The sequence below is a fragment of the Oryza brachyantha genome, chromosome 3, assembly GCF_000231095.2.
Source record: "Oryza brachyantha chromosome 3, ObraRS2, whole genome shotgun sequence".
In the NCBI taxonomy this organism is placed as follows: domain Eukaryota; kingdom Viridiplantae; phylum Streptophyta; class Magnoliopsida; order Poales; family Poaceae; genus Oryza; species Oryza brachyantha.
This window is the reverse complement of record NC_023165.2, coordinates 6,567,516-6,638,488: the sequence shown is the minus strand read 5'-3', so window position 1 is coordinate 6,638,488 and position 70,973 is coordinate 6,567,516. Positions and strand designations below refer to the sequence as shown.

Genomic DNA, 70,973 nt, shown 5'->3' with positions numbered 1-70,973 from the left:
GTCTCTATCAGACCGTTGCACTATGCCCCGTTTGGCGTATCTTGTGATTTCATTGCCATAATGTTAGTTGCATTGATTAATTTTATGACTTGTTATAATATGAAGTGTTGGTGAGTAGTTTACTTGTTTTCCTTTTTAATCGCTTTGGATTCTTGGTCATTCCTCATGTGGTGTCTGATACTCTGATATTGTTGATTTGCAATAACCCTAGAACTACATGGTGCAACCTCATACACACCTTCCTTCAGCATGTAGTAAATATAGAACACTTTGTAATGCATAACTTCTTATCCTAGCATTTCAGAGTCAATAAACTCTTGTACACTACCTGTACTATCTTTATCGGTTGCATGAAGGATGTAATTTTGTTGCCACATATGTTCTTGTTTGATTGATTTGTTCAGCAGAGTTTAGCTTCTTTCCTTGGCTGATTCTTTCTTGTATTTGATATATTTGTCTAGCATCTTAGATTCCATTTAGCATTTTGGTGGATTGTGATAATCTTGTTCTGGTGCTATTGCTCTTAGACATTTCGGCATTTGGCAAACTGCTTTTACTTTTAATTTATGTTGTAAAGAATAATATTATTATGTTATGAAAACATGGAACAATTGGTGGGAGAGACATGACAATTTTGTAACATATTTTTGTCTTGCCTTAATTTGATCTATAAAACAAACTATAATGGTTATAAGTTTTGTCAGATTTTTTTCATAAGCTAAAACCAGAAAGAAATCAAGTGATCATGTGTTCGCTTTCACTCCTCACTAGACAGTTTATTTTTTGGGCTCCAATGCAAACTAAGAATAATGGTACTTCATTTAGTTAGATGATGTGGTCCAAACTGGACATGATCGTCTATACTGTCCTGAAGTACATAATTATCAACTTTGGTTATGGTAAATCAAGGATACCCTTATTCTTTTATTAACAGTGGTTTATACTTATTGGAGTAGCATTGCATGATTCAATATGATAGGCCTATCAATAGGATTGTACTAAAATTCTAGGGCATATGATCTTAGTTTTATGGCTCTTTTGATATTGGTTCCTTGGCTTGTTGAACTAATCAGCGAATCTCCTGTTTGAAAATCCCTCTCCTTCAATGATTCTACTTTAAATGATCCATATATTTATACAGAAAGCTCAAGTGGCCTAAAAATACTTCAGAACTGGACTTGTCATGGTTGAACCATTAGTCCATATAGAAAATGTCAGATAGTGATATTCCTTATCTCCTTTAGCACTTGTAATCATATAGCCTTATGGTTACTTTATGGTGTAACAAATGGAGTAAGCATAAGCCAACAACTGCCAAAGTTGGTTGGTTCTTAATATTTGGCTGATCATCTGAATCTGTATACTTTTGGTAGTTGCCAAAATTATGTTAGGATTATGTTCACACTAGCATCTCAGTTTTTCTTGACAATTGTTGCCAAATTCCAAGGTAACATATCTGTTTGTTCACATTTTGGTGCAAATTGCTGGTGCAAAAAGTATCAAGCTTACCCAAATGTGCTGCTTAGTGGCTTCGAAAGCATAGCTGTCCTAAAAGGCTAAAACCTACTTAATTATTTCTTTGTTAAAAACATTTTTGTTGCTTGATGGTGCATTGCTGAGTTCCTTCCTGCGATGGCTTGAGAAAGCTAATTCAGACTTTCAGAGAGTCATGCATGCCTGATAATGTTGCAACTAGAACAGTATTTTGCATGCAACCTAGAATCCTAGATCTCCCTCAGCTTGCACTGACCTCTCGGCCCAGAATAACGCAATTGATATCATTTTGCAAAATAAATACTGTCTATTCTTTGAACATTACTGTGTCAGCTCATAATTTCCCTTTTTGGTAAAGAAGATTTAAAGGTGGCGTCTTAGCAATTGCCTGCTATGAACCTGAACAAAATGCTCTGATATTTTACTGGATTATTCATGCACTGATTATGCAGGTTGACGCCCCTTTCATTATGGCTCATTGGCTGAGCTAATCTATCTTTTTTTGTGAGCACACCTCCCAAGCTACTAAATGGTGTGATTTTTGCAAAAACTTTCTAATTAGAAGTTTCTAAAAAAATCAAATAAATCCATTTTTTCAAGCTTATGATAGTTCACACCTAATTAATCATGCACTAATGATCCACCACGTTTCCATGCCATCGATCAGCTGCCCAAATAGCTTGAGGGAACAGGGCCTGAGCAGATCATAGCCCATTGCAGATAGTATCATAACTAGCTTGGGTTGACAATTCTAGCTCCAAACTCATGAGATGTTATATGCAGACATATGTAACTTATGACAGACCAGCTCTACAGGGTTCTGCTAGTTGCAGTTTGTTTGAAAGTCCAAGTGATGGCTAATTCAATTGGAGATGATATTGTATCACACTCTTTGTGGAGGCCATTATGCCTTAGAGTTAGTTCTCTGCATTCAGACATGCCGTTGTGTTTTTTTATGTATATGGAACTGAAGTCATACTCTTGTCTCTTGGTATTTGAATGTTTGGATAGATATCAGCTACACTAATAATTTTAAATTGAATCAGAACCTTTACACGAAATGACTCTTCCGAGGTCCAACTGTAGTTACGGTGAGCTAGAAGATGCTCCCACCTTAGTAGGTTTATTGCTACGTGTTGGGTCTAAGACTACTCCGAAACACTAAGGCTAGAGGCCTGGTTAGTGAATTTTGGCTGGAGTTTTCTGTGGAAGGACCAATGTACTTAAACAAAGTTGTTTTTTTTATGTCAGCTCCCTTCTTAATTACACTGTCTTGTTGATGCTAATGCACTTGACTTGAGCATGAATAACCTTCTGCTTTTCTTTACCTTTTTTTGCCAATATACAATATAGGAAAAGGTCTACGTGACCCCTTGAAGTATTGGGCCCTAGAGTATTCAAACCGGTTTAAATAACCCCTTATGGCAGTTTTAATAAGTGGTTTTCTCCATGTGGACGATGATGTGGACAAGTGACATGACAATAGAGTTTTTAAGTACTATTTTAATGAGCGTAACAGCCTCGAAAATACATGGTGATGCTAAATATGTAATTCTCAGCTTACCGATTAGTGAGAAAAATGCATTGATTGGGTTGACTTAGGCAAACTGAACCAATGTGTGTGCCACATAAGCAATACCACATGTCATATAAGCAATACTGCTGCAACGTCATCTTCCACATGACACAACCACTTATAAAATCATCCTAGGGGATTATTTGAACCACTTTGAATACCTTAGGTGTAGAATACCCGGTTTCATACTTCAGGGGATTAAATGGACCAACCCCAATATTTTAGGTGGTTAAGTAGACTTTTTTCCTACAATATATGCATCGTTGCCACTTTAGCATTGTCTGATGATTTGAATTCTGATTAAAGGTGAGGATGGAGAAGTAACCGCCAATCATCTGCTCCTGGGGATATGGTCAGATAAAGAATCAGCTGGTCACAAAGTACTGGCTTCCCTTGGTTTTGATGATGAGAAAGCCAATTCACTGGCCAAGACGGTAATGCTCTATTTTCTTTCAAAAGGTAGATGCTTCAGAGATCATCTGTACCGTTTCATGGTATCTCACATCTTTAAATCTTATGCAGGCTGGTGAAGAGGCTGCTACGAGTCCTAGATAGCAAAAAGAGCCATATAGCTTACTACTCTGAACTTCCATGTGATGTGCTTGCATTTGGAACCTCAAGTCACTTCTTGGCGACTCCGTTATCACGGCCCACGCATTAAGTTAACTTGAAGAGAATGTTTCTACAAGTATTAGGGCTTTATTAAGATTGTTAGACTAAATCGAATGTCAGACTCCCGCTGCTGCACATACCTGTAAAAGCAATGCAATTTCTGTTGCGTGCTCAGCTGGATTGGTGGAATGTTATTAAAAGATCCTTTTTGAAAGATACAAATTTTGAACGGATGTGATGCTCTCTTCAGAGCTAATGTTTACTACTAAGCATTTCATGGAAAGTGTCCGCCTGTCTGTATGTTTTTCATCAGTGCTGAAAGTACGCATCGGACTTAGGACGTGTTTAATGGAGCCATATGACACGTCATATTAGATTTTCTATAAAGAAATTATAATAATTTGATGTTTGTCTGGCATGTACCGCAAAATATGTATAGTAAGGTTCATGGTTTTCTTTAGTTGGAGACTTGGAAGAGCTTTGCCCTATTACGCCAAATATGCAACACGAGGTTGGTACTTGGCACTATGCTTTGATTCTAAGGACTTCTAGCTTGATCTTTTACATTCTTTATTATTGTTCACCTTGCCTTGTGAGTTAAATTTCTGCTTATTGCCACATAACTACGCTGACAGTCATACTCGTCGATACTGAAGTGTCATGACTTGACGAGAAGTATGTACATACTGAAAGCTGACGCCATGTTGGTGTGGTCAGGTGACCTGCCGCCTTCGTGAGCTTAGGTTTCAGCTGTGAAGTCTTCATCAGGTATCAATTCTGCTGCTATCTTCCACGGAAAGGGCACTTCCTATTGGATCAGAACTCAAGGATGAATGCAACGGTACGTGATCCATGACCGTCCTCTTGCTGTGATGCTGTCTGCTACTGTATCTGTATGTAGGCTAGGAAGGAAAGCAATGGAATTAATTAGAATTCTTGCGTGTCAGCAACTGCATAAACTCCGAATCAAGTTTATGGTTCACTGTTAATACTGTTCCCCCACACTTTAACATGGTCTTTCCGAATATATGAATCTACCAGGCATTCGCTTTAATTTGCTGGCATTACATGTTTAAAGCATTTTCAGTTACTCATCTAAATTTAATCATTTATATTGCTATTTGTATAATCATCTAAAAATGATTCTCTTTTCGTATTAGTTATCACTTCAACAGAACATCCATATTACATTCCTTATATATATATTATATATATTTTATGATCATCTTCTCTCATGTTATTATTACTTTTTCTTAAGATTAGTTGTTGAGACATGAAGTGAGAAGAGAGAACATCAAATGTGGAGTGTCTTTTAATATGGATGATGTTTTATTTTTGGAGGATGAGATAGGGTATCTACTGAAGTAATATTTTTCCTCCATATACTTTATTTTTAAAATAGAGAATGAGGAGGAGTATTTGATAGGAATGCTATAGGAGAGGCAAGTGAACATTATAAAAACTTGCTTGTACTTCTCTGGGAGAGTGTAAAACGTCAACCCTCATGCCTACTAGCTGTGATTATACTAAGCCTTCAGGCTAATCAATGAACAAGCAAAAATCTGTGTGCAACTCCGTGTTGACCCTTTCCTTGTCAAATTCAAGCGTGTACCATCATAATGACAGACTGTAAATATTAGGTAAAATTTCACTTCTCCAACGCACTTCATCGATCAGTTTACTCTTTTATATATCTTTCCTTCAGTTCCTTAGAATGTTTGCATCAAAAAGCATGTGCCCTGCTTGTTTATTTCTAGATTGGAGTTCCCTTAGGTCCTAATCCAGATCTCTTTGGGATGTGTGACCAGTGAGCTCTGAGCAGGGCACCCCTCACTGCAAGTCTCCTCCACTCTTAAAACAAATCACTGTCATATCTCTAGTTCTCTGCGAGTCTACGAGTCAGAACATGCATCCATGAGTCTGTAGTCCTATAGATATCATAGCTCATGCCTAAATACTTTTTCCAAGATGTTTTGACTATTAACAATGCACGCAGTGTGGCATTAGCATATGCAAAACTAGCGTATGGTTTCTCACATGCCATCGAGTGCTGGACAACAGGACAAGTAGCCAAGTAGGAGCACTGTAGTGTTGAAACTTTAGGAAGCAGGTTCTCCTCCCCCACACACTGAAGTCTCATTTCCGGTGGAATAGAATGGACACCTCTGTATGCCCAGGTGCCTGTCACTCTTTCGGTCCAATCATTCAGTTATCTCAGTCTCAGGATAGATTGTACTAGCATGGGTAGTAGTAGTCCGTAGTCGTTGTCGTAGTGCTCTCAACTTCGTACTAGCTTGATGAAAATTTGCTTTGTTCATTTCCATTGGCCATAACATGATTATCAGAACTCGCGACCATCCCATGAAAACATGGAAAAGATTAGAAAATATATATGCATAATGTTAACGATCAGACAGTTTCATAATCAAACAATAGTATAGCAAAATTGCCCTGATATGGCTCCCCTTTCTTTTTGCATAAGCTGTCGGCAAAACAGATGTCTCCCTGCTGTATTCTGAGCTGACATCTTGTCACTGAAACCCATTGCCTCCCGCAGGATTTCTGGGAGGAGGTACTCCCCAGCTCACTGAAAGCAATAGAGAAATGGAAGAGGTGGGCCGACGCCTCAGACCTCAGCTAAGCTTTTGTGATTTCTATGCGCTGACCACACGAGTGGAAAGAAAGAGCTCAAAGTAGCATGCATGTGTACATACTCCTATGTTGCATAGGCCACCTGCATAGGTATTATAATTAATTTGCAACTTAGTTGTTCTATTATTCCTCAAAAAAAAAATAGTTGTTCTATTGTAAGGCTCTCTTAGCAGCATATGGTTTTTTAAAGAAATTTCATAGGATTTGAATCGTAGGGAAAATTTTCCTATTTTGATCTCTCTTTTTTTTTACAAAGGAATAGGGTTTCAGAATCCTATGAATTTGCTTCGAAATGGTCCAATACATGGTGATTTGGTTTGGGGGGGGGGGGGGCTTTTTATCTGAGGGCCGACCTCATTACTTGTCCATCAAACCAATAACTATTGCTATATGTTTTATAATGTTCTATTTTGCACATAGTTGCCAAAAAAATCCTACATTTATTGTTTCTTCCTACATATTACACTTGTTTTCAAGTCCGTACAAAATGGCTAAGTTCTTCGGCGTCAATGTATTACTCGTTTCATATCAACATATAACAGCTTCCAATGTTCTAAAATATAAACATTTATTCACGTCCTTTGTCATCTCAACCAAATAGAGATATCCCTCATTTATTTTTTAATCTATTTAGTCATTTCAACCGATTACAAAAATCTTTCATTTAATTTCGCATATTCCCTTTGTTCATAAGTACAAACATTTTAGATTCTTTAGCAAATATTAAGATTAGGAAGAAAAAATTTCGCATCACTCACTAAATGAGGGATGGAGTGGGAGGGTAGTTTAGGGTAAAATGGAAAGAAATTTGAATGAGAATTAATTAGTGCGACAAATAGATAGTGTATGTGGATATGCTCATATTTGGACAAGATTTTCAAACTTTGCTATGCTTATTTGTGGACAGAAGAAGTACTTTTTAATATGCGTGAAAAACTCTAGAAATTACTAAAGGGATTATGTATATAACGAGTTTGTAAGGGCATGTTCAATGGTAGAGCCCACTGTGGCTTTATCTCAAACCACATCAACAACAAGAGTCTATTTTATAATGATACATACAAAGGTATCTTAATTAATGTAATAAAATATGTTTTTAATAAGCTAACTTTCTTTTTATACATTCTCATCCAAGAAAGTTTTCTTTAATAAATGCTAAGAGTCGACTCAAAATCGTTGCCATGCATGACAATAACTTTTCTTTCTCCTTCCATCTCTTTCCTCCACGTCACCAAATTGCTTACGTGACGATTGAGAGAGTCAGCTAATAGACACCTTTGTATGTGCCCTAATATATTAATGAAATGAAAGTGTTTTGCTGAAAAAAGGGAGAGCAATAATGGATCGGATAAGCAATGATTAATTGCTCGTGCTTGCGAAGTTGCAATATTGATTACTACAAAACTAGCTAGCTAACTCTCGGAATGATCCATGGAGAAATTGTTGGACAAATCTATACTCTTCTATATATTACTCGCTTTGTTCTGTATCACTGGAGATTTATTAGTCGTAACTAGATTTATTCACTAATGATTTGTGTATGTATCTCTGTTCATTATAATCCATATAAATACATATAAGTAAGTCTATAGAATCTTATATCGTATAATAGAGAATACTTAGCTAGCTAGCATCGATGAATAAGTCTATAAAATCTTACATTATGTATGTAATGGAGAGAGTACTAGCTTGCTAGTTGCACCCATCTAACTGCAAAATAACTAACTAGGATGAATATCATTTTCAGAAGACATGAACAAAATATCAGTAGTTTGCATGCACCCGTTATAAAACTTTGCAAGTACCTTCAGCAGACAACTAGACATTCATACCAAGGTATATATTTTCTACAAGTATATACCTACCTATAGCTGGCTAACCGGTCGATCATCACGGGCCGTTTTGATGCCGGCTGCAAACGAACGAAAGCAAGGTTACAAAGGCATGCACAGCTTTAGAATCCCATCGCCAGTTTTCGTGGAGGTTGCATAAAACGGTTTCCCCGAAATCTACGACTTAAAGATCTAGCAACCGCAATATTATTCAATGAAAAAAGTTACCATGCATCTACAAATAACTAGCACGAAATGCATGCTAAGAGCATCACAGATATCCAATATAATTTCGGCTTTCAAAATTTTAGATTTTATGATGAAAAATTTACTCTAGTTCCCCTAATTAGTTTTCCAAACATTGCATAGCTCTTTAGAGCATCTCCAAGAGAATGCTAATATTTTAGTTCCTAAAAGTTTGTATTTGGTTTATCTAAAAAATTATTGAGCATAAAAATTACACACTTCTTCGACATACCTTAAAAAAATAAATAACTTGCATAAGGAACACATATTCTTATCTTAATTTTATGATACAATTAAGAGATAAGTAAGCTAATTTTAGATATGTGTAAATATTAGAAATGTATTTGGTAACCTGTTAAAAATATATTTTCTAGCTCAATTTTTAAAATTTAATTTTAGTGATCAACTTTAGACATCTTTTAGAAATGCTATTACCATTCTTCTCGCTCTCCACCAGTGGAGAAAGCACACCGGCTCCCAATACCGGCACACGCGAGACGGAGAGCACTCCGTGTGGGGGATCTATTACATGATTAAGCCACGTGGAGGGGAAAACGATTTTATGTTTTTTTTTGTTAGGGTTGGGCCACTTTTACTGTTGTAAGTTAGCTTTTAGATATTTCTGGGAGGAAATAATCTATTCACGTCTTAAAATATAATTAGAAATTAATCATACGAGCTTAACTTTGATAATATTTTTATGCATATGTTGGCCATGCTCCAAGAGTAACTAGCTAGCTTTTCAGTGCACTAGTACAACAGCGTATGAGCTGCTCCATTCGTTTCGTATTATAAATCATTTTAAGTTTATTTAAATAAAATATATTTAAGATTAACTATGTTTATAAATATATAAAAATACATCTAACATGAAAAATATTCTATAAAATAATCATTATATTTTAATAGATGATAACTTTGACTTTTTGACATACATTTAATCATTCGTTTAGTTTAAAGAATTAAATGCAAATATAAAAAATTATAAGTTAGATAATTACAATATTTAGTAATATATTCAATAGCAATAAAACATGTAGTAATTATGCAATAGTTTTAATAGTACGGATGGTCCATGTACGGTAAAAATCACGATATTATCTATTAATGTACCAAGAGAGTATTTAATATTGAATTTAATAAAAATAATTTAATTTTGCAGATAATATTTATTCTAACTTTAACTAAACGTAAAAAAGTTCAAAAGTATAAATCTAAAATAATTTTATAATAAGAAATGAAGAAAGCAGGTCGCTTACGCGTAAATATTGTCGATAACTGCCCAGACCTCGTTAGGCTCTTAATTAGTCAACAAGTCGTTGTTTGAATGTGCCGTCTTAGTTGTTCTTCTGCTGCCTTACACGCGTCACTGAAAAACTAATATCTTTACACTAGTATAGAGGTAGACACCGTGTAATTTCTTCCTTTACACTCACACGCAAAGATCCTAGCCATCACAAAACATACATTAATTCGTACGCAGCAAACATTTATGTTCTCATTTGCACATGCATCCAGCAAAAAGTCTAGATGTATATGAGGCGTTTTAGGGTGCAAGAGGTAAGATACCTCAATGTAATCATAACCATGGATTATTGGTTTTTTATTTTACTCAATAAAAAATATGCAATTCTTTTTATTAATATGTCATCACTAAATAAGTAAACTATTAAAGCACATTATTAGTCTACCTTAATCATGCATGTCATTTATCAAAGCACGTCTAGTATACATGCATAGTTTCAAATCATGCGTGCATGCATGTATGTCATTTGATTTTTCAAAAACTATGAATAATGAAACCTCTTAAGTATTAAAAATATTATGAAATCTGTTAACCATATTTTTCAATTTTTGAGAAAAAATCACGATTATATATATTTGAAGCCTATATTATTGCTATTGTGTTAAAAAATTAAAAAATGTTTGCCCTTTTCATATCAAATAATATTTATATTTTCAATAATTATTTTTTAAATAATACATAATTTTATTTTATAGCCATGGTATATAAATTTTAAATACTGCAAGTTTGAAAATTACAAGTACATACTTTTGACCGTACTAAATCTCTGTATTTTATATAATGGCTGGATAGCATTATTTGACTTCGAATGATATAATAAATGACAGTTACCCCGACAGGTAAGACTAATATTAGCTATTCGGACGAATTCAGAAAAAAATATTAGAAGGGGCTGGACGAAAGAGAACTGCTTCTGGCTCTTACTTCTCTACGGTAATAACAGAAATTTTGTTACGAGGGAGGGCTTCAATGGTGTATGATCGGGTAGGAGGGGCTGAAGCTCCCTAGCCCTGCCGAACCCGGTGGTAGATCCGCCCCTGGTCCGGTTTGTTCGACTCAGAATAATCGATCTGGTTGCGTCTTAAAAATTTCTGATGCATATATACATATGCAAAAATTTTCAGATAGCACGCAGTCTACTGTGTTGTTCAAAATGACCAAATATATTTACATGAATACGGATCGGTGTAAGTTTTGAATACGTACACATACTGAACTGACGAGTATTCTTGGCTTTTAGACGAAAAACAGAAAGAGACGCAGCTGACTGACGATGGATTCCATCTTCCAAGTGCGTGGCTACAAGTCGACAATAATGATTTTCTTTCAGACGAAGCAGAATACTACTCCATACGTAGTTTACAAGAGGCAGGTGTTTCTGTTCGTATATACTTATTACGTCCCAAAACAGATAGATTTAATTAATACGGTGACCGATGCTTATTAACATGGTGCATTACGTCCTACTACTTCATTCTGGAGTAGTACTGCTGGCACATCGCATAAAAATCCTGCAAATGTTCTGCTAATTGCTGGACTTGTACGTTAATCCAACCTTCCCATCAGCATCATGAGTGCAGAAACTCCTGCGAATTAGTAATAAACTTTGCTATTCACAAGCTTGCAAATCCTGGTGTATGCATGCATGCACTAGCCCTTTCTGACTTTCCGTGCGTGTAGTAGCTAGTACATCTCCGTGTTGCTCTCCCAAGAATGTTTCCGTACGCTTCTCTCTTCCTCTCTCTGTGAGTGCATGTAGAGCGATCAGATCATCGTGCGTAGGCGTATGGATGCACGTACAGTGCTGCACACTGCCGCCTCCTGATGGATCAGGAGGCTAGCTAGTCTTTTGACCAAAACGTCAAAGCCTGTACGTCCGGCCGGCCGGCCGACCAGCGGCATGCAGCAAGCTAGCTAGGATATGATCGATCGATCCATCGATGTATGGCAAGTGAAATCCATAGACATCACGTGGGGGTATCGAGGCTGGCCGGGAGACTACACACGGCCCGGCCAGCTAGCTGCCGGCCGCCGGCCGGCCTCGCCGCCTCGCCGGAACGATCAGACCAACCACTACTGTTCGCAGCAGCGGAATATATGTGTGCGACGACAGGGACCCGGCCGGGGGCGCCCGAGCCAAGCTATGCCATGCCACATGGTGTGTGCGCGCGTGTAGTGTGATGGATGGATGTGTCGACGCGAAATGGGATTGCTAGCTCGACCTCGCATGCGTGCTTGCTTCACGCAATCCTCTAACCCTTTTTTAGAGAGCAGAAAGAATTAAAGACAAGGGTGTGTGTAGAGAAAGAGAGAGCAAGGAACGAAGGCCAGCCGGCCGGGTGATACTATCTACCAGCAGAAGCTTGCCAGCTAGGCTCTTCCATGCCGTGGCTTTAAAGTCTCATCAATACCACGAGAACAAAACAACACACACAGTAGTGTAGAGCAATAGAGCTGCTAGCCAAAGTACAGATGGAAGAGAACAGGAGAAGGAAACAACAACCAAAAATTTTTTTAAAAAAATCCAGAGATGGAAGTGAAACTTAACCCTGGCCTATGACCTTCCACCAATAGGACGAGAACCAAAAGGAGAGAGATCGGGGAGGCGACTTCAGTTTCCATATTACGGATATACCCTTCCTCCATCCGCTTCCACCACTACCATAATAATATATCACCATGCCTCCTCCTCCTCCACTTCCTCGCCTCGCCGGCCTCTCTCATGCTGCACCCTGCCGATCTCCACAACCACAAGCACACGCACGACCACTTGTTGCTGTAGAGTTGCCTATAACTAGCAGCGACCGAGCACCTAGCTAGAGCGAGATCGGCCGAGCAATGAGCTCGGGAGGCGGAGCCAGCAGCGCACTCTGCGGCGGGGGCGGGGGCGGTGGCGCCGGAGGAGGAGTGGGAGGGGGGCCAAGCGGAAGCGGTGGCGGCGGGCCGTGCGGCGCGTGCAAGTTCCTGCGGCGCAAGTGCGTGAGCGGGTGCATCTTCGCGCCCTACTTCGACTCGGAGCAGGGCGCGGCGCACTTCGCGGCGGTGCACAAGGTGTTCGGCGCCAGCAACGTGTCCAAGCTTCTCCTCCAGATCCCGGCGCACAAGCGCCCCGACGCCGTCGTCACCATCTGCTACGAGGCGCAGGCCCGCCTCCGCGACCCCGTCTACGGCTGCGTCGCCCACATCTTCGCCCTCCAGCAGCAGGTGTGTACCACTTAACTTGCCAACTCCATAAATCGATCGCGAAGTCCTCTTGGTCTGCTGCCCGCTGCGTGTGCATGCATGCATATCAATCGATGCGTATGGATCTGGATCGTCTTGTCCTCAGCTCGTCCAGCTGAGAGAGGACGATTTTTCTGGAGCAGGCGTGTTTCTTTCTCGAGAAAGGCAAATGTCTCTTTCCTGGAGGAAACCAACACGGCCAAGCCAAGCAACGAGCAGTGCGAAAAGAGGCTAACACGCCAACCGTGTAACCAGGAGACTGTTTCCCTGCATCTGGTACCTGCCATGAATGATTTGCAAGTCTCATCCGTCGCGTACGTCGTCCGTCCGATCTCCTCTCCATCGTTGGGATCGATCGTACGTTCACCGTCAGGCCTCGTGTGATACATCTTGGGCTCTGAACAATCCAAGAAGAAGTGGTAGTACACTAGTACTTGTGCTTGGTTTCCGATCTGGCCTCTCGAAAGAACAGCCCTAGCACCAATCTCTAGTCCTAGAAGATCCAAACCTGCCTTCTTTTTCTACCAATCATTTGATCAGTTTGCACCATAATATTCAACCCGTTGATTTCATCGTTATTATTACATGCATGTGATCTACTGATGCGTGATTTCGAGTTTGCACGTAACATTTTTTTCTGTACTGATGCATGTACGTTCTGCCACGTACATCCCCGTGATCATATACTCCCAGGTGGTGAATCTCCAGGCCGAGCTGACCTACTTGCAAGCCCACCTGGCGACGCTGGAGCTGCCGTCCCCGCCACCGCTAATGCCGGCACCGCCGCAGATGCCGATGCCGGCGCCGTTCTCCATCTCGGACCTCCCGTCGTCGACGAGCGTCCCGACCACCGTAGACCTCTCCGCCCTCTTCGATCCACCACCGCAACCACAATGGGCACCGCTCCAGCACCAGCCGCAGCAGCACCATCACCACCAACAACAACATCAGCTGCGACAGCAGTCATACGGCACGCTGGCCAGGGCGGCATCCGGGATGCCGGCGGAGAGCTCGGGAGGCGGCGGCGGAGACCTACAGGCTCTGGCAAGGGAGCTCCTGGATCGCCACCGGTCCGCTGTGAAGCAGGAGCCGCAGCCACCGCCGCCGCCGCATTCAAGATCATGAAAAGCGCTGGTGACTGATCGAAGCGCTAAGATTTGGTGCAGCATGGACAGATAAGTTCGCGGCAACGTCGTCGAAGAAGCTAGCTAGCAAGGGATCGATTGATGGAACCGGCCGGCCGGCCGGTGATGGCGAGTAGGTCAGCAGGAGTAGGTAAGCAGCAATGGCCGGTTTTCGCGCGCGTATCCGCCTTGTTGTTAGCCGATCGAGGGTGCAAGAAGCTGCCCACTTGCTTGTGGCTTTGCTTCAATTCTGCAGGCTGCAGGAGAGGAAGGTGGCAACGGGGGAGCGTCAGTAGTAATAGTAGCTTGACATTTAGGAGTATAGCATTTGTCACCGTTCCATTAATTGCAAGATTTTAAGAAGCATCTGTTCCTGGTAACTGCTGATAAAGAGGGAAAAAAACTGATTTTTTTTGGTCGCGCTGGAGATTAAATGTGAGTTGTGATGGTTATGGAGGAATTTGGGCTTACGGTCTCCATGTTGTAGCTAGGAATGGATGCATTTTATGTGAAGATCTTAATTAGGTATTGATTCCTTTACTGTGCCAAAATGATTTTTGAAAAACATAGATCAGGTATAGGGACAATGGTTATCACAACACCCATGCACAAAAAAAGTAACTACTCACTCTGCAAATAATGGTCCGCTTAGTTTGTGAAAAGAAAATTTTTAGATGTCATGTCGGCTCGCCTAGAATTCCGGACACCACAAGACGAATCTTTTGAGCCTAATTAATTCGTTATTAGTACATGTGGATTACTGCAGCACTTATGACTAATCGATCATCACTGATTAGGCTCAAAAGATTCGTTTTACCATTTCTAATTAGTTTTTTTATTCATCTGTGTTTAATGTTTTATTTATGTATCTAAATATTTGAAGTAATGTTTTTAGGAAAACTTTTAAGAACTATACGGGCCCAAAGTTTTGTCAGTCAGCGGCGAGGATCTTTGACCGTGACAATAGTTGTGGCCGCTGTTGCTTGTTGTAGGTTAGGTATGTGCGTATACCCCTGCATTCCGGGGGCAGTTTTCTACTGCCAGTTTGACTATGGTTCTCGTGGTCTTAAGTTTTTGTAATAAGAAATATACTTAATCATAAAAGTTCTTATTCCCAGTGTTTCTTTAAACGCCAGCTAATTCATTTAAAGTTTATCGACTGTTAGTTGCGGTTTATTATAAAATTTTATGAAAATTTCGTAAAACTATAGATATTTGAACCAAACTAGCAAAACTACAGTTTTAATGAGTTGTATTATAAAATTACAATTTTACCGATATATCTATCACAAAACACATGTTAGGCCAACTATCCCAAAACTACATATTTAATATTGAAGTTATTACAAGACTATATATTTTAGATTTTAAATCCCTAGCGCTACTATTATATGGGAGCTATGAACATTGTAGCACTGTGATCAAATTGTTTATAAACTTGCAGTTTTGCGATAATTTTGTTATCAAATCAATAGTTTTTTTTTGAAACCAGATCTAAATTTGTAGTTCTAGGATAAATTTAGTGCTAAATCAGTTTTCGACACATTGGTTTTATTTCAAGTTTACAATATTTTGGTTAGACTATATGTAATTTTGTGATTTATTATACTAAATTTATCAACGAGAGCTGGTGTGCATGGTTCAGTTAAAAAAGGAAGTTTGATAGGATGCATATGCATTCATGTGTTTCAGCTTATTTTGTTTATTCAGAGCGGCTTTATATTGAGGTTAATAATAATTGGTTGAATACTAATAATACTTCCTCCGTCCTACAATAATTGTATTTTTACACAGTTCATATTGATCGTCCGTCTTATTTAAAAAATATGTTTGATATTTTTATTGTTATTAGATGATAAAACATGAGTAATAATTTATGTGTGACTATTGTCTTATTTTCTATTTCATAATTTTTTAAATAAAATGAACGGTCAAATGTTGGACATGAAAAATCCACGGACACAATTATGTTAGGACGACGGTAGCAGAAGAGAAAAGTGTAGTGACCTGAGCTCAAGAGTTGATAGATCTAACCCACACCGCTGCCTCCACTATACAGGGAAGAGATGGAAGATTGAAAGGGGCAACCAAAATAGCATGGTTGGACTATAGTAGTGGCGAGTGTCCGAAGAGAGACAAGGAGAAGCACGTGAGAGGTGGTTGTACATGGAGAAGAGGATGATGGATCGACTGTCGACATGAGGGAGAGGATAGAGAGGGCTGGCAAGATACAATGGATCGACTGTCGACATGAGGGAGAGGATAGAGAGGGCTGGCAAGATACAGAAGACCGGTTTGGACTTAAGTTGTATTCTTTCTTGCTGAAATATGGAAGATGCAAGATTTTTTATTTTTATATTAGTTATTTAATGATATACACAATAAAATTAGTTATTATAAAATTGAAAATCTATTCTAGAAAGATAATATACCGGACTTCTATATTGAAATATTTTAGAGAACATCATGTTTAACAATTTGAGAAACGTGTGCATAAAAATAAAGAAAAAACTAAGAAAAGAATACATGATTCACCTCAGCTCGATTTGAGTTATAGCCGGGTCGTCCCAACCCAAAATATTCTATTTATAGTGTCGATTATAAATTAACGAGCCAATTGTGATTGCCCGAGCTAGCCAATTCGTGCAAGTAGTTCTCAAAACATAAATTAGTTCTGTGACTACTCACAGAAACAAAATGCTTTGGATTTTATTAATTTAATTTCCCAAACCAAAATAAATCTAAAACAATGCCTAATTGAATTATTATATACTCCAACCATTCTAAAATATAAGTATTTATAAAATTTAAATTTTGTACCATAATATAAACATTTATGTATTGATTCCCATGATTTCAATCATTCTAATGATTTTAGAGCCGATCAGATGTTTAGAAAGAGAACTTAATTGATTTAAAATTTAAAAATGACAATTCAAGTGATCATAAAGAAATCTTTTGAATATTTTAGAATGAAGATAGTATGTGATGTTTAAATACTCGTAATGCTGGCGTACATCAAGTTTCTTCAGTTATTTCCACTATTATGGTAATATAATACTACCGTGTATAAGTGCGTTCGATAGTTAATTTCTGTACATATTCTGGCCAACTTCCTACATCAACGTACTAACGTGGTGTTTAGTTTGCAAATTTTTTTGCAAAAACATCACATCAAGTTTTCGGATACATATTTGAAGTATTAAATGTAGTCTAATTACAAAACAAATTTTAGATTCCGGCTAGAAACCGCGGGACGAATTTCTTGAGCCTAATTAATCCGTCATTAGCACATGTTGTTTACTGTAATACTTATGGCTAATCACTTTCTAATTAGGCTTAAAAGATTCGTCTCAAGATTTCTTTCTTAACTGTACAATTAGTTTTTTGATTCATCTATGTTTAATGCTTTATTTAGGTATCCAAAAATTTGATGTGATATTTTTAAAAAAAATTTTTGGGAACTAAATAAGGCCTAAGAGCAGAAACAATAGCAGGCTATAAGCCAGCTGTAAGCATATTTTAAAAAGATAAAATAGAAGAGAAAAGAGAGATGGACTACTAATTTGTAGCCAGCTGCATACGAGCTCCAAGACAAAATATGTGTATGACATGTGGGACCATTTATTTAATGTTATGTAGACAACTATTATATAAGTTGAATATTAAATTGATTATAAATAAATTAGTTGGCTGTACTAATGAACTTGCTCTAACTTGTTTACAACCGACTGGCCTGTCAGCTGACGCAAAATCTTCTGCACGTACGCATCATCTCTTGCGCGCAATCGAAAAAGGCTAGGTTAGTGAAGAAACATTGCGTGTTTTCGCGCGCCTGGTGATATTTATTCACGCCACTGTAGATCATTCCATGCGTCTTAGGATGTCATGACGTGAATATGTGATGCTGCCCATGGTTTTCATATGATCGCCATGCGTTAATTTCTTGTTACCACGAAGTCACGAACTGCTCAGCATTCGTCCGCCAATTATTATTACGAAAAATGAAACTGAACTGGACCACATTTTGGGCCTAATTTACGGAGCCCATTACAGAAGCCCAAACTATGTGCAGCCCAAAGGCCATAGCTCAAAGAGGCCTCCACCTAGGCACCTCGGCCCCGCCACCGCCAACTCATCGTGAGCCCCGATTTCAGTCACCTCGCCTCGCATCTCTCGATAACCCGCGTATTAATCGTCCCCTTTTAATAGCGGAAACCAACAGTAATATCCCACTGACAGAGGGGCCCACAGGCACGCGTCCCCACCAGCCAGAGGCTGCTCGTAGACCCGTCGCAAAGAGAATCCCCTGCCAAATCTACGCACGCGACGCGACGGTCTCTCTCCGCTCTCTCTCCGCTCTCTCCTTTCTCCCCAACCTCCACTCGCCGATCCAAACCACCTCAAAGCCCCCGGACCGAACCACTCTCCTGCGCCCCCGCCCAGATCCAGATCCACCCGGCGCGGCGGTGCCGCAGCCACCGGATCCGTCGAGGAATAATGGCTTCCCCGGCGGCGGTGCCGCCGCCTACGCCGCCGGAGTCCGACCCGCGGCTCGTGGAGGCCTTCGTGCCCTTCCTGGAGAAGCTCGTCAAAAACGCCTCGTGGCGCAACAAGGCGCACTCCAAGCTCTCCCACACTGCCAAGTCCATCCTCGACCGCCTGCAGAACCCGCCGCCGGCCGCGGCGGCGCAGGCGCCGTCCACGCCCACCTGCCCCACGACGCCCACTTCCTCCTCCTCGCAACCGGGCCCGCTCCGCAGCCTGTCGCTCGCGGACTCGGAGCTGCTCCTCGGCCCCATCACCTCCGCGCTCGGCTCCGGCAGCGCCAAGCTCGCCGAGGCAGGGCTCGAGCTGCTCCACAGGCTGATCGCGCACTCCTACATCCATGGTGAGGCTGACCCTTCCGCCGACCCCTCGGCGCAGCTCGTCGCGTCCCTCCTCGATGCCGCCTGCAATGCGCTCCACCTTGATGACGAGCACATCGAGCTCCTCCTCCTCAAGACGCTCCTCTCGGCGGTCACCTCCACGTCCGTGCGCCTCCATGGAGATTGCCTGCTCCGCGCCGTGCGTGCTTGCTATGATATGTACCTGGGGAGCCGCAGCGTGGTGAACCAGGCCACTGCTAAGGCGTCGCTCGTGCAAATGCTGGTGATCGTGTTCCGCCGCATGGAGGCGGACTCCTCAACGGTGCCTGTGCAACCCATCGTTGTGGCTGACGTGATCGAGCTGCCTGACGCTGCTTCTGGTTCATCGCCTGCTGCTGATGCCAACTTTGTACAGGGATTCATCTCGAAGATCATTGGAGACATTGATGGTGCACTAACACCGCTGGCACGGACGACTTCGTCCACAGTTGCAGGTGCAGGTGGAGCAGCGGCCCATGATGGCGCATTTGAGACAACAGCAGCAGAGGAAGGGGCACATCCGGCAGATTTGCTTGATTCAACAGACAAAGATATGCTAGACGCCAAATACTGGGAGATCAACATGTACAAGTCTGCTCTTGAGGGTCGGAAGGATGAGCTTGGTGTTGAGGGGGCAGTGGTGGGAACTTTGGATGATGATGCTGATGTGAGGATTGGAAATAAACTGCGAAGAGACGCTTTCTTGGTTTTCCGTGCATTGTGCAAGCTCTCCATGAAGACACCTCCCAAGGATGCACCAGCTGATCCCATTGTTATGCGTGGGAAGATCCTTGCTCTTGAACTTCTCAAGATATTGCTTGAAAATGCTGGCGCTGTTTTCCGGACCAGTGAGAGGTACAAATACTCTTTACCCAAATTCAATCTGCATTTTTTTGTGCTGAGGTAATCTGAGTTTATCTTTATATTCATCAGCAACGTCAAGCAAAAACTGGCACACCACTTTATTATTTATTCCATGAAGAATGGTGTACTAACGTCCAACTGTCTAAGTAAACGAAAAAGATCTTAACCAATCATCCTGAAAATACCAGGCGTTGATTTGCTAATTGTAGCGCAGCTGGATTAATTTGTTGATACTGGATAATGTTTCTATGTAAAAATATGCACCAGAAGTCAATTTTGATATTCTTGTTTTGTCATTTTATGGAAGTTAGAGTAGTGTGGTTTCTTTTTTATTTCAGAAATAATGATGAAAATTGAGATTGGAATGCATTGAACATAAAACAATGCCACGCCTTTTCTACGCTGATGTTGATTTCATCAGTCACAGCTGTTGGCAAGAAAATAGCACCAGTCCTGATATAAGTGTTAGGCTGCCCTATTAAGGTATATGACTGTTTGACTGATAATTTTAGTGGACTGTGCAATCGGTCAATTGTCCTAACAGTCGGGTGCTCTTCTATGCTGCTGGCATTCTGAACTGTTTGAGTGGTCAAAATGGCAACTAGTTAAGCTGACAAAATGAAGCCCAAGTTGATGAACTGAAAGTCCTGCCCTATAGATGCCAATGTACTATAACCTTTTTATGGAAAAGATTCGTGGCCATATATTCCTTGTACTCTTTTCTTTGATAATAGTTGAGTTTCTGCAAGACGATGACCTCAATTCTGTATGTTTCATATGTTATGAGGTGTAGGCGAGCTTGCACTGTCATTTTGCTTTGTGCAACCTGTTGTGTTGTATTTAAGTTGGTGCATTAGATCTTCCCTACTTTATACTTGGAAAATAGCTGAAAACAATTAGAGATGTGATTGCCGTGAAGCCATAAAAATTGACTTATAATACACTGAAATCTTGGGCCGAAAGTTCACTAAACCCAACCCTATACTGCTTAAGTACATGTGACAGCTACCTTGCCACCACTTAAGCACACAAAGGATTACCCTGGGAATATATATTTGTGTCCTCAAGAACTATATGCTAGCATGATATGGCTAAGAGCATCTTCAACAGAGTTGATACTTGATACTTGCCTCACCAAGCCAAATTTTAGCAATTTTGATCATAATCCGAGCTCCAACAAATTTGCTAACCGGATGGCTTGGCCATCCAGCTGGCCAAAGCTGTCCACAAAAATTCTCTTGCCAATCGTGGGCCCCACACATGGGTCCCACACATCTTCCCTTTCTCCCCTCACATCATTTACTCTCTCTCACTCCCAGCTATTATAGAGTATAGATTGTGTATTAGCAAAAGCTTGTCATACTTTTCTTAAGAAAAGGAACAGCTTGACATGCAAGTATAGGTTGGTATTGAGTCCCCGTTTGGTAGGGCTTCGGACTCCAGCTCCTAACTCTAAACTCTCACTCCAGTGGGAGCTAACTTCTATAGGAGCCGGAGAGCAGCTCAAAACTGTTTGGCTAGATGTGTCAGCTCTAGAACTCCTAAAAAGAGAGGTTCGAGAATAGGTTGACAATAATACCCTTGTAACTGATTGTATTAGCAAAAACCTAGCTCCACCACTGTAGTTCATTTTTTAGGAGCAGCTCCGCTAACTCCGCTCTAAAAAAATTAGAATCTTTACCGTTTAGCACAACTCCGGTTCTAGGTAACTTGGAGTTGGGAGCTAGAGTTGCGCCAAATGGAGCCTGATTTTGTATGAACTGCATTTTTTGGAGAGGGAACTAGCCGTTAGGATTTAGAGAGTTGGAAATGGAGAGGCTGTTGGAGTGTTTAGCAGATATGGAGAAGAATCGTTTTGGCTAGTTGTCTAAATGGACAAATGGAGATGATCTAAGCACTTCATATGAGATCAGTCCCACGTACTGTGCAGTCACTTCGTATGGACTAATGTGTAACGCTGTTCAGCTAGGTTGTCTTGTTCACTCTTCTGAAGCTTACATAATTGGAAGGACACAACATATTCATGGCAGATGACCATAATCATCACTATGATTAGATGTCAAGTCAGGATACTTGATGCTAAGAAATGATTGAAATAAAAATGTTGAACATAGTTTGCGAATGATGATTACTATTCACCTGTCCATTTTGAGCAGCTTCTTTTCAAATATGTGATGAGCACAATATATTTGGTTTATGTAAGTAATGCAATTGTATTTTGATATTAGATGTGCTATTGTCATATCATTCTATATCAGCTAAAGAGAGTTACCTATTTTCTTGATGCTTGTTTTCTCAGAATATTTCTATACGTTCTTACTATTTTGTCTCAATCTATTCAGATTCCTAGGTGCTATCAAACAGTATCTGTGCCTTTCGCTTTTGAAGAACTGTGCCTCAGCACATATGATAGTTTTTCAGCTATCTTGTTCCATTTTCATTAGCTTGGTTGCAAGATTCAGACCAGGATTGAAGGCAGAGATTGGAGTATTCTTTCCCATGATCATTCTGAGAGTTTTGGAAAATATTGCTCAACCAAATTATCAAGCAAAGTTGATTGTTCTTCGTTTTCTGGAAAAGCTCTGTGCTGATTCTCAAATCTTGGTAGACATTTTTATTAATTATGATTGTGATGTACACTCATCAAACATATTTGAAAGGTACTATACATAACCCTAATTGGGCAATAGGGAGGTTCTTATTTTTTAAAAAAACTAACCATATGTATCTTTTTTTAAAAAAAAATGGGCTACAGGATGGTTAATGGTCTGCTAAAAACAGCTCAAGGGCCTCCAGCAGGCCTGTCCACCACATTAGTTCCTCCCCAGGACACCACAATGAAAAGTGAAGCTATGAAATGCTTAGTTGCTATTCTGAGATCCATGGGAGATTGGATGAATAAGCAGCTACGAATTCCAGATCCTGACTCTCCTAATGTAGAGTCAGAGCAAAACGATAATGATGGAGGACATGAGCTTCCCCACACAGAGGATAATGGAGATGAATGTAGTGAAGCATCTGATTCTCATTCAGAAATGTCAAATGGGGTTTCAGAGGCTGCATCTTTGGAGCAGCGCCGAGCTTACAAGATGGAACTTCAGGTGGATGTTATTACACATTTAGTTATTTACTTATTTATATATGTATCTGTTGGTGGGAGTGTGCTGGATGTTATCCTTTGCTGTATGATTTGCTGCTGTTCTATTGTATATTTGTCTTCTTTTTTTTCTCATTTGTATTTGGTCGATTGATTTATATGAATGGCAGGAAGGTATCTCTCTATTTAATCGGAAGCCCAGAAAGGGAATTGAGTTCTTAATAAATGCCAACAAGGTGGGGGAGTCACCTGAGGAAATAGCTGCTTTCTTAAAAAGTGCTTCTGGTTTAAACAAGACTATGATTGGAGATTATTTAGGGGAGAGGGAAGATTTATCCCTCAAAGTCATGCATTCATATGTGGATTCATTTGATTTTCAAGGCATGGAGTTTGATGAAGCGATTCGAGCTTTTCTTCAAGGTTTCAGGTTGCCTGGAGAAGCTCAAAAGATTGATCGGATTATGGAAAAATTTGCAGAGCGTTACTGCAAATGTAACCCAAAGGCCTTTTCCAGTGCAGATACAGCTTATGTCCTTGCTTATTCAGTCATAATGCTGAACACTGATGCACATAATCCGATGGTTAAAAATAAGGTATATTTCTTATTGACTAAGTATTTGAGTGATATACACTTTACACAGCTCTTGGTTCTGTTGTAATGTATTAATTAATGCAGATGTCACCAGAAGATTTCATCAGAAACAATCGAGGTATTGATGATGGGAAAGACCTGCCTGAGGAATTTATGAGGTCCTTGTATGAAAGGATTTGGAAAAAAGAGATTAAAATGAAAGAAGAAGAATTTGTTCCCCAACAGCAAAAATCAACAAACTCTAACAAAATTCTTGGATTGGATAACATTCTTAATATTGTCATACGCAAACGAGACTCACCTATGGAGACAAGCGATGATCTCATTAAGCATATGCAGGAGCAATTCAAAGAAAAGGCTCGCATGTCCGAGTAAGTCATGGTAGATGTCTAGATGGATAGCTCTATACCTATGGACACTAAATGCATGTTTTCCTTGGTCATTTTTCTTTTCTGTCCATTAGATTTCACAAGTCCTTTTTGGGTTTGTCTTGTGTAAAATATTTATCTGGAATGTTTTATGAATGAATTAGGTCAGTATTTTATCCAGCAACAGATGTGGTAATCTTGAAGTTCATGGTTGAGGTTTGCTGGGCTCCTATGCTTGCTGCCTTCAGTGTTCCACTTGACCAGAGTGACGATGAGATTGTCATAGCCCAGTGCCTTGAAGGATTTCGCAGCGCAATCCACGTTACTGCAGCTATGTCTATGAAGACTCAAAGGGATGCATTTGTCACTTCACTTGCTAAGTTTACATCTCTTCACTCTGCTGCAGATATCAAGCAGAAAAATATTGAAGCCATTAAGGTATGTTCTACCTGCTGTGATGCAAATATTAGTAGTGATTAGCTGTTATCACGGCAGAGCTGCTACTATTAGTATTGTTATTGTTGTGAAACATTTATGTTTTGTATCACTTATATTGGCTTCAGGATTATAGTTGTATCTTTTTCCCTTTGGCTGTTTCATGTTATAGGACTGTTCAATTGTCTCATGCATGTTAAATGTTTGTGATTGTGTCATTTTTTAGTTTAGTGGTGATGGAAGAGACAAGACCTGTACTTGTTAGAGATACTGTATAGTCTGTATTCATGTCTTGTATAGTTGCATGTACTGATCATTTGGATAATTGTCATTGAAACTGTGAGCTGCTGCCGTTCTGGATAGGCAGATGGTGGAGGGAAACATTAAAATTAACTCAGTCAAATTTTAATCTTAGTCCCTTTTGGCTGACATTTTAAAATTTTCATTATGTTTTTTTGTTGCAATCATATGCCGTGGTTCTAATTGCATGGTTTAATATCAGTTTTTGCATAATGATAAAAATATGTTTTCGATGTTCTCATGCTAATTTGTTGTGGTGATGGATTGCTTCGCAGGCAATTCTATTAATTGCAGATGAAGATGGAAATTACTTGCAAGAAGCATGGGAGCATATATTAACCTGTGTTTCTCGTTTTGAAAATCTACATCTCGTAGGAGAAGGTGCTCCTCCAGATGCTTCTTTCTTCGCACTGCAACAGCCAGATGTTGATAAATCAAAACAGACCAAGTCATCCATTCTTCCTGTTTTAAAAAAGAAGTCCCCAAATGCTGGTCCAACCTCTAAACGAGGTTCCTATGATAGTGCTGGTGTGGGTGGCAAAGCTTCTGGGGTTGATCAAATGAACAATGTGGTGACAAGCCTCTTAGAACAAGTTGGCATGGCTGAAATGAATCGTGTATTCGCAAGAAGTCAAAAACTCAACAGTGAAGGCATAATTGACTTTGTAAAGGCTCTTTGTAAAGTCTCCATGGAGGAATTACGATCTGCTTCCGATCCGCGGGTTTTTAGTCTGACAAAGATTGTTGAGATTGCGTGAGTCCTGGACTTCATATATTCACATTCCATGTGTCTTCATACTTTTGTTCTATCTGTATCTAGTATATAGACAATGTATGATCATTATCCCCTTTCTCATGTAGGCACTACAATATGAACCGCATCAGGCTTGTTTGGTCAAGCATATGGCACGTCTTGTCTGAATTTTTCGTTACAATTGGCTGCTCAGAAAACCTCTCAATTGCAATATTTGCCATGGACTCATTGAGGCAGCTGGCAATGAAGTTTCTGGAACGAGAAGAGCTGGCTAACTACAATTTCCAGAATGAATTTATGAAGCCTTTTGTTGTTGTAATGAGGAAGAGTCGAGCTGTTGAGATCAGAGAACTAATCATCAGATGTGTCTCCCAAATGGTCTTGGCACGTGTTAGTCATGTGAAGTCAGGGTGGAAGAGTATGTTTATGGTATGGAATCTTTAATTGTTGATTGTCTGATTTGTTTCATTCCTCATCCCTCTGAATATTGATTATTTGTTACATATTTTTCAGGTCTTTGCAACAGCATCATATGATGACCATAAAAATATTGTACTCCTGGCATTTGAAATTATTGAGAAGATATTGCGGGAGTACTTTCCGTACATTACTGAGACCGAGTCAACAACTTTCACTGATTGTGTGAACTGTCTTATTGCATTTACTAATAGTAGGTTTAACAAGGATATAAGCCTTAATGCAATCGGTTTTCTTCGATTCTGTGCGGCAAAGCTAGCAGAAGGTGACATTGGATCCTCTTCAAGGTTGAAGGAAAATCCACCTTCTCCTCGTTTGACCAAGGATGGAAAGCAGGAAACTGCAATTCTTGTTGATAAGGATGATAATATACACTTTTGGTTTCCTTTATTAGCAGGTAACTACCTTTTCTTGTTCTGCATGCACCTTTACTGCTGCTTTCAGTTGAGCTGTGTACAAATAGTAGGAATAATGTGTTCCCGGCTTTTCAAAACCATGCAGGATTGTCTGAACTTACCTTTGACCTACGACCTGAAATCAGGAAAAGTGCATTGCAGGTGTTATTTGACACATTAAGAAACCATGGTCATCTCTTCTCCTTGCCTTTGTGGGAGAAGGTGTTTGATTCAGTGCTTTTCCCAATATTTGATTATGTGCGTCATGCTATTGATCCATCTAGTAGTTCTCCACAAGGACAAAATGTGGAAAGTGATCCTTCAGAACTTGATCAGGATGCATGGCTATATGAGACATGTACTTTGGCCCTTCAGCTAGTTGTGGACCTCTTTGTTAAATTCTATGACACAGTTAACCCTCTTCTTAGAAAAGTTCTTTCGCTCTTGACGAGTTTCATAAAGCGTCCCCACCAGAGTCTTGCTGGCATAGGTATTGCTGCATTTGTTCGTTTGATGAGCAGTGCTGGATCTGTCTTCGTTGATGAAAAATGGTTAGAGGTGGTATTGTCGTTGAAAGAAGCTGCCACTGAGACCCTTCCTGATTTTTCTTATATTGCATCTGGAGCTTACCTTGAAAATGTACCAATAGAAAATGGAGGCTCTTCAGAAAAGAGAGAAGATGAGCCTCAACCATTGGAGGATGGCACCGAAGAAGCTTCAAGATCAAGGAACTTGTATTTTGCAATTGGTGATGCCAAATGCCGGGCTGCTGTCCAACTCCTATTGATTCAGGTCTGTACTATTTCCTTTTGAGAACAGTTGTTTGGTAAACTAGTTCTTAGTTGATCTTTGTTTAAAATCATATTCTTTTCATCTTATGATTTCCTGATGATTTCTTTATTAGAAACAGCAGAAGTACTTTTGTGGAGAATTAATTATCAACCTTATTAATGTTCATTAATTTATTTTGTTTACAAGATTGTCATATTGACTGCAACTTACAAATTCTGCACTAATTTCACTTGTTTACAGGATTTGTTATTAACCTTCCACTCAACAGCCTTTAGTTTCATAGCCCTATCTTTGTGGATTTGTACCGAGTTCTTCATTTCATTGTTCTTCAAATGATACATGATCCCTGTTTACTTATTTTCATGTTATTTTTTGTAGGCTGTGATGGAGATATATAACATGTACAGAGCTCGGTTATCATCACAAAACACTGTGATCCTCTTTGAGGCATTGCACACAGTTGCTACTCATGCTCATAAAATAAACAGTGATAATGACCTGCGGTCCAAGTTGCAGGAGTTGGGCTCCATGACCCAAATGCAGGACCCACCTCTTTTACGCCTCGAGAATGAGTCATATCAGCTGTGTCTGTCTATCCTCCAGAACATTTGCTTGGACAGATCTCCTGACGAAGGGAGCGTAGAGGTGGAAAGCCACCTTGTTGGACTATGCAAAGAAGTCCTCGAAGTGTACCTGAGCACCGCAAACCCCTCTCAGCTTTCTGGTGCTGCGCAGCCACTTGGTCATTGGCTTATTCCGGTCGGTTCTTCAAAGCGGAGAGAGCTTGCAGCCCGGGCACCTCTTGTTGTCTCAACCTTGCAAGCTATCAGCGGCCTCGGTGACTCGTCTTTTGAGAAGAACCTTGGCCAGTTCTTCCCCCTTCTTGCAGGCCTGATAAGCTGCGAACATGGTTCGAGCGAAGTTCAGGTGGCATTGAGTGATATGTTTAGCACCTGGGTTGGTCCTGTCGTGCTTCAATCCTGCTGATGCCCGGGCCCTTATATGATAATATGTTATATAGTATATCTCCACATGTAAGTTATTCTTTGTTTTATTGCCATTTCTCGATGTTTCGCCATTCCCCATTTTGTTCTGTTTATCATTCTAGTTATTGGGGGGAGGTTGTCTCGTGCAGAGCTGAACAATGTAGTTTTTTATACATTAATTTCTTTTTAGCTTTGGGGAGAGTGTATGTTACAAGATGACTGAATTCTGTACGGTAGCTTAGTTGAAAACTGTGGCTTTTCTGTTGCCAAGTTCAAAATAGATATGTTTTGCATTAGTTAATGCCTATGGTTGAAATAATGGCAGCTTCTGAGCTGTTCTGTATATATGTACTCTTGTTTAGGATTTTTGCAACAGATTTGACTGATGAAACGAAAAGGTTTAGAGACTGCGATTGACAAGCACACGAGATTGCGAGCATCCTTCGATTTACCCCATCCTTTTGCTTCTAAAATTCAAATTTTTTGCTTTAAAGTTGATTTAGGGATTTTTACCAAAGTTTATTTTTCAACCTTGACTTTTAGATCGCTAAGAATAATTAATATAAAAGTTTTATTCACTGATTATTTTTTATTTGTAAATATACCTTAAACAATCCCTCTTTAATTAATTCCTATCTTTATCCTAATATTTTTCTAAAACTAAAACTAGCGAAAAGGCTGCTAGTTATATTTCAATTACACCAAAAGTGAAAACAACTTGACAAGAAGACCCTTGCCAAACACGTGTCTAGTTGAACAAGTGCACAGTACATGCAAAACCCCACCAACATTTAACATCAATGGAGCCCAAGCGTAGCGTATTGCTTCCAAGCCACATAAGCAACATAATAGTTTAGACTTCGCGAATGTGTGCTATCGTGTCAAGCTTGTTATATGAAAGTAGAGTTGGTATATGGACATCCAAAGTGAGATTTACCTACAGAACTGCACCACCTGCAGCTGCTAATGAACAGAACTGACCAAATTGCAAATCCCCGGACCAGCCTAATGATGAATGAGCGATGAGGACACTGGTGATCCAAATTTGTACAGCGGTCACCAAGCGCAACAATAGCCTTCGGATTAATCCGGGTTAACTGTACAACAAGCTTGTTCGAGCAAATTACACAGGTTAATTCACAAGAAGGTGTGACACACAAACCAACAACGATGCTCTTCATGCAAGTAAGCACATGTACAGTGAGGTTTCAAACAAACGGCAACCCAGAACACTCTAACGAGGGAGGTACTCATGGCTAAACATTCTCACAAAGAAATCTGGCATTAACCGCTCGACTGCGAGCGAAGAATTATTCCAGCAACTGAAGGCGTCACCTCGAAGAATACACAAGTAGCTCTACATAAAACTCATGGCTTGCATCATCCCTTCATTCACAGTAAAGAATCAGCAGGCCAACACTAGCATCGTCCAAGCAGTTATGTTTTAGATCTTCTCCTTGGCGAAGAACCGACTGAAGCCCCGGTTTTGTTTCTCGGGCAATTGGTTAGCAATTGAAGACGAGGATCTCGATCTATGCTTTGGGCGCTTGGAGCCGTTTGGTGAAAGGAAAGGGCTTCCGTCCGTTTCAGAGGCAGCATTGTGTGTCTTGTACCCATTCAAGGGGGATTCATTTCCTGATCCATGCATTTCCTGATCTGTATCCAGTTGACCTGTTGGCTTCTGTGAATATTCACCCCCTTCGGTTGTTCCAACTGCGTCCTGCAGGAAGTCTTCCATTCGCCGGTTTGGTGAGGAGCCCATTGATTCAGCTGGAGGACGCATAGCTTGCAGTTGACGACCAAGAATCAAAATCGTCTCCTGGCACTCTGCAAGCTTCTCTGCTGCAGCTGCGATCTCTTTCTCCTGCCGTCATTTTAAACAACAAATGTTACGTCAAATGACTGGAATTTCCTCCAAAATACCAGAGTTTTACATATAGTACAGTAAAAGAAACTCCTAAAATAAGTGCAAAATTCTGAATTTAGCCCCTGGATTTGACTAGCATGTGATCTACCACTATAGTATTTTTAATGCATTTACAAATGAAAAGGTATAGCGAAAGCATTTATAAAAGAGTAGTTATACACAACACATGACATGAATGTAATGTCAAATGACTGGAATTTCCCCAAAATACCAGAGTTTTGCATACGGTGCAGTAAAAGGTACTCCTGAAATAAGTTATAAAAAAAAATCTGAATTTAGCCCCTGGATTTGACTGGTATGTGATCTACCACTGCCGTATTTTTCATGCATTTACACACGAAAAGATATAGCGAAAGCATTTCTACAAGAGCTGTTATACACTACACATGAGCATAAGGTATCACAAACCTCATCTTGAATATAACTATTAAACAAAGATATTGGAAGGTAGGAAATTCAGAGTTTATTGGTCATACCTGCTTTGCTTTGGTATCCTCATCTTCATCCACACACATTGAGTTCCTCTCGTTCTCATACCTTTATGTCAAAGGATTAAGTGAGAAGAGAAACATAGCAGAGGGCAATAATATCTTTATACCAACTATTAATCAATAATCAAAATATTTCAGTTTCACCTTTCAATCTTCTCCTCGAGATCTCTGTATCTTGTTATATCCTCCTGATGACTTTTTCTTTCATCATTGAGTTCAGCTGTCAAAACATCTATTTTGGACTGCAACGCTTTTATTTCGTTTTCTAGTTCAGCTTTCCTTGATTCAAGTGACTTGTATGATTCTGCCATACACCTCAACTGTGTCTCAGCCAAGCTATTTGATTTCTCACTGGCAACCAATTTAGATGTGAGTTCTTCAAGGCTTTCCTCCAACTCCTTAAACCTAAGTTTTGTATCTCCTATGATTTCATTACACTTTGATAATTCTGCCTCCAAATTCAACTTCTCAGATTTAAGTTGCTCATATTCCTCTGATGAGCATATCTGCACAGCAGTCTTGACATCACATCCAGAGTCAGTAGGACCTTCTATCTCAGGATCAGAAGATGAACGAGGAATAAGTGGGCAAGGACCTGAAATGCTATCTTTTAATGGCTCGAGCTGCACTTTATTTTCAAGTAGAGTCACTTTATCAACATAATCCAAATTGTTGTTGTCTGCTTCTTTGGTGTTCTCTTTCAACATCATGAACTTAATCTCACTAGTTCCTGACAAGATATGAGACAGTGTCATAACAATGTCATTTAGAACATTCTCCTTTGATAGAACTTTCTCTACGAGTGCAGAGAACTGCTGTATTTTCTCGCATAAGCCATCAGAATCTGAAGACTGCCCTTGGGACTTGAACACTTCTTGGTCAAGTGACTTAACAAAGTCTTGAATCTTCAAAATGGCATTGACTAGTTCTTGATCCATAGCATACTTGCTCACGTTGCTTGAATGCTTCATTAGTGACCCACTGTCAGCTACTTCAGCCATGTCACCACAATGAGCGTTGCTTGCATTTATTGAATCTGCCTCATCTTCAATATCCTTTAGAATATTTCTGATAATATCTAGAACATTTCCAGCATTGCTCTGTTGTGATTCAGAATCAAGCAAGGAAGATATTTTGGACTGTAATTTCAAGAGAGGCGAGCTGTCAGACAGCTGCAGTTTATTAGATGGAGTATCCGGCAATGCCAAAACTGACTGAGTGTCTTTAGCACCATCTCTTTCAGTAATACCAGATAAAGAAGCTTCTGTATCATCAATCTTCATTTTGTCAACAGTACTGACATGTCCATTTGCTTCAGATGACAAACAAGCTAGTTTCTCCATCTCTAGGAAATCATCCATGAGTTCCAATCGATTGGAGCCTTCTGTCACACTGCTCTTAGCTCCTTTCTCTTTCTTGATGTGTGAGAGCTCAGATACCAGAGCATTGGCCCAAGATTCAGTGCAGCTTCCTTCATCATCAACACCATCTTCAGACATGGAGGTCATACTAGGTGGGTTGCTTCCATTTTGACTCAGTGCACCATCAAAGTGGATATCCATGTTGGGAATTGAAGTACTCTTACGTTGGCTACCAGTCAAAATTTGAACTTCCAAGCCACGGAGTTTGCCTGCTGTTTTAGCATACATGGTTCTTGATGTTTGCAGCTCACTGTTCCTCTTGGCCAATGCCTCTTTTAGCATTTTGGTTTCATCTTCCATAGATAACAAACGTGCAGTCAGAAACTCATTGTCTTTCTGCATCTGCTGTAAGTTTTCAAAGGCATAATCAGGAACATGGGACATAGGGGACATAGGACGATGAAAGCTAGAATTCTTTGCTGGCGATCGTCGCAACCTGTTTTCTCCATAATCTCTGCCCAAGCTCTCCACTTCCATTTTCATTTGAGCTAATGCAGCAGGCCCTGGTAACTTCTTCCGAACAAGACCCCGTAATCTTTGGCATTCAGCTTCCAGTTTTGATATTTTCTTGACATCCTCCATGTGCTGTTTAGTTGCAACATCAGCTGAGCGCACACTCATGTTCTTTTCCTCATTGCGGATTTCAAGCTCTTTGGAAACAACATGAATTTCATACTTCAATGAATTTATTTCCCTTTCACCTGACTGAATTGTGTTTTTCAAGACCTCGATTTCAGCTTCTGCTTGAGCCTTTTCCTCATCAATCTTCATCAACAGGTCTCCCCGTTCCTGGAGCGACCTTGAGAGTGCATCATTCTCAGCACCAGCCCTAATGAGCTCCTGTTCAAATTCAAGTAACTTTGCTTCAAACTCAGCCTTTATCTTCTCCCACTGTTTGGTTTTTGCAAATACTACATCATGTAGCTTCTGCTCGCCTTCTTCCTTCACGGTCCTTACTTGCTTCATGCATTCTTTCAGAGCACCATCCAGATGGGCAGCTCTTTCCTCAGCCGCTAGCTTAGCCAATGTAACAGTCTCTAGCTGAAGCTTCAGTGCTGAGGCCTCCGCTTCAGCTTTCTCCCAACCTAACATGACAAAGCACATAATCTCATGAAAAATACATCTATTGTAGTGGTTTCAAAATCTCAAGGAACAGAAAATATACGAATGGAGAAATTTGGTTTCTATATTTAAATAAACAAAACAAAGCACAGCAGGGGAGGCCTTCACTGTTAAAATCTTAATTAATAAAATATGTTTCTATCTTTAAAGATAGCAATATACCAACATCGACTAGCATGAGGTTTATGAACATACTATTCTCTCCGTCCCAGAAAAACGAAGTCCCAAAAATTTGTTTTTTTCCGGGATGGAGGCTATTCTACTAAAATAGGAAGAATTAAAAAAAAATAGTGATCTTCTGTGCACCTGACACAGCTTCTTCAGCAACTTTAGCATGCTGTTTCACTAGGGCATCTTTAGTAGTGATCTCAGATTGCGCTGCAGTGAGGTCCTCATTCAAGGTCTTCACCTTTTCATTTAAGGTTTTTACTTGTTCTTCTGATTCAGTAAGGTGTGCATATGTTTCTGGTGAAATCTGCACATATTTTGGAGCTTTATCATCCTGCAAAGTAGAACCTGGCTTTAGAAGAAATAAACATGTCAAGCAAAGGTAAAACCGGAAAAGTTTGAGGATGCTCCAGTAGAAAATTCCATCTACTGACAGCTTCAGAGACGTTAAATAAATGCAAACAAATATCAAACGAACTGGTAATACCATGTCCCCTATGACATATTGTACTGATTTCACATAGCAGTATGTGAAAAATATATACGTCATAATAAATTTATGTGACAAACAAAAATGCGATGAGTTGTTTTTTGTCAAAATGGTATGTAGACATAACTAATGTCTTTATGTTGTACAGCGGGTGAAAGGAAATGAAATGCAATACTATGTGAACGATGCACTGAAGATCTTAGCTTTCTTAATTGAGCATCTGAGAGGGCCTATACAAATCAGCAAATCCAAAATCAATCATGAACCAGTTAGACAAGTAACTTGATAGTTATCCATCTACCACAAACATGAATGGTTGTTTTCATTTTAAAAATAAATGGACAGAATGTAAACAAACCAGTCCAATAGCTAATAAACGTCGTTGTCACAATCCAGTACCTTCCATAACTTCAAATTAAATGGCATTTCTCATTGAATCCAAGTACAGGCGAACACAGAAAGCAACACAAACCTGCTCAGCTTGATTGGCATTTTGCGAAGCATCTGCGGTAGATGATTTGTCAGATGATTTCTTCTTCCATGGCCAACTGCGACGATCCATCAAGCACAATGTATCTAAACAATAAGGTAAATATCATGTGATCAGATAAGCCAATTGTTACAAGTAAGCATTTGTATCCAGCACAAGTAAGCATCGTGTCACCAACTCTGACAATAATACAAAGGTAAACAGTAGATAGACATGTCATCAGATGTATTGTGGTAGACAAACGAAGTAGCACATAAAAAATAAACTCTCTTCTCGCACACCCATGCAAAGTTTCACGATTAAAAGATCTGTAAAGAAGACACGCAGCAATGTGTGTACGGAAACTGAAGTTGCGAGTATATCAAAACTGTTTAGAAGGTACATTCGATATAAAAGTATATTCCAACAGTAGTTCTTTTATTCCATGGGGAAACGTGATTATATCTGTGATCACCAAGGAAAATTTACGAAAATATACCTCTATTCAGGATGTATAACTAAATATATATGTGTACTACCTCTGTTTCATATTGTAAGACTTTACAGTCTTGCCCAAATTCATCGATTGATGAATGTATATAATTTTTATATATGTCTAGATTCCTTAGCATCCATATGAATCTACTAGACAAGCCTAAAAGTCTTACATTATGAAACGGAGGGAGTATATTGGAAGTCTCGAATTAAGGTGAAGGTAAGTTATCTTGTCACCAACTGCAATTCTGCCAAGACATTACAGTAGGGTCCCTCTCCGGTGCATTTTATCCGTTGATTTAAAAGGGTATTTTGGTACTCTGTTAATTAATTGATTAGTGGTATTTTGTAACTTTGTTTTTTGGCAATAAAGATCGCAATAAAAAGGACGATATTATCCCTTCAAATTTTTACTACACCTAATATTGTTGTTAGCATAATTTAATCACAATCATCCGATAAAAATAGATTAGCGGTGTGAATTAAATTCTACTACCAGTAGAATGCATCGGAGTAAGAGATATGATGCAACCAACATATAGCTCCAGACAAATGAAGTAACAACCAAAATAAATAAGCATTTTCTGGCATACCCCCATACAACTTCTATAAATAAACATTTTTTGCACACCGCATAAAATTTCTATAATTGATACTGCTGGCAAGGAACCCCGCATATATGGTGAGTAGTACAATAATATAACAACCACCCCTTATTCATCAAACCACGCGTACCTCACGGCACCATCGTCATACATTGATACATTCCATCGGACATCCGATGATCCAAAAAGCTTAGAGTAGAACTAAACTAGTACTAGGACCGTATAGGATGGGACGGAGACAATGACGAGACCGCCAGGCAGGATAGAAGAACCCCAATTCCGCCCTAACAAAACCAACCCTTGAAGCAAGAACACAGGGTTCAACACTACAGTACAACCAGCACACGCGGCTGCTGCGGCGGCCCCCACCCGGGGCGACCAAGTTGCCGGCGCACAGCGCACACCACCGGATCCGATCACCGTCATGCCAGAACGTCGACGCGGGGAAGCGATCGTCGTGTCATGTACTCGCGCACTCATGACGCACCCCCCCCCCCCCCCCCCCAAGCGGCTTAATTAAGGCGGCCAGCAGCAGTATCGCCACGCGTGGACCATCACCGCGCGCCGCGCAGGCGCAGCACCACCACTGCACCAGCTAGGCTGTAGAGCTTGACGCGAACGGGCAAGCGCCAGGATCGCTCGGCGAGAGAGTCAGAGGGAGGGAGAGAGGCAGTTAAGGTGGCCACCTAAGACGCCCGCGGGAGTAAATTGCCGGTGTGGCCACGTGGAACAGCGAATGTTTAGTTAAGCCCATCCGGAGGGTTAGGCCGGGCGGACGGAAGCCTCCGGCGAGATGACCGGACACCTACTGCTCTCCTCGCCACCCCCATTGAAACGAAGGATCCATTGGTTTCTACCCGTGCAGCTCCTCATCATCGACCATTCAATCCCATCTACTAGTACTACGAGCTTCGGGTCGTCGAATTGAGGACGCGCGCGTGAGCCGGAGTAAAAGCGGGGAGCTACTACTCCAAGCATGATACGGCCATTAATGGCGGTATTTGCTCGGCGGATTTGGACTTCAGCCAGATGTGCTACTAGCCTACCACTACTATTAAATCCCTTGTCCTTGCAGGCTCAAGTGGGGGGCGTCCTTTTTCTACCATCTCCTTTTACTAATCTTCACTGGCTGTGGCTGTACTCCTCGCTACTTCTATCAATCATTCCACCCCCACCGGAATGAAGTGAACTGGCCGTACTTGCTGGATTCTTTCACGGGTTAAATCTGTACCATGTGTTACATCGGATGGATTTGAATGTTCTATAGGAAGAACTCGTCGAGGGGACAAGCCGAAGCGCAAGAAAGGCAAGCGCCGGATGTGAGCGAGCACGACACCCCGTGATTCCACCCAGACAGCGTGAGAAGGGTGTGGTAAAAACAAAGCGCGCAACAACAGGGCGAGCGCGACGCGGTGATTGATTTCCACCCGCGCGCGAGCAAGCGGCGACAGTGCGTTGCCAACCGACACCCGTGTGATTTGATTTCACTGCCACTGATAATAGTAGTTTCTTGGCCAAACAAGACAAGGAAACACGAACCGGAAAGTCCGGGAGGGCAGAAAAGAAGAAGACCGGTGAACCAAAAAAAAAAGTCAGAAACTGTAAGTGCGATTAAACAGTGAGATTTCCAGAGGGAGCGGATTGAACAGAGCAGTGGAGCTTGAAAGCGCACTTCTCACTACTGTTCAAACTTCAGTTCAAACTTCAAAATACGTAGTAGTACAAACTAACGTAAAAAGTCTCAAACAAAGATAATTTCCTGGAAATAACCGAGAGAAAAACATGCACGCATTGCAGGAACCAGAAGCGCAATCACACTGCTGCAAATTAGCAACAACGAAGGAAAACACAAACAGAAAAGCACGGGAAAATTTAAGCAGGCACGTAGCGAGGGGGATTCGGAGCCTTACGGGAGGCGAGGGCGCGGCTCGGGGAGGTCCTGCGCGGAATGCAGATCCGGCGGGGTCGCGAGCGCCGGAATCCGCCGCAATTCCGGCGGAAACTGGATCTGCCCCGCGGCTCCGATCGACCCGGCGGGCGTGTCGGCGGCGGCGACGACGCGTAGCTCGCCGCTCCACACCTCCCCTAACGATCAAACGCCGCACTGTACCGGGGAGCTGGACTGGATTGGATGATTGCCCCCCCCCCCCCCCCCAACTCCGCTAGCTCCCCTTTTTTTCCCTCCCCGGCCCTCGCCTCCCTCCTCCCCTTTTGCTCCCGCGAACCCCCTTTTCCCTTTCGACTCCCACCACTTCCTGCTCCTTCCTGCTGCGACGAGCGCTAGCTAGCCAGTGGCTCGCTGCGTCTCCCAGTTTGGTAATGCGGCTGCCCCTCCCGCTTCTTCCCCCCTGCTCCCCTATCTATCAATGGAGCGGCGGTGGTGGTGGTGCTTCGGTGGGGGGAGGAAGGGAGGTCCGGGTGCTTTTTGTTACGGGGGTGCGGCCTCTGCCGCTGCCGCTGCCGGTAGGTGGGCAAAAAAGCGGGGGGTCGGGCCGGGGCGATGGCAGGGGAGAGGGAAGAAAGTGGCGAGGTGGGGAAAGGAAAAGCGGGAAGGAGAGAGAGTGTTTGTGCGTGGGCTACTGTGCTGTGAAGAGAGGCGAGTGATGGCAGCAGAGATACACATCAACATTCATCACAGTAGGATGGAGATGGTGACAGGCATGACATATAACAATAAAAATAGATCATGTAGTAGTATTAGAATAGTAAGAGGATGGTTAATACTGCAACCATGAATGAGCTTTGTGGAGTGCCGTTATTTCTCCTTCTTGTTAGTAGTTACAGAGTTTTGCCGTCCAAAAGGTTCCACGGCACAATTTTGCCCTTCCCTGTGTGCGTTACAGCTTAAACATCTAAAGAGCACACAAGCAATGTGAGTACAGGCGGCTACACTTCAAACAAGTCAACATCTCTTCAGTGTGGGTTAAGTACTACTACTGTTGGAGTAGTACAACGACAACGTAGAGAGTTGGGAAATAGAAATGTTAATATCAGTATTTCCTTCATGCACGGGTGAAGCTGCATTGTCAAGCAGTAACTAGTACGGACGAAAAATTATCTACTGATGTCTCAACGTGATTTTGATGGGATCATAGGGTAAACGGGGGGCACAGGGATGGAGCATGGAGCCCGATTCCAACGTCCATCGCCGCGTCCGGAACAACCAAACAATAGGATCACATTTTCCATGTCAATCATGCCAACAGGGCTACCCTCCCGGAAGGCCATAATACACGCCACTCGTTTTGGCTGTTCCTAATCCTAATCTAGCTTTCTCGCTAGGTAGTGTGAGTCATATTAGTTTAACATATCGATTGAAGAGTTCAAAAGAACAAAAAAACACTGACAATATTAAGCATCAGACAACCGGTTGGGATCGGTAGGTACAATATTTTCCGTTTAATCGTGACAGATGTCCTTGATCCTGTTATACCTATCAGCTAAGTAGTAGTAGTAGCAGCAGCTAACAGCTCTACATATCATCTTTAAAAGAACTTCAAACAGACACAGATTGAGGTTATTGTCCACGAACAGAAGTCAGTTGGAGCATCACAAGCCTCCAATGCTTCATTTCACTTTCCAAAGTGCATTGGATGATGCACGGAACTTAATCTGAAAGATAGAGTAGAACATTGTTGTTCCAAACCTGCATTTGTTATTCTTTCAAGTACTATATAGCTCAAATATAACAACAATGCTAGGGTGCCCCATTGCTTCTTTTTTTCTCCTTGGAGCAAAATACCCTCGGGCTAGTTGCTACTCTTACAAATAAAAAAGCAAATCTGATCGATGAAACTCGCAACAGCTCACCACCTAATACCTATGGGCTATGGTCATAAAACAGAAAGTTGCCTACGGTTAGTAGATCGAAAAGGATAGGAGAAAAAAGGGGCTTTAGAAAAAGAAATTACTAGGCGGCTTACTCAGCTAGCCGTCCTTTTCCCCAAGTACAATGCTGAGCAAGAATCCAGCCCTAACACTATCTCAATTCACTATCTGACCAAAACCATGGCAAGCAAATACTATGCCATCAAGCAAAGTTAACAGCTAAGCAAAAGTTAAGTATAGCTGATAGCTCAATCAAAAACATGTCATTTTTGTTTCTTTCGTTCTTAGCTAAGGCCTTGTTTAATTTTCAAAATTTTTTTCAAAAACATCACATCAAATTTTTGGACACCTAAATAAAGCATTAAACATAGATAAACCAAAAAACTAATTGCATAGTTACGGAAGAAATCTTGAGACGAATCTTTTGAGCCTAATTAGACCATGATTAGTCATAAGTGCTACAGTAACCCATATGCGCTAATGACGGATTAATTAGGCTCAAAAGATTTGTCTCGCAGTTTCTAGGCTAGCCGTGAAATTCGTTTTTTCATTCGTGTCCGAAAACCTCTTTCGACATCTGATCAAACATTTATCATAACACTTCTTCCAAAAATTTTCTCAATCTAAACACCACCTAGATTATTCATTCCAACGTGACACTGGCACGCACACTGCCCGTCTGTCTGCAGGACTGCAAAAATGCCATTGAGCTTTCCCACATTGACTGACTGGCAATCCTCGCAATAAACAAGCGCACACATGTGTGTGAAAGTAACAAAAGGCACCCCCAGTAGCTAGGTGGGGACGCGGTGGAAAAGCGGGCTTGTTCACCTCCAGGCGCCTCCTCGCCCCGGCCTGGCTCTCCAAAAGAGAAAAGAGAGGGATCCAAAGATGCTAAACAGTGCCTCGCTAGCAGCAGCTAGCGCGACGCGAACCCTGTGCATGTGGCTGCAGCGTTTCACCGCGCTACGTAAGCAACGAAGCTGCTTTCCGGCTGTGTGCCTGGGCAGTGGCATGTCAATGTGTCATCACACTCAGACCGACGCAGGAGGAGTACTAGAATACGGTCAGGTCTGGTACTCTTTTTGCCACATCTCACGTCTAATCGGACGGACTACTAGCGGTTAAAAACAGGCGAGAATGCGACTACGGTTAGTTGGCTAACGTCCAAGGAGCAAGTGCGCTAAAGAAAACGTCGCAGTAGGTGGCACGTATTACCGGCTACAACGCCACTTCATCTACCGTGCGAGTGAGCGATCCAGGCACAAACTATGAGGCCGAGAGATTTTTCAATAGACCCACTTGCGCGGCACGCGGGGGCGGGGAGAAGAGTGAAGAGCTAGCTAGAGTCTGGGCCGTCCGTTAAACGGGTGGAGGATCGGACGGCTCGGATCTACCTGACTGCGCTGACGCTGGGTGTTTATCCCAAAGCTAATCCTCCTACTATTAGTAGTGCCACTAGTAGTAGAAATCAGCTGGCTGGTCAAATGTGGTGCTCAGCTGCGGTGAATGACAGAATGTAACATGTTCTTCTGAGAATAATACTACTGCAGCCAGGGTGTAATCATGGGCTGGGTGAGCATGTGCGGGGTTACGTCTAAAAAGATTTGATGCTGATTGGCTTAAAGTGCGGGGATTGAAGCAAGCGTTCGTGCTTTTTAGAGTTTGGTCAGATCTACTGGAGTGTCATCAGAATGAGATAATAATCCTGTCTCTGGCACATGTACGCCACATTACAGTAAACCGTGCTAGTAATATACTCGGGGTAGTATTTCCTTTTTCTTGAATCTAATGCATGGAGAATTCCATTTCTCTACGTGTGATCGATCTATAGAAAGAAGAAGACCAGGTCGTCTGGAATCGGTCTTTCACCCTCCGACTGCATCCACCAGCTAGCAGCAGCTTCTGGTAGGTGATTCGAGCTGCACCAGCTGTAAAGAGCACCAAAGTCAGCTTAAACTAATTAAGCATCATGTTGAAGGATGTAACTTGGAGCCTTGGACTGCAGGGCCAAAGAGTCACAGCTCTGTTTTTAATGGAAAAGAGAAGGTGCAGTTGCAGTACTGCTTGATCATTAGCTGCGTCACAGTCACTGAGGGTCCGATGATGCTATGACAACCAGTGTGGTAATAGGGACGATATGGTTTCTTGAACACACATAATGGCCAAATGGCCAATGTGTGCTTATGGTAGCAAAAAAGTTCCATAAGGATATATATAGTTAGTACTCAGTAGACAGTAGGGCTGATATAATACAGATGAGACAATGCACTATGTATGTTTTAGTGATTGCCGTAATAAAGAAGAGGGAATTGGAAAGCGAAAGCTTAATCCGTGCGAATTGATGGACAGAATCAGAAGTAGTGGCTCTGGGTGGGTGGCTCGCTACTGAAAATAACAAAAGGAAGAGTGAGCAACTGAGCATCCTATCAAGTGCAATTGTGCAAGGCATCCTAAGAATGTCACGGGAGGGAAAAAAAAAAGATCACTCGTTCACTTTCTTTTTCTCCCTTTAAGTTCCACCGTTTTTTGTTTTTCTTAAGTTGGGCATCTTTAATTTTAGTTTCAAATGTTCCAGTAATTAATGCAAAGTGTAGTGTACCTTTCATAAGTACTCCGTAGTAGTTGCTTCTTGTAGCTAGGTTAATTATATCCTCCACCATGTGTTCGTCAAGACAAACAGTTAGTCACTTTTGTTGTGCTGCAGAATGCAAGTAGGTTATAGTACATATTCAGCTAGAGTACAGAGCACACTCTTTGCAGCCGTCTTCTTGGAAGAGAGCAATAAATCGATCGGAATCCAGCATGGAGCTGCCATGACAAATTGACAAGGGACAAGAGCATATAAAAAGCAATAGGAGTGATATATATACATTCGTGAGCATTCTACTGAACCTACCTTGTTTATCCCAGTAGTACCGTTAACCAGAAATGTTACGTGAGATAGACAGACGGTACTGGTACAACGTGAAGGCAGAATTATCGGTCTCGCTAAAACGGGAAGCAAATGATTAGTTGAAGCCAGCCTTTTCCCAGCGCAATTACTCAGATCATTTAACATGTAGGACCCCGGGTGAATCGGCCAACTGATTGACGCGTACAGCCTTCGTCTTAAAAGTCAGTACTATCTATGTTTCATAACATATTTTATCTGTGTTAATAAAGTATTATACAGTGAATAAATAAATATATATATATATATATATATATATATATACACACACACCATATACACCGATCAATCGGTGCTCATCTTTTCGCTTGTTATACGAATAAGAAAACCCATATATTAAAAAAATAATTTATAAATAAAACTTTTATATACGTGTTTTTAGTGATCTAGAAGAAAAGTCTGAAAAATAAACTATGATGGAAAAAATCACCAAATCTAAATTTAAAGTCGAAAATTCAAACTTTAAGTATAAGTATAAGTGAAAATATGAGAGCGCATAAATTTAAACGTAGCCAAAAGATGAGAGTGCATGAATTTAAATTTATATAAGTAATTGTCCACATTATATTTTAGACGAAGAATGCATGATTGGGTATACATATAGACATCTCTTATGTTTGAATTAATACCAAAACGTGATCAATTAGCTCAGGTTCTCTGAATTAGGCCATCTCAATAATGAGATGAGCTAACCGGTACAAGTAGGTAGCATACATGTTTGATCGTCTCCTCTGAAACATCTTGAGCCCATGCATGAGATGATCTGATCTAGCTAGGGCGTAGATTAACCTACCCGGCTAGCCATCTAATCCCCCCTTTTCCTGTCACGCCGATTGCCCAAAGCCGGGAGCATCGCGTCTTCGCGTGCGAGAGTGGGAGGCCGATCGAAGACTAGCGAGCGAGCTAGCGGGACCCGTCCCGCGTCCTTTCTTATTATTAGAAGTTCTAAAAAAGAAGCCGGTGACGGGAAAAAAAATTTATCGCCGCGGCTTCACACACACAAGAAACAAGGCACGGGAGGAGGGAGAGAGATATAGAGCGAGAAAACTTTAAGAATTAAGAAAGAATCCCAAACCGTACGCCGCCGCGCCGGCCGTCGTCGAGTCGAGTCGGTTGCCGCGTCGCTCTCCCCGCTTTTGTTAACTTGTCACACCACAAAGCTCTCCCCCATCTCTCGTGGTGCTCCGTGCGCGCGAGCCACCGAGCTAGCCGAGTGACCGCGTACGTCCACGCGCGCGCGCGCAGCACAGCCCAGCCCCGCCGTTAGGTGGCAGGTACTTCTCCCGTGCGACGTCGATCGATCGATTGCGCGCCGGCAGCGCGGCGTTGGTGACATGTATCCCCTCGCGCGGGCGGGCGGGCGGGTCGCCGGGAGAGCGGGCACGGTTTTGGCGCCGTCACGTTTCGCGCGCGGGTTAGCCGCCGCAGACCACGCGCGCATCGATCACATCCACAGGGTACGAGTCGGACGGCCGGACGGCCGGGCAGGCAGGGGTGCGCCGTACGTACTACTACTATGATCTCTCTACTATTGGGGGGCGAGCCGCCGGACGACACGCGCGCGCGCGCGCCCGATGGCAACGTGACGACGCGGATGGTTGGTGACCCATCCGGTGTAGTAGTTTGCTTCAATTCTTCGAGACTTCAATTCCGTGTTCGATCGTATATATCCGCCATGGCATGGGAATTGATTGTGCTATTAGTTTGTTGCACTGTCGTGGATCACCGGATCGATCAGAGGGGAACAGCTGGAGTATCTGGGGCTTGTAGCTAGCTAAGCTAGGTAGCTGGTGCGTCGCAGCTGGTGCGATGAATAGGCGTTCATGTGTGCGTATATACGTACGCGAGAATGATCGAGCTGGACGTATGCGTATGTGGATATGCACGGTTTTGTGGTCCAGTGAAAGGCATGAACGTACTTATGCTGGCCGCTCGTGCACGGGTACACGTACATCTAGGTAGCTGTGAGATGTGATGGTAGACGTATGCTGTTCGCACGTGCGTGTCAATTCCTGCTCTTTTGTCCTTCTGTCTATGGATAAAGTACGTGCGGACGATGCATCATGGTGACCCGGTTGGATGACATATATGTGTATACACATATAGGTGCTGCCAGTTTGTGACACGTAACTCTGCCATGTGATGGTCGGGTGTGTCTAGTTGGCGTGTCTGCGGTAGTGATACAAGTTGGCACACATATCCTCCATATCGATACGGATTCTCCCGTCTGCGTTGAGTCGGACTCTAATCCAGAAATCTCCAAGTCTGCGATTCATGCAACAAACCTTTCTTCTCAAAGTCAGAAACTTCCAATAAAAAATATGAAACTTTCATCTCAAATCATGACACTTTCAATTCAAGTCCAAAACTTCCATCTCAATATCACAGAACTTTTATTTAAAGATATGCAACTTTCAATTCAAATCTAAAACTTTAATATAAAAAATTGAATACAAAAATCTAAAAACATTCGTCTAAATATCAAAGTCTTTCACCTTTGACCTCAAAGGTTGTTGCCTTCTCATATAGTGTCAAGGCCTCCTGCTCTGGAGAGGTCGGGCTAGCATGAACCCAATGAGTTGCATGGTGGAAGCGGCAACAAAGACGATGGAGAGGTGGAATCGTTGTGGGTAATGACCGATAACATCTAAACCGGTCTCATAACTCTATAGTTTTGAAGTTAGGGGTGCCCTCGCTTAACTAGAGAAAGGATATGGAGAGGTGGTCAGGGTGCGGGGTCGGCTCTACGCATGGGTGGTGGAGACGATGGCCTAGTGCCCACTACCTACCCCTCCTCCCCCGCAAGATTATGTTTCATGTGTTATCATACTCCCTGATACATTTAGCTTCGATCCAAAAACAGGTCCATGACGCCTTGTTGCTCCCAGTCGCCACCAAGTCAACTAAGGGTTGATCCCTCTGTCTATGTGACTTATGAGGTTGAGATCTTGTCTCCATGTCTCTGACCTGAAAGCTAACTCCATCTGAGCGTGACTCTTGCAGCCTGCTACGCCTGCCAGAGGAGAGGACCTAGATGGCCGGACGATGACCCTGATCTTGGAGGTTGTCTGGCTGGTGCCTACCCAACTACCTTATAAATAATATAATCTATGTTGTCAACCATCATCTATAAATTATAATTTATGTTTAAGGGTGATCTAAATTAAAACTTGGGTGAAGAAATGTGGCATAAATTACAATTTACCCTCTTTATCTTCAGTTTTCTTGGTTCAATCGGTGAGTAGCAAATGTGAAACTTTGGTTACATCAGGACTATGAACGCGCGTAGCACCAGTTGATTATCCGTGCATGCATGCATGGCTGCATGTGACAGGCTGAATACATCGCGCACGCGCACTCCGGTACAACTATTAGGCGTCTTTACCCTCTTTATCTTCAGTTTTCTTGGTTCAATCGGTGAGTAGCAAATGTGAAACTTTGGTTACATCAGGACTATGAACGCGCGTAGCACCAGTTGATTATCCGTGCATGCATGCATGGCTGCATGTGACAGGCTGAATACATCGCGCACGCGCACTCCGGTACAACTATTAGGCGTCGGATATCATGCATGTTCCTTCACGTAGTATGCCTGCGTCTCTGTAGTCTGTACGCAAGAGGAGGTAGGAGCATCTGGCAAGTTTCTCTCATCGGCTCGTGGAACGTGCTCGACGATCTTAGTATTTGCCTCATGTCAAAGTTGGATAGATGCCGTCGGTTTTTTCATTTGATGTAATTGACTTTATAATTTACACTTAACTATTTATTTTATTAAATAATATATTTAATTATTAATTAGTATGTTATGATTTGATTTAATTTATTATTAAGTAACTTTAAATCTGACTTATAAATTTTTAAAGAAGATAAATAGTCGAACGTAGATTAACGGAAAAAAGTATTACTTTCTTTTTGAGCGACAATGGATATGTTGCTACGTGCATGATCCCTTTGGACACAATCTGAACAATCCAAGCAGGCCCGCAACGACAAAGCAAGTGGTAGTGCATGTGCGTACTTAAGAGTTACTATTGGTCAATAAGAGAAGAGGTTAGCAATTATGCGTGTCAACTTGCTCGAAAGGACATGATCACTCGTAGGGTCAAAACCATCGGCACCTACATATTTATTACTCCATGTATTTTAAAACAGCATTTTTTTCCGAAGGAGGTACATGAGATACCACTATTTTTTATATAAAATTTAGTATCTCTTAGGACCTTAGATACTAGAAGGTATCAAATTTTACATAAAAAATAGTGGTATCTCATGATACCTCTCAAGGATGGGAAAAATGCTCATTTTAAAATATAACTAGTACAATTTAAAGTTAAGAAAAAACTTTAGTGCCTTTAATTAATAATCTTTCTAGTTTTTTATATTTTGAGCTGTTAGCTTTTGATATACTTTCTATCAGTCACCTTATTTTTTTTTCAAATATACAAAATTATATGTACGATTATGTTTAAAGTACATTTAGGGCATGTTTGGAGAGTTTTAGATTCTGAGAAGCAGCTACTTGGTAGCCAGCTTTTGAGAATCTGGAAAAGCTCCTAAACCCAGCTTCTCCAGCTTCTGGATTCTTAGCTCATTTTTCAAAATCTGTAACTACAGATTATCAGAAGCTGTGGACCGTTTGAGGCAGCTTCTGGCAGAAGCAGCTTCTAGCAGAAGTTGCAGCTGGGAGAAGCTCCCACAAACAGACCCTTAATGGTAAAACAATCATAATGAAATAATTAATAACTATAAAAAATTAAATAAGAGAAATAATTAAACTTAGATCCTGTCAACGACGTCAAAATAAGAAAAGATGTAGGATCATTGATGAGGATGGTGGAAGGTGGAAAGTGGTGAAAAGTAAAATGGGAAGTAATAATTGAGTGCATATAATATTATGAATAATACTAAAATATTTAGATTACAAATATTTAAATTTGAAAACACTTATATTTTAGACAGTACGTGAGTTAGTACTCTTGATAGACAATAGAGCAACGTGTAGAAGTAGGAACTACTTCTAGATGGAGTAAGATTCTACTGCTCACTTTGCCTGCGGAGTATGTCGCACGGTGTGACACTGTGGTAGCAGTGTCTAGCGTCTACTCCCTCTATGAAAAAAATGGATTCTTCGGTTTTCGTGTCTAATGATTGATCATCCGTTTTATTTGAAATTTTTTTAAGAAATTAGAAAAAAATTAGTGCACGTAAAATACTATTCATGATTTATCATCTAATAAACATAGAAATATCAATCACAAAATTTTTTAAATAAGACGAAGAGTCAAAAATTGAATGTAAAAAGTGAAAAATTGGTTTATTTTGAGACAGAGAGAGTATTGCCTTCTCCCTGTGTGTGTTTATGCAGTTTATAGAGTTTATTGACTCGGTCGCAGGTCGCAGCTCCCAGCCTGCCACGATTAGCCAAGATTTTAGGGGTTGTTTAGATGATTTAGCCCCATATCACATCGGATGTTTGGACTAATTTAAAATATTAAACATTGTCTAATAAAAAAATTAATTTCATAAATGAGTGCTAATCCACGAGACGAATTTTTTAAGCCTAATTAATCCATAATTAGCAAATGTTTAATGTAGCATCACATAGACTAATCATGGATTAATTAGGCTTATTAGATTCGTCTCGCGAATTAATTCAAGATTATGAATGAGTTTAATTAATAGATTATGTTTACATTTATAATAAATATCTAAACATCTGATATGACTAGGGGCTAAACTTTAGACTATAGAAACAAACACCCCCTAGCAACGTTTATCGAGTCCGCCACACGATGCGAAACCCGATGTGGGTGATTGAATTCACGGTCAGCTTGGAGATTCGTGCTTGTCCGCAAGCACAGAAACGACAGCGGTAGATTTTGGCGTTTACCGTGCCAGGTGGGACCACCGAGAACGGGGCTGGGGTTCTTGGGTTTCCGTGGATGATGCGACCCGTATCCATGTCCTCGTGCCGTACGCCGGCTAGTTAGCACGAGTAGGCTACTGTTTACGTGCGCCGCGCCGAAGGGCCAAACGCGAAACCCCCTAGGGCATTGGATGCTACTGCTAGTACCGTGGAGCAGCAGAAGTACTCTGTACTACTCCTACTAGTAGCTAGCTGTACTAGCGTTTACTGTACATATTAACCAGCCATTTTGTCACGCTCCTTGTCGTGGTTTTCGCTCGCATGCCTTTCTCGCCGTGCTGACTGTGATTGAGGACGTAACGGTAATCGCGGGGTGTTGCAATCTGGCGATCGTGGACGAGACGATAATGCCGGATCGATGGATTATCCTGATATGTGCTGTCGGTTTGGCTCAGGTATATTTTGTTAGGGAAAGTATTTTCATCTGACAGTTATTAATTTTATAAAAATAGGAAGATACATTAATACAAAGATATATCATTTCATGAACATTAAGTTTAAATTTGACATCTATAAGTTAGAAAAAATAAAATTTAAATATTAATTTACACGCATAGTAATTTTAATTTAATTTATTCTTATTTGTTACAAATGGTAGGCGTCAAATTAAACATGTATATTTATATAGTGATATATATTTTATATTATTCTAGTTTTTTATTATTTTTAATAATTATTTAGATGATATGTAAGAAAGAAGTGAATATCCGATTCAAAGACGAAAATCCATCTGTTTTGTTATGCACTGCGTGCCTGACTGCCTGCGTCGTTTGGACTTTGGATATGTATCGTAGACTAACTGTTGCACCAACCGATCGAAAAGAGGTTTAGCCTGTGATCAATCAGTCCTAGAATAGCTACTATTCAGCAAATCTATCAATATATAGTACTGCTGAATTCTACTACTAAAGGCACGTGGAGTGGAGTGTGCATGATTTTGCATATGTGAGAATACAGCTAGTTGATTCATATCCTTTCCATCTCTAGAAGATTTTATTTTTAACTTAGCTAAACATAAAGTTTTTTAAGTCAATGTTGCACCTGAAATTAAGTGCCGGCTAGAGTATAGGAGTAATCTTGCCGAATACTTAATTACATCCAGTGTTACGAAAGACGGGCGAGTCGGTCGTTAAGTCGGCGGTTTAATCGGTGACGGTACTAAAAGCGTCACGTATCGATCATCTAATTATTTTGTATTTATAAACATTAAATTTTCATATTTAACAATTAATCATTCGATTTTTCGTTTAATATCCGTATAGTCCGTATAAATAGAAAAATCCAGCCCACAAATGTCTAACCTATCTAGACCCAATTCATTTAATTTTGCTATGCTTGGCATTTCTATTATTAGCAACTAATTATACTTATATTTGCATCCATGTTTAGTATCGTTTTATATTTTATTACAAGTTTTTTTACAATCTATGATAAAAATAAATTAAACATATTACTATTTGGTGTGGAATTGTAGCTTTCACACATCATGTTTTTTTATGGTTGCTCAAATTAATAATGTTATAAATACATCTTAGATATTTAAATATATTTTAAAACAAATAGTAACATTGATGCTACATATATTAATACAAACATTAAATTTCCGTATAATCTGATTAATAGTCCATATTACAAATAAGAGCTTTTTAATAATTCTTGGAAAAATACCTCAAGATCTCACACTTTTTAGTGAAAAAAAAATTATTACCTTGAGGTGATAATAATTTATACTAAAATTTTTGGTACCTTGATATACTCTTAAAGGATGATAAAAAAGCCATACAAATAATCGTTTGATGCCACACTTTGTCTGACCCCCATGCTTCGTTTTCCCCAGCACTGGTTTCATGAGCGTACTCAACAAAGATTGCTTCAGACCTATCTAGACGTGCTCAACTACCCAGGAAGCATTCATGCACCAAACTAAGAGTTTTTTTTATCATTATTGAAAAGTGTCTCATGATAACAAAAATCGTAGTACAATAGTATCGTAAGGTACACTAAAAAGAAAGTGTAGTATTTTAAAGTATTTTTTCAAGAATGATAAAAAAAATCGAAACTAATCACCTTATGCTAGGGCAGTGCCCGGCAGGCCAGTAGATTATACCGGCCGGTATAACCATCATATAGTACGGAGTACTACACAGCGTATAGGCACGCATGTACGCTGTGAAGTTGGCGAGCGTTGATGCTGCTCGTCTCGATTTCCCAGAATGGCCCAATGGCCAATTGGCCATGCATGCATAAGTACGGGTTATTACTCCTACGGTCGGTCAGCCGATCAGTCAATGGGCGTGGCCGCTGCAGCGTTGATTTGTCGGACGCAGACAGAAACTGTTTCGTTCTCACTGGGCGAGCGACTTGACGTGAGTTCGCCACTTCGTCCGTTCGCAGGCCGGGGACCCCGGTAGTCCGCCTCCTCACGCGCGTGGAGACGAAGAAGCCAACCAGAAGGTTGGGGGTGCTACGTCCATAGATCCCCTGCAACGCTGAACGCGTGCTTGCCAATCTGCAGCTCGTGTTTACAGGGTCCCCCGACGCCCCCCGGCCCCTCGTCTGCCAAACGGAAGGAAAATTTGGCGCATGCACGCACGGTTTAGGGTGAGAATGGTTAGGTTCATTCCGTCTGAACCTATGTATCCATAATATATCTTATGGACTTGAAATGGTGCACCTAAAAATTAACAGATCAAATGGTTCTGACCTTAATAACCTTAGGATCTATAGATCGATCTTTCATGTTGTTGTACTCAGTTTACTCATTTAGTATGTATAAACTCGGAGCTAAAATTTTTACACTCGCGTTAACACTATAAAAATTTATCAAATTGTTATGAAATTTGGTGGGTTGGTTATTATGTACAAGAGCCATTTTTATAAATTTTATTCTATTTCTACATGTGAGACCCATATACATCTATTTGTAGAGACGGTTCTAGCCCAAAAATCGAGTGGAGGCACTTATTAAGATTGTTAGTATGCTCAAATTTTTTTAATTAATTACATATTAATAATACCCTAGATATTAAATTTGAGTGGGGTCCTAGGACCCCACTCCCAACACTGTGGATCCACCTATGTCTATTTGGTTATTCATGCATAACCTATTCAAACAATGAGCTCAACATGAATGAATCCTATTGAACCATAAGTTCATGAGCTTAATAAAAAAAGATTTAGATTAACAACAATTTTACAGTCCTCGAGTAGGCACTAAAAGATAACAAAATTTTACACTGAAATTTTGGTATTACCTTCTTACAAACTGTAAAATAGTTGTTAGATTAATCCATACCTTAACCATTTCCATCATACGCATAGTGCTGAACTGCTGATTGCCTGAGCTAGCGTGTGGTTGGAGAAACGCATGCAGGCTGTATTTCTGGTTAATGGAAATTTTTTTTTATTTTTTAAACCTTTTTAAGAAATAATTTTATTACTAAACCTTCGGGGAAAATATTTTTAAATCTGAATCTTTTTGCCACGCCACCAACATTGATGTGGCAAGACAACGCTGCCACGCAGCCTTTTCAGCGTCACGTGGCACGCCATTGTCAGTGGCGTGGCAAGACAATGCTGCCACACCACCGACAATGACGTGGCAAGCTATTTGACCACGTCAATGTTGGTGGCGTGGCCAGAAGATTCATGCGGTAGAAATATTTTCCCCGTAGGTTTAGTAATAAAATTATTTTAAGGTTTAAAAAATAAAAAAAATTCGGTTAATGGAGTGATTTCTGGTCTGGGATGTCACGCTCTGAACAGGGTGAGGGCTAAACAGTTAACGTAGCGTATTATTCTGCTCCATCTTGCTAGTGACGAGTTTATGGTCCAAAGCCGTATCAGATACTGTTGTGCTGTAGAAATCAACCGAGCACATATATATCACCTGCAAAGAAGGTGCAAATTAAGCAACGAACCAATGATGCCATCTAGTCGTGTTCAAGGCGGTATCGAGTACATTTGTGGCTCATCCTCTGTTCAAATCCAGCACCGGACTCACCGATTTGGAAATTTGGATATGTTCGGTCCGTTCCAATGTAGTTGTCTCGTCGTCAAAAGGATTGGATGCCCTTTCGACTCAAAAGCGAGGCAGATCCCAACCTCTCGGCTTTTTTTACGTTAGAGAACGCTAGCGATTAAGAGATATAATAGTTACCAGATGTACCGTCCATATCAGCAGCTAGCAGTCCGTTTCTCTATCACAAATCGTGACAAATTGCCCTGTTTACCAAATCCGGTTTCATGAAAGGTGTCTGTTCACCTGAGAGAACCTTCAGGAAAATATTGAAGGTGCGGCTGATGCAACTGTCACTTCGGACAAAAAAAAAACTGTTTGCTCCTGGATCTCGGTGTTTTCGGAATGATCGGTCATTGACACCGGTCGGACGCGTACTACAATCGGGCATGCGGCAATCCATTAATCTACGCCTGGCCATCTCGGCGCCCGATCTCGTGCACCGACAATATAGGCCTATATATCAGTCGTGCACGGGGAGGCAGTACGGCGTTGTACTGCCCTACCCAACGTCGGTCGCTGGTTGCGACCCCTCCTCGTGATGAGCCGTGGTAAATATCATGTCAGAGTTGAGCGACATCGTGCATGTCAGAGCTGGCTGCGTTTAAAAATATTTTATAAAAACATCACATCGACACTCACGATTACATATTTAAAGTATTAAACGTAGTCTAATTATAAAAAAATTTCAGATTTCGTCCGAAAACCGCGAGACGAATCTTTTGAATCTGATTAATCTGTCATTAGCACATGTTACTTACTGTAGCACCTATGACTAAATCACGTATTAATTAGGCTAAAAAATCGTCTCATTATTTTCCTCATAACTGTGTAGTTAGTTTTGATATTTAGGTATATTTTATACTTTATTTAGGTGTGGGAAAAACCGGAAACAGGGCCTGAGAGACCCCTGTGGCCCTGCCTGCCTAGCTGTGACGGGTAGAGCTAGCGTGCGACAGCGATGTGGTGGATCGGGGCAAATTAGTAACAATCACCTCGTTGACAATGGCATTCCGCCTCGCCTGCCGGGTGGTGACCCCATGCCGCGAGGAGCCCGCCGCGCGGCGGGCGAGCGAGCAGAGTGGCATATAGGAGTATGACGGCGGGAGATGGCGTGTGACTTCGTTTGGAAATGACTCCCCGGCTTTTTCGTTGAAACGTCCGTCACCGCCGCGAGGGATGCAATAACTCGTGCCACCACACGGCAACACGTTATCATTGCCTGATTGCCTCGTAGTTCATGGCTCCAGACTTCCATATTACTTATTTTGGTGGTGTTTAGATTAAGAAAATTTTTGGGAGAAGTATCACGTCAAATGTTTGATCGGATGTCGGAAGGGGTTTTCGGACACAAACGAAAAAACGAATTTTACAGCTAGCCTGGAAACCGCGAGACGAATCTTTTAAGTCTAATTAATCCGTCATTAGCACATGTTGGTTACTGTAGCACTTATGGTTAATCATGGGCTAATTAGGCTCAAAAGATTCATCTCAAGATTTCTTTCATAACTGTGCAATTAGTTTTTTGGTTCATCTACGTTTAATGATTTATTTAGGTGTCCAAAAATTCGATGTGATGTTTTTAGAGAAAAATTTTGGGAACTAAACAAGACCTTTGTTAACTCTTTTGCACGAACTACAGTGCGCACAAAGCACTTGAAATTAGCGGTTTAGCCTTTTATGTCACAAGACTCTCGTACGCTCTGGAGCCATCACTAGGGATGTGTCAGGAACAGGGGCCGTTAGCTGGGGTAGGTCTTCTATTTTACGACCTCTTTTTTCCACAGGCAAGGACGGACTACGGGGGTGTTTATTTCCTACCAATTTTTTAAATCTCTGTCACATCAAATATTTAGATACTAATTACAGTATTAAACATAGATTATTAATAAAATTCACCTTATATTCTGAACTATTTCGTGAGACGAATCTATTGAACCTAATTGGTACATGATTAATGAATGTGATGCTACAGTAAACATTTGCTAATTATAGCTTAATTAGGCTTTAAAAATTTGTCTAATGAAATAGCATTATTTATGTAATTATTTTTATTATCAGTCTATATTTAATACTCTAATTAACGTCTAAACATCCAATGTGACAATAGATAAAAAAATCCCTGGATCCAAACAGACACTGTGTTGTGTCGGTGATTGATCGTCTATATATGTAGTTGGATCTATAGATCGATTTTCATCGATCATTGGCTTCTGATCCAACACCTATCTAGCCAGTTTTTCAGTCCTGCGTCGGAACAGCACGCATGATTTTCCGATCTACGTTGCTATGCGTACGTACGGCAAGGCTACGCCACGCGGCTGCACCGTCACGCTGCCTCCATTTTACAGCGGAGTAGACGGAGACGGGGCCCGACCGGCCGGTCACGCACGGGACGGGTCTGTACGTTAGTTTTGTCGTTGCGTCCGACAGGTGAGCCATGTACACGTACGGTGCCTCCCCTGCTCGCAGAGTCGCAGTCGCATGCAGCGTGGAGTGTGTACATCCTTTTTGTCTCGCAGCATTCTGTTTTTGAAACGGGAATAATAATACTGGCTGAGCGCCATCATTTCGTGTTTGAGTAATTTAGTTGATGTAATCTGGCTTCTGGGTCGCTGACTCCGTGTGATTTCGTCCATTAAATTGTGCGCATTCAGACTTCAGTTTTCGATTATATATGAAGGTGATCAGCTGACTATAGCGATCAACCCATGCTAGCTTGCTGTGTTCAATACTACCACTATTGTTTTTCCCTGACAACAGCCGTTACATAATGTAATCAAATCAGTAAACAAATCGATCGGCTTCAGTTTGTTTGCCGCGGTGTTGACCTGCTGGCTAGAATGCTAGATCGAATGATTAGAGGTTGAAGGGAATCATCAGCAGCCTTCAAGATTAATCAGGATATTTGCTCTTGAACGGCAAGATGACGAATCTTTTGGTTGTTGACGGAACCGCTGTCAGACTGAAAACAAGCAGATAACCCTACTCAATAACAAAGCATCCTCTCTCGTCCTACACGCCTAAAGAATGGCACAAGCTTCACAAACCGAGCTCTTTCAAGACTGGTACTTGCCAACTAATGCCTGACATGAACTTAGGCTAGTCGCCTGATGTGTTCGTTTCAACTAAATTAAAGCATTTCTTAAAGACCCAATTAGCGCACGAAGAATATAATCCTTTGTACTTTCACTGTTGCGTCTGTACATGTAGCCCTGTAGGTTGCAGCATCTGTATGAGCCGAATATGTAGTATGCACCACTAGTTTTTGTTAAATGATGACCCCAGATGTCCCAAATGATCGATCAGTGTCCCTAATCAAGCGGTTGGTCATGAACAGAAAATAGTAGAGTACCAAAACCTGGCTTAACATCCATGCTTTATACTAGGCTACTAGCACTGTTCTTCTGTACAGTATGATAATCAGAGTGATGTGTGGTCGCTGAGCGGCCGTCATAGATGCAGTCCTCTCCATCGAACGACTGGCAGTTAGTACTACTTGTGGCATCGTTTTAACCGACGGTGACAACCCCTGGCTCGGTCGTCGGCAGTCTTAAACTGTTCGTCTGCATCGTGTCCTCCTCCTTTTGATCGAACGAAACTGTGGTTCGCACAGCTTGAGCTGTGCGGATTTGGATTTTAGGGCCATTCGTCTCTGCGCGATTCAGCTCGTGCTGCTTGCACGGCGCCGGACAGGGCACTGAATTTGATGTCCTCTCGCAGGTCGCTCCGTGCTGGAGCCAAAAATTTAACTGCAGTAGTAGTGCTGTGCGACGCTGGATGATGATTGACAGGAGAGCGACTCCCACCTGCAAAATCAATGCACACCGTAATCGGATTATTGGATCATGATTGCACGATATGAGCTGTATTAGCGTGGAATGAGACCAGCCATGGACACATGATAAGTCGTTTATTAAGACCTAATGGAAGAACTTGACAACGATTTTAAGCGGCTGTTTAAGTTCAGCAGACGGATCCATCACATGATAAATAGACACAGGTACTTAAATATCTAAACTATATGGATAAAACGGCTGGTCGCAAATGTGTGTGCGCATGTTTTTTGCGACCAGAAATGATACCGGGGCTATCCCATTGCATGGAAAAAAAATGATTGAAATAGTATTTCAGTAGACATTTTAAAATTTTTGTCAGGGGTCTTCTGACCGCGGCAAATAGGAATAGTCCCGCCCATGCGTGTGAATATAATAGAGCTACTGTTTTTCACCACAATTTTTTGAGTGACAACTACGGAGTGCTCTCAATTCCAATGGTTGAAAAACCAAACTATTGGGGAAACAGTTTTTAGCACACGGGTGTAGATACATCCGTGTGCTTGTATGTCCTCTAAATAGTCATAAAAATATGAAAAAAATTGACAAGATAGATTAATACGAGTTTAACACTCCACAAACATGCAAGTTTAAATTTAACTTCTACAAGTTGTAGCAAAAGAAACAAATAAAACTGAAACTAACTATACGCATATTCATAATTGTTTTTGTTATTTTTGCTACAACTTATAGAAGTTGAATTTAAACTTGCATGTTGGTGGAGTGATATAACTCATATTAAACTATCTTGTTAAATTTTTCCATATTCTTTGATGACTATTTAGATGTCATGCAAGTAACAGCTGTATATATACCTGTGTGCTTAAAAAACTGTTTTCCAAATTATTGGGCTTGTTCTCGTTCGCTTTTTCCTTATGAGCAGAGGGCTGCGAAAAGTATCGACGTCATAAACCAGCTGTAACATTTTTGCATTGTTCGTTGATCCAAAGTACAACCACATCCAGCCCAATTTGTAAGACTCGTGAACCATCTAGTATCTTATAGCCGAATAAGACTCATGATCCAACAACATCATTCTGGTCTTGACCCACCATAGATAATAAGTCATCAAGCGGCCCAGCCTGCCTTGTGGGCCCACCACCCAACAGAGCGAAAGAAAATCTCAGGTTCCTACCGCAGTAAGCAACCCATCCTGCCTCGCCCCGTGGAAATTGCGCTATTTCAAGACGTTTATGATTAGCCTTTCGAGATTCGCATCGCACGGCCCAACAGACCACGGCCGGCTGCCATCGGGTGTGGTTTCGTCATCTCACTGCCTTGGGGGTCTCGTGTGTCAGAGTTTCTCGTGTCCGTAAGAAATCCACTGTTAACTCAGTAGTAGAACTTCGAAGTACCACCATCTCAGTTGCCCAGTGAGAGCCGGTACAATAGGCAGCCTATAAGCCAGCTATAAATATATTTTAAGGTGACAAGAGAGAAGAGAGAAAAGCAGGTGGTTATAGATTTGTAGCCAGCTATAGCACAGACTTTAAGACACATGTGTATATGACAGGTGGGCCGAATATTAATTATGTAGTATATGACTATTGTATGAATTGACTATTTAGTTGGCTATAGACAATTTGTAGCCAACAGTTGGCTATACTACTGAACTTACTCTGATAAGCCTCAGCCTCTAGGTGCAGGAGGGAACTTCACCAGATCACCACCCCAAATCAATAGTCCCGTGCAAATCCACTATTTGTTGGCTGCTCCTTGGATGGCGAGGCCTTGTTGCTTGCTCCGCGACGGCTGCGGCCGGTATAGGCGGTTTGAGTGCATTCGTGGCCTCTGGCTACCAGTGGCTCTATGCGCGCTTAAGTCGCCACCTACCTCAGACGCCACATCGGCGTCACTGCTGGCATCAACTACGACCGCGTGGGGAGCAACGTGGAAAGAGAGACCCTTGGAATCAACAAGCTTGTGCCAGCGTGTTCCTAAGACCCGCTATTAGAATATATGGGAGGAGAGTAACTTGAGGGTGGGATCCTATGAGGAGAGGCGAGTGATCAAGATAGTTCAAGCTCGATGTTGTCTTCACCGTACTCTGTCACCGAGTTATGGTTGTGACGAGAAAGAGAAGGGTCACCAAGTAGATGACGATGAGCTTGACGATGTAATAGCAACTTGACGAGAATAGAGGAAAATAAGAGATGGGGTGTATAGGAGAAGGTGATGGGTGTACTTGCTGGTGGGTTTCATCGGATTATTATTATATTACAAAGATAGCTTGCAAAAAAGCCATCACGTTTACTCTAAAGGCTAGAAATTATCATGTTAATCAAATGAAAGGAAAAATATTGTGGTCTAGATTATAACGATGTATATTGATCGATACAGTCATATATAAATTACACTTACATTTATATAAATTGAATCAAAGAGTTGTGTATGAAATCCAATATAATCCAAACTTATAGAAATAGAATAAAAGAGCTGTATATGAAATCCAAACCAATAAAATGAATAGAATCTAAGAGTTATATGATCCAAACCTTATAGAAATATAAACTAAGACTTATGTATAAAATTCAAATATATTTCTACATAGTGGTGTCTACAGAAATAAAAATTTAAAATTATCTAGCTCTGCGCCAAACTATGTGATGTAATCCACTAGTTTATGTTATTTGGCTAATAGGACCACCACCATAGTAACATAGGATACGAACACCTTCAAAAACAATCTAGGATATAAATTAATCCAGTTTCTATAGTTGACGGAGCATCCATATATAGTTTTATGTTTGATGTATGAAGATTAGACTAGAATTATAGCTGAGGGAGTCAAAGGAACTTTCTCCTTTGCCAAATGGGCTGTATTGACTACCCAAAACTTTGTGTTCGAGGTCGAAGTCCTGTTCGAGGACGAGATCTTTCCCAACTTGTATACATGCCTCAGCCCCAGCCCAACTCATACACGACGCATCCGCATCGATCCGTGACAAACCATCACGTTCGTGGCCCTTGTCTATCATCGTGTCCTCCATCTCTATTCTCGTCTCGCGTCGTAACGCGCCGCCGCATAAAACACACGCAAGGACGTCGTCGTGGCTAGCTAGCCGACCCGCGCACGCAGCAGCAGCTCCCGCCCATCGATCGATGGACGGCGATACGACGTTCACGAAGCTGTTCGTGGGGGGCCTCGCGTGGGAGACGCGACGCGACACGGTACGGAGCCACTTCGAGCGGTTCGGCGAGATCGTCGAGGCCGTCGTCATCGTCGACAAGCACACCGGGCGCTCCAAGGGCTACGGATTTGTACGCCTCGCCTCGCGTCGCCTCGCCCCTCCTGCAGGCCACAGATCTCCGGACGCCGTTTAAACTCACCCGGGTGCGCATCTTTTTTTTGGCGCGTGAGCGCAGGTGACGTTCAGGGACCCAGAGGCCGCGGCGCGGGCGCTGCAGGACCCGACGCCGGTGATCGACGGGAGAAGGGCCAACTGCAAACTGGCGGCGTTTGGTACCGTTTGTTTGTTTGTTTTTTTCTCCTTTTTGTCAGGCGGATTTCCCTTCGCATAAACGGATTTTTCGCTGATACCCGATTCTGCTGGCTGCTCAGGGATACCCAGGCTGAGTCCCGCAATGATCGCGTGGTCTCCGTCGTACCAGGGCTGTCCTCCTGGTGCAATGGCGACCTACTACTTCCCCCAACCTCTCTACGCCAACCCTTACTACTACTACGGGTATTTCCAGAACTCCAGATCTGAAAGAACAGGCTACAGATATTCGTATTTCGTAATCCTTGTTCGGTTAATGCATTGTTCCGTAGATTGCCGCATTTTAAATGGAAGTGAATCCATTTGCCTGATACACTACTTCTGCAGGTATGATGGAGGATATTCTCCGGACATAATGTACCAAACGCATATGGTTGGTAATATTTCCTTGTTCTTTTTTTACCACAAGCAAATGATTGTCAACGGTCTGCACGCCGTTTTGTCGTGGACACATATAGTATTTGACCGTGGCATCGAATTATTGTTTCGTTTGAGTAAAGCATATCGAGAAAATAACCATCACCTGCATCGCAGGGCTACTACGGCGGATACGGGTACGGCGTATCTGGAACACAGCAACAACAAGCGCAACCGCTCCCGTACAACACGGCTGCTAGGCCGGCCGGAGTTCACCAAGTCCAGCATCTCCAGGCGGCCGGTGATCAGACACGGAGCTCTCATGCACCAGCCGTGCAAAATTCGCAGACGTCGCAGCGCGACTACGTGCAGAAAACACAGCACAAGCCTCGGTCCTACGCCGCGGCCGTTGCAGAGAAACCCAGCGGTGATGAAATAGGTACGGTAACTTTTACTACAGTGCAAGCCAACAACGCTTCGGTATAATACTGTCAGTGTCAGTAGAACTAATCTCGTTTATTGATTTAAAATAATATTTTTGTACGTTGATTAATATTAGATTTATATTTATTATTTTTTATCACATTGTGCACGGATCAAGAAAAGCCCAACAAGGCTCACTTCCTATCACGGTAAAAAGACAATATTGTTCTCTCAGAATTCTACTATATCTAAAATTATTGGTAGTATAATTTAATCATAACCATCAAAGAAAATTAAATCAGCGATCTAGATTAAATTATACTATAAGTAATATGCACCGAAGTCGGCCTCTTAAATTATAATATAATAATATAAGTAATATGCACATGCACCCCCGGAGTCGGCCTCTAGCAAACACACCATATAGACTGAATTTGTTTGCTCGATGTTTCAGGAAGGACGGCAACTGGAAGCGTCTCAGGTGCTTCAGAAGGATCGCCCGATAGGACTCCTGTCTCTTGACATCTTACCAGAATCCTAGCACCCTCACGGTACACTCATCCGAGCAATTCGCTGTGACTAACTTCTGAGATATTCAGAATTTACCCGTCATTTTAAGACGACAATGTAACTGCACTTTGTCCAATAAGGCGCGTTCTGAATCCATATCAGCTAAATTTCAGCCTTTGATAACTGCTTCTGTTAATCGTTCCCTGGAGGACCGCTGCGATTTCTGCCGAAACAAATTTCTGAAGTAAACATTCAAGATAGACGACGATACTAACAGCAATTCGGATGTACCAAGGAATGAGCTGATCGTTGATCAAGCGACCAAACCTTATCACATTATTCCATTAATTCGCTTGCTCGATGAGTATTTACATATGTGTTCTGCGCGCGCGCAAACACCACACCAAACTACAATTTAGTACAACTTAAACCTCGCATAGATTGAACCCTCTCGCTCACACGGTGATTGTTCCAAGTACGTAGTACAAGTAGACTAGTAGTGATTTGTCTATTGCACCTGCACGTCGATGACCTTGCGCTCGACCTCCGTTTTGGGCACAGTCACGAGCAGCACGCCGTTCTTGAGCTCGGCGCGCACCTTGCTCTTGTCGCACCCGTCGGGGAGCGGTAGCCGCATGTCGTATGAGCTCACGCTGCGCTCCTTCCACCACCCGTCGCCTGCGCCTTCCGCGCCCTCGCCCTCCTCCTTCTTGTGCTCCCCGCGGATGACGAGCGCGTCGTCCTCCACCATCACCTTCACCTCCTCACGCGACAGCCCCGGCATGTCGAACCGCATCTTCACCTCCTTGTCGTCCTCCATGACGTCCCACGGCATGCGCACCTCCCCCGTCACCGGAGACCGCCGCGGCGCCGCGGGGAACCCAACCGCGACGTCGTCGAACATCCGGTCCATCGTGTCCAGCATCTGCCTCATCGTCCGCATCGGCGAGAACGGGTCGACGAGGCCGAACGGGGAGATGTCGAACGCCGAGCGGCGCGGCCGGCGCTGCACGGCGTTCCCCTGCTGGTTACCGCCGTCCTGGTTGACGTGGACGTCGACGGCGGTGTTGTCCCTGTTCTCCTGCGCCGCGGAGGCCACGGCGAGCTGGCGGACCCTCCCCGAGGACGGGAGCCCGACCGTCGGCCTCGCGTTCCTCCAGGCGGCGCGGATGGGGAGGCGCGCCGCCGGCGAGACGCGGCTGACGAGAGCGAATGGAGCAGCCATTGCACTACAGATAAGAGAGGAAATTAAAAAGTTGAGAGAGAACCGTAGATCGTGGGAGTTCGCGAGTGCTCTGCTTATCGTCGCTTGCTTGCTTGCTTCACTTGCGGGGAGCAGGCGAGTGTCCGGCGATCTTTATAGCGGCGGGGCGCTGCTCGCGCACGGGCGGTGCAGAAGGGTGGGGAAAGGCGGCGAAGCTTCAGGACAGCGGGCGGGGACGGTTGTCGACACGGCCGGAGAGGCGGGAGCTTCGCGACGACGGGCGCGGGTTTCTCCAGCGTTTTCCTGAACGTTCCCGTCCGCTTCGAGAGGTCCGAGGAGGACGCTGGATGGGGCCCATGGGCCTTTCGGACTGAGCATTTTGGTTGGATCGTTGATGCCATGTTAGACTGGGCCAGAGAAAGGCCGGTGAATTGACAAGCTTAGCTAGGCCGTGCTGGCGAAACTAAAAAAAAGTTGGGCCGGTCTGGTATGCCTGGGCCTGGGCTTTGCCGGACGGAACTTTTCATCGTTTTGGGCCAAATGTGAGCTTCACAAAGTTGGGTTGCCGACGTTTTTCGGGTCAGACACTTTAACGTGTCACAAACTCACAATTTGATGAGTTAAGTTATAGCTGTGACAAGCCAAACTCCATAGCTGTTCTTTGGCACATGTAACATGCACTCCGTTTCTAGCCAACGTATCTTATGTCAGTCATCATCAAAATTTGGCTGTGAGCCTGTGGCATAGTTAGTGAACAGCTAGACAATATCCCTAATGCTGTTAGCCTACTTGGGTTAAGAAAATATGAAGAAAAAAAGACACAAAATAAATGCATTTTGAGCTTGTCGATCTGCACCTTGACGGACCACTTTTTGTTCACTGTTTTCATTGTGCGAGGCGATCATTGGTATCGAGCAAAAGAAAAAAAAATAAAATCCGTTGCACAGCACGACTTGTGCAGCGGTGCTGGACTGATCTCTCTTGTTCGATCGATCAGCCAGGGTCAACAGTTAGGTGATCCACAGACGTGTGCCAACAAACTTGCAACAGTGCAGGACTGATCGCTCCTGGGTGGACAGGCGAACTGAGCTAACCATCGAATTGAAAGCGTCTACAAACTCAACAAGAAACAAATAAAGAATCAAAGTAATCAGACCATGATACATGCATCATACATGACGCAGTCATTGACGACGCGTCCTTGGGGAAGTCTTCTCAAGCACTCCTCGACTAGCTGAGGGTTGAATTCAATCTCTTCTTTCCCTCCCACAGAACAAGATGAGAAAAGAAACACAAAACCCCTCTTCCACGCAAGCACTCTAGCTCGATCACGGCTGCGACCGCGAACCCCTGGACAAGTTAGGTGAGCTTACTTTGACCTGCACACTGTATAAACCGGATTAAATCGATCGCTCGCATGCGCGTGCGGCGTGCACCCTGATAAAAATGGATGATATGTCGATCGATCTGAGCCCATCGAGCAAGCAACAGCTAACGATCTCCTCTCCATGCCCCGAGTCATAATGGGTGGGGATTTCTTCGCCGAACCCGTACAGATGATCGATCGATCGAGAGGAGGGGCAGCAGTCGGCATGCGACGCGGCCCTGCCTGAATGAATTCCACTAGTGTCTGCACAGCAACCGTCAACTTGTTCAGGATTCAGGATGGCTAGCTTGAATCGTCCATGATCTGTAAGTTGACACCATAAACCAGCGAGTTGACGAGAAGAAGATACTCTATAATATAAACTGTCGGCTTCTAGAAATGGGTTAACTAGGCAGCGCGTAGCAGCCCGGTACCTCCACTGACTAACTGCATGCTATTAATACCTGCGCAAACCGTCGACCACTCAGAGGCTGTCTGGCTCAACATGTGCGGGTGAATAAACTGTAGTAGTAGTAGTAGTACGCATTATACTCCACAACAGTACGGCACATCATTTGAGCGGTCCGGCTGCTGCAATGCATCACAATACATTTGCTCTTTAATTTTGTAAATTCCAATGTATTTGTGTCACAGATTATAAACTTCAATGTCATGATAGCTTAAAAATGAAGTGTTTTTTTATATAAATGAGAAGCTAAAAATGAAGTTCCGTAGAAGTATATAATTAGAGTAACTCTCAGATGCATTAAGGCCTTGTTTAGATCCTCAAAATTTTTTGGCATAAACATTATATCGAATTTTTAGATACCTAAATAGAGCATTAAACATTGATAAAACGAAAAACTAATTGCACAATTATGGAATAAATCACGAGACGAATCTTTTAAGTCTAATTAAGTCATCATTACCCATAAGTGCTACAGTAACCTACATGTGCAAATGATGGTTTAATTAGGCTTAAAAGATTCGTCTCGTGATTTATTCCATAACCGTGCAATTAGTTTTTCGTTCCATCTATATTTAATACTCTATTTAGATATCTAAATATTTGATGTGATGTTTATAAAAAAAAATTTTGGAATCTAAACAAAGCCTAAATGTGTGACAACCGTGTAAATCCTAAAAACTGCCAACCACTACGACAGATGACTGAATTCGGACACGGGGTCAAACCGTATTCTGAAGTCGGCTCGCTATATTAAATGCTGAACTTTCCTCTCCGGCACCGGGGATATCTGCAGTTGGATACAACGATCGGTTCATGAATACACTGGCTAGATACTACTACCGTACCGTATCTCCTTGTTCTCCTTCTCCCCAATTGTTTGTCAGGCTGGACGGCTAGCTGCTAGCCAACACGCGTTGCGTCCAGCGCAAATGCTATCCTCTTCTCGCCTTCTCGGTGAGCCTCGCCGCCGTCCTCTCCTACAGATCACGCAGTTTCCGCCGGCGGCTTTGCGAGGGATTTACATAGACCATCAGACCGGCAAGGCAGCAACGAGCCGTGCTATTTGTAAGATTAGGGGTTATGCATACCATTTTTTCCCGATCCTGATACAATCAAACGTGACTGTGTGGAGGATAAAAAAACATAACGACGTTAAGTAGGCGCTAACATTCAATTAGAAGGGAAATGTTTTATCATAGAAAATCACCGTACTTGTAACAGCGTTGTTTATTGCGTTACCTGCAAACCTAGAAGTGCAGCTGAAGTAAGGGGTTGTTTAGATGGAACTAAACTTTTTAGCCCCATGTCACATCGAATGTTTGGACAATAATTTGAAGTATTAAATATAGACTAATAAAAAAACTAATTTTATAAATGAGTGGTAATCCACGAGACGAATTTTTTAAGCCTAATTAATTCATAATTAGAGCATGTTTACTGTAGCATCACATAGGCTAATCATGAATTAATTAGGCTCAATAAATTTGTCTCGCGAATTAGTCCAAGATTATAAAAGAGTTTAATTAATAGTCCACGTTTACTATTTATAATAATGGTCTAAACATTCGATGGGACAGGGGCTCAACTTTAGCCTTGTCCCAAACAGCCCCTGAATAGCAGCGGCCATCACTGTTCACTAGTCATTACTGAGGTGAATGACACACCCCGACCACACAGGCACACACTCATGTGTCCGTGCATTAGCCTGCAGCCGCAGGCACAACTTGTGTGGCATGCATGATGCCTATGTATGGGGCAGTACTGCCAGTACAGTAGCAGCGTTCGGCTCCTTCCGCTTCACCGTATAATCTTTCTAACCTCGTATATATTTACATCAACAACAATAAATTTATATATATATATATATGTATATATATATTATTCATCCGTGGATAAATTTACATAAAACTAAAAGGTCTTAGGATGATTATTACAACATATTTATAAACATAATATATGTATTATTATCGACGTAAAAGTTAAGTCCAAAATAATCGTCGGTAGAAAGACCCTAAAACCAGCACAGGTTTTATACATATATTGTTTTGTTTTGTTTATACTTATAAGCCAAAATTAAAATTTTTAAACTTAAATTTCGACTTGTTTTGGGCGGGTGGGGAGTTCACCAAATTTTATTTTCTAATCTAGCTTTTAGATCGCTAACAATATATATAGAAATTTTATTTATAAATTATTTTCTGCTTGTAAATAGATCGTTTGGATTTTTATAAAAAACCTAAACAATCATCTCTTTAAGATTAAAAATTCAACCTAAAGATGAGGGTGTTACGCTATAAACGGAGGAAGAACCTTTTAATTGACCTCGCAGCGTTGCCGCCGTGCGACTTCACTGATGGCCGATTGTTTCCTCAACCTTCGGCCGAGCTCGGGCTTGATAACCGATATGGAGATTGTTTGGAGGAGCTTCTCCTCAGCTGTAATTTTTTTCTAGAAGCTGCTTTTTTTAGAAGCTGCCCTAAACGATCCACATCTTCTGAAAATCTGTAGTTACAGATTTTGGAAAATGACCTAAGAATACATAATCTGGAGAAGCTAGGTTTAGAAGCTTTTTCAGATTTTCAAAAGCTGACTATAAAGCAACTGCTTGTTAGAATCTACGACTCCCCAAACAGACCCATGGTCCTGTTTGCGGCAGCCGGCTGCGCAAAGCTACCTAGATGAGGGGATCAATGGACTCATGGGTTCGTTTTGAGTAGCTTACCAAATATACCAACCATGGAATTGTACGCCGTACAAGGTGCAAAAGCAAGCCAGACGCTACGTACGCGCTTGGTTCGAGCCGTCAAGATTTCTACGGTCCGTCTAATCCCATCTCCCATCTGTACACGTATGAGTCTCCATCTATAGTTGTATACTTTGTACTACGACGAAGGCTTTCGTTTCATCTGGTCGCTGTCGATCTGATCGAGCTAACCAACCACCACTGGACCATCGTAATTACTCACGAAATGGTGTCTATAATCTATTAACACCGAGATATTCGTATTTATTTGTATCAGTACGACCCTAAGATCCTTTTTAGTATCCATTCAATTCATTCTGCGTGTGGCACGCAGATGATCGCTCGCAGCGCGGGAAGAGAGACCTGTCACACACGTCCCAACCAACGAAATTACATAATTACATACGGAGAGGGCTCCCGTTACCAACAAGCAACCGCATGATAGCATGGCACAACAAACCATTTGCAAAGTTTTCGTTCTCCATTACGTTCTGCATTAATTATCGTCGAGAGAGGGAGAGGGTTAATCGCAAAAAAAAAAAGAACAGCTATTTACTACCACCATGGATAATAGTAGCTTGAGAAACTCATGAACAGAGACGATCGAGCTGACCTGTCGCGTGTTCCGACCACAACATCAACAGGAGCGCGGATCCGTTGCACGCAGCTGCGAAGGGCCAGCGGCAGCCAGGCGGATCCCCTGCGCATCCACCTGTGGCTCCTTAATTCTAAGTGGTTGAGCGCCCCCAGTAACCACCACCATTTAATTGGGCCACCCTCCCCACCAGTCTCTCAATTTTGCCTCTATATTTTCTACCGTGCGGGTCCCACACTGACACCCGTATGCCTCCATCGATCGAGCCATGCTGCGTAGTAGGAGCACACGAAACAAATGCCCCGTTGCCATGCTGCGTAGGAGCAACCAGCAAGAACCTGTAATAGCTCGACGCAAACACGACCCATGCATGTTGTTACAGTGGCTAAGACGGCTGACTCAGACGCACGGTGGCTTCGTCTCATCTTTTTATTTTTGCTGATACAGTTTTTTTTAACGACGTACGTTATATGGGTAGCGTAGCCTGTACGCGATACGGTTCCTACTGAAAACTGGGTTTTTGCTTACTGACGTGGCATAGGGCACGAGAGCAGATGACATGTTCGGCCATGGGGTTTTGGCCGTCTGGGGATCGATCGGAATCGGAACGGACGGTCGGGCCGTTAGAATTGACGGGGCGCGAGGCGCGAATCGTCTCGGCCAGCACTATATATTGACCCTATGCCCCGCTTGCAAAGTCACGCTAGTGCTAGGTTTTTTTTCCATCACGCCAAAGGCAGGCAGCCTCGAGTTCCACTCGGAACCTACGCGTCGGGGGAGAGTCAGGAGAGGGAGGTAGCTTATTTTCGCCAGGCCGAGAGAGAGAGAGAGAGAGGGTCAGAGAGGAGAGAGCTAGCTAGCTGAGCTCAATGGAGGCGGCGGTCATGGAGCGGGAGCGCCTCACGGCGGAGATGGCGTTCCGCGGGGACGCGCAGGCGGCCGAGGGGGAGTGGGCGCCGAGCATCGTGATCAAGATCCGGCGCCGGCTGCCGGACTTCGCGCGCTCCGTCAACCTCAAGTACGTCAAGCTGGGGATCCGGCACGGCGGGAGCGTCACGTCGTACCTCCCCATGCTGTGCGTGCCGCTGATCGCCTCCGCCGCCTACTCGTTCGTCCGCCTCGACGTCATCTACCGCTCCATCGACCTGCTCACCTGCGTCGCCTGGCTCGGCACCGCCGTGCTGCTGCTCACCGTGTACTACTTCAAGCGGCCGCGCCCGGTGTACCTCGTCGAGTTCGCCTGCTACAAGCCGGAGGACCAGAACAAGATCTCCAAGGAGGGCTTCCTCGAGATGACCGAGAGCACTGGCTGCTTCAATGACGCCGCGCTGGATTTCCAGACCAAGATCACCAACCGCTCCGCGCTCGGCGACGAGACGTACCTCCCGCCCGGCGTCCAGGCGCGGCCGCCGAGGCTCAACATGGCCGAGGCCAGGATGGAGGCCGAGGCGGTCATGTTCGGGTGCCTGGACGCGCTCTTCGAGGCCACCGGGATCAACCCGCGCCGCGACGTGAGCATCCTCATCGTCAACTGCAGCCTCTTCAACCCGACGCCGTCGCTGGCGTCCATGATCATCAACCACTACAAGATGCGGGAGGACGTCAAGTCGTTCAACCTCGGCGGCATGGGGTGCAGCGCCGGCCTCATCGCCATCGACCTCGCCAAGGACATGCTCCAGGCGCACCCCAACTCGTACGCGGTCGTCCTCAGCACGGAGAACATCACCCTCAACTGGTACTTCGGTAACGACCGCTCGATGCTGCTCTCCAACTGCATCTTCCGCATGGGCGGCGCGGCGGCGTTGCTCTCGAACCGGCGCGCGGACGCCAGCCGCGCCAAGTACCGGTTGCTGCACACCGTGAGGACACACAAGGGCGCCACCGACGAGTGCTTCAACTGCGTGTACCAGCGCGAGGATGAGGCCAACAAGGTTGGGGTGTCGCTGGCGAGGGAGCTCATGGCGGTGGCCGGCGACGCGCTCAAGACCAACATCACCACCCTGGGCCCCCTCGTCCTCCCGCTCACCGAGCAGCTCAAGTTTCTCAAGTCACTGATGATGCGCCGGGTGTTCCGCGTCAGGGGCGTGCGCCCCTACATCCCGGACTTCCGCCGCGCGTTCGAGCACTTCTGCGTGCACGCCGGCGGCCGCGCGGTGCTGGAGGAGGTGCAGCGCAGCCTCACCCTGGAGGACAGGGACATGGAGCCGAGCAAGTGCTCGCTGCACCGGTTCGGGAACACCAGCAGCAGCTCTCTGTGGTACGAGCTGGCGTACGCCGAGGCCAAGGGCCGGGTCCAGCGCGGCAACCGCGTGTGGCAGATCGGCTTCGGCTCAGGGTTCAAGTGCAACAGCGCGGTCTGGCGCGCGCTCCGCGACGTGCCGGCCGTGTCGCCGCCGCCGCCGGGGAAGAAGAGCTGCAACCCGTGGGTGGACTGCATCGCGAAGTACCCGCCGAAGGCGTACGTCTGATGGTTACGTTCTCGTGGCTTCCCACAACAATTGTATGATTCATTTCTCCTTACCAAAACACCAAAAAACTGAAGGGCATGCTGGCGAAAAAATATTTTTTCCCTTTTTTTTTATCGTTTTGTTTTTCTTCTTCGCATAGGTTGCGCTAGACATTGCCGGTTCTTGGAATTCAGGGATTTATACGGCAAATTGAATTCCAAAAGCTAGCAGTGCCATTCTTTTCAGCTTTTGTACTAGCATCATTTGTTTTACACTTCCTGGCCTTCTAGAAGTTGGGGGGAACAGAAGGGGGGGACATCACAACATGCCATATGACTAGAGAACAAGATTGCCAAGTGTAAATTATAAACGAGGAATCAATGTTACACGGTTGTTTGTGTAAGTTTCTGAATTTCTGTTCATGCTAGTAGATCTCAGGTTAAGTTAGTTGTCTCTGCAGGCGTCCTTATACATCCAGCTACCTGAATCTCATCGCATGAACATCACATCACCACGTTCTGTTCTGAAATTTAGGTCAAATTTGCCTGATGTTTCGTGATCCTGAAGCCAGGGAGAGGGACGAATTAGGAGGATGTGCGTGTGTGCTGATCGGAATAAAACGTGCAAGGGAGGTACACGAGCGAAAACTGCCTTGAGGCATGCATGAGTTGTTTTATGTTCTCGTGGGCATTAACATGAATGGTTCAAGCCTGCATGTGCTTGATTCATGCATGTTAGGTGGTGGTAGCTTGAGTTCGATTGACTTGCTAATCAGTATGGCGCTATCTGTCGCTCACCAAATTGCTTGCAGAATCTTCCCATTTTGCATGACCGTCGCACAGCGTTCGTCTGACTTCCAGGATGAGCAGCATAACAGGCAACACCGCAACAGCCGTGCAGCGGCCGAAATGAATAGTTTTTTTTGTATAAAACAAGAAGGAAAAGCACTGTTTCGACACATGACAATTCAGTCCCAACACCATGACTATCTGATCAACAGTTGAACACAGTACAATAACACATCAACTGTGCCTCAAAATAACACGGTACACAAATTAAAGGAAGACTTAAATTTGATGAACAGTGTTTTAGAGATACAACTTTTTCTGCCTTTGTTTTTATACTCTTGGGCAGCTTTACAACCACACTAACCGGTCTATATTTATTGGAGTAGGAGTAGATATATAGCGAGAACATTGCTATCCTCGTGAACTTGCAATTTTGCAGCATTTGCACCTCTACGCGATTGTCGGCTATCAATATATGATCATAAAAATGGTCTTTAAATATATATTGAAAGGTACCAAATTTTATATAATTAATATATACTTATTATTAGCTCAGAAAGTTTTTTAGAAACAAGATATATGTAAGAATTAGCAGAATCCTTCATGAAACAAAAACTATCAATTAATCCATATTAACCCCATGTAGGTATAACGGCTAAAACAAAACCATATATACTGGAGTATTATTACACTCACCTGCTTCCGGAAAATGTCCCTTGTTTGTCTTTTCAACTCAAGTACAAACGAGAAGCACATGGGGCCGTCGTTGACAACGTAGCTACAGGAGGTTA

The 70,973-nt window shown here is 42.6% G+C and overlaps 7 protein-coding genes across 7 annotated transcripts in view; 5 read left to right on the top strand and 2 right to left on the bottom strand.

Moving 5' to 3' along the window:
* Positions 1-4,040, top strand: part of LOC102705232 (ATP-dependent Clp protease ATP-binding subunit CLPT1, chloroplastic-like) — a 6,357-nt gene extending 2,317 nt beyond the window's left edge. The window contains exons 5-6 of the mRNA XM_006649672.3: positions 3,377-3,504; positions 3,593-4,040. Of these exons, the coding sequence (XP_006649735.1) occupies positions 3,377-3,504; positions 3,593-3,625 (161 nt within the window). The 3' untranslated portion in view covers positions 3,626-4,040. The remainder of the gene's footprint in view (positions 1-3,376; positions 3,505-3,592) is intronic.
* Positions 4,041-12,228: 8,188 nt separating this feature from the next.
* On the top strand, positions 12,229-14,677 carry LOC102704959 (LOB domain-containing protein 30-like). Its single transcript, XM_040522358.1, has 2 exons — positions 12,229-12,922; positions 13,634-14,677. The coding sequence occupies exons 1-2, from the start codon at positions 12,557-12,559 to the stop codon at positions 14,063-14,065; spliced, it is 798 nt and encodes a 265-aa protein (XP_040378292.1). The 5' UTR covers positions 12,229-12,556; the 3' UTR covers positions 14,066-14,677.
* A 3,877-nt stretch (positions 14,678-18,554) lies between these two features.
* On the top strand, positions 18,555-28,369 carry LOC102704683 (brefeldin A-inhibited guanine nucleotide-exchange protein 2). Its single transcript, XM_006649670.3, has 11 exons — positions 18,555-19,826; positions 22,178-22,495; positions 22,591-22,936; positions 23,103-23,525; positions 23,609-23,895; positions 24,057-24,330; positions 24,903-25,381; positions 25,489-25,810; positions 25,895-26,255; positions 26,360-27,045; positions 27,424-28,369. The coding sequence occupies exons 1-11, from the start codon at positions 18,565-18,567 to the stop codon at positions 28,030-28,032; spliced, it is 5,367 nt and encodes a 1,788-aa protein (XP_006649733.2). The 5' UTR covers positions 18,555-18,564; the 3' UTR covers positions 28,033-28,369.
* Positions 28,370-29,079: 710 nt separating this feature from the next.
* On the bottom strand, positions 29,080-37,684 carry LOC102704402 (filament-like plant protein 4). The gene is made up of 6 exons (XM_006649669.3): positions 37,130-37,684; positions 34,123-34,226; positions 33,299-33,494; positions 30,594-32,955; positions 30,435-30,495; positions 29,080-29,895 (listed from the first exon to the last, which is right to left on the bottom strand). The coding sequence occupies exons 2-6, from the start codon at positions 34,210-34,212 to the stop codon at positions 29,476-29,478; spliced, it is 3,129 nt and encodes a 1,042-aa protein (XP_006649732.1). The 5' UTR covers positions 34,213-34,226; positions 37,130-37,684; the 3' UTR covers positions 29,080-29,475.
* A 21,074-nt stretch (positions 37,685-58,758) lies between these two features.
* On the top strand, positions 58,759-60,771 carry LOC102718636 (RNA-binding protein 24-like). The gene is made up of 6 exons (XM_015835177.1): positions 58,759-59,041; positions 59,147-59,243; positions 59,343-59,466; positions 59,608-59,653; positions 59,815-60,076; positions 60,515-60,771. Exons 1-6 carry the CDS (start codon positions 58,883-58,885, stop codon positions 60,580-60,582), a joined length of 756 nt encoding a protein of 251 aa, XP_015690663.1. The 5' UTR covers positions 58,759-58,882; the 3' UTR covers positions 60,583-60,771.
* Positions 60,772-60,877: 106 nt separating this feature from the next.
* LOC102704128 (26.7 kDa heat shock protein, chloroplastic) lies at positions 60,878-61,883 on the bottom strand. Its single transcript, XM_015834673.1, has one exon. It carries the CDS (start codon positions 61,793-61,795, stop codon positions 61,079-61,081), a length of 717 nt encoding a protein of 238 aa, XP_015690159.1. The 5' UTR covers positions 61,796-61,883; the 3' UTR covers positions 60,878-61,078.
* A 5,778-nt stretch (positions 61,884-67,661) lies between these two features.
* Positions 67,662-69,816, top strand: LOC102703848 (3-ketoacyl-CoA synthase 1-like). Its single transcript, XM_040522346.1, has one exon. It carries the CDS (start codon positions 67,817-67,819, stop codon positions 69,413-69,415), a length of 1,599 nt encoding a protein of 532 aa, XP_040378280.1. The 5' UTR covers positions 67,662-67,816; the 3' UTR covers positions 69,416-69,816.
* Positions 69,817-70,973: the final 1,157 nt, after the last annotated feature.

Excerpts from the sequence above, each read along its gene's own strand:
- LOC102703848 (XM_040522346.1), top strand. The coding sequence starts at position 67,817 with ATGGAGGCGGCGGTCATGGAGCGGGAGCGCCTCACGGCGGAGATGGCG.
- LOC102704959 (XM_040522358.1), top strand. The coding sequence starts at position 12,557 with ATGAGCTCGGGAGGCGGAGCCAGCAGCGCACTCTGCGGCGGGGGCGGG. Across the intron at positions 12,923-13,633 it reads TCTTCGCCCTCCAGCAGCAG|GTGGTGAATCTCCAGGCCGA; the intron begins GTGTGTACCACT and ends ATATACTCCCAG.
- LOC102704128 (XM_015834673.1), bottom strand. The coding sequence starts at position 61,795 with ATGGCTGCTCCATTCGCTCTCGTCAGCCGCGTCTCGCCGGCGGCGCGC.
- LOC102704402 (XM_006649669.3), bottom strand. The coding sequence starts at position 34,212 with ATGGATCGTCGCAGTTGGCCATGGAAGAAGAAATCATCTGACAAATCA. Across the intron at positions 32,956-33,298 it reads TGCTGAAGAAGCTGTGTCAG|GTTGGGAGAAAGCTGAAGCG; the intron begins GTGCACAGAAGA and ends TTGTCATGTTAG. Across the intron at positions 30,496-30,593 it reads CTCGAGGAGAAGATTGAAAG|GTATGAGAACGAGAGGAACT; the intron begins GTGAAACTGAAA and ends TTTGACATAAAG.
- LOC102718636 (XM_015835177.1), top strand. The coding sequence starts at position 58,883 with ATGGACGGCGATACGACGTTCACGAAGCTGTTCGTGGGGGGCCTCGCG. Across the intron at positions 59,244-59,342 it reads CTGCAAACTGGCGGCGTTTG|GGATACCCAGGCTGAGTCCC; the intron begins GTACCGTTTGTT and ends CTGGCTGCTCAG. Across the intron at positions 59,467-59,607 it reads AACCCTTACTACTACTACGG|GTATGATGGAGGATATTCTC; the intron begins GTATTTCCAGAA and ends CTACTTCTGCAG.
- LOC102704683 (XM_006649670.3), top strand. The coding sequence starts at position 18,565 with ATGGCTTCCCCGGCGGCGGTGCCGCCGCCTACGCCGCCGGAGTCCGAC. Across the intron at positions 22,937-23,102 it reads CTTACAAGATGGAACTTCAG|GAAGGTATCTCTCTATTTAA; the intron begins GTGGATGTTATT and ends TATGAATGGCAG. Across the intron at positions 25,382-25,488 it reads ACAAAGATTGTTGAGATTGC|GCACTACAATATGAACCGCA; the intron begins GTGAGTCCTGGA and ends TTTCTCATGTAG.